The sequence below is a fragment of the Daphnia pulex genome, chromosome 10 (genome assembly GCF_021134715.1).
Source record: "Daphnia pulex isolate KAP4 chromosome 10, ASM2113471v1".
NCBI lineage: Eukaryota > Metazoa > Arthropoda > Branchiopoda > Diplostraca > Daphniidae > Daphnia > Daphnia pulex.
In genome coordinates this window covers 11,449,789-11,516,250 of record NC_060026.1, presented here as the reverse complement: position 1 = coordinate 11,516,250, position 66,462 = coordinate 11,449,789, and the positions used below count along the sequence as shown (strand labels likewise).

Below are 66,462 nucleotides of genomic sequence, written 5' to 3'. Positions count from 1 at the left end.
ACTCGAGCGAAGATATATAATAATAGGACAAGCAGTATGAATCCGATCGTAGCAAAAATTATAATTTTTAAATAGTCCGTCCAAGAAAACATGTCGCCGAATTTGTTGTCTTGTTTTTCTGACATTACCATGCCAGCCAATGAATTGTCGTTTGTTTCTTCTATTCGTCCAATTAATTCGTTCAATACGTTTAGTCGTTCTAGGTCAGCTGTGGAGTGGGATGGGTGTGATTTTAGGGCATAGTCAAAATCTTTGAGAGGCAGCTCTTGGAATTCAGACACTAAATTCAAATTTGGGGTGTGAATTGTTGGAACTTGCTCTATCCAGCCGCTGTGGGTACTGTTATATTCCCAATGATAAGTTTTTCCGTTAAGATTAATCAAATTTGATTTCCAAAAACAGTTGGAAAATGGATGAATGGACCATCCATCAGTCCCAATTGTATAGTTCTTATTATTATATATTGTTAGGGGTTGATAACCACATCTCGTTTCCGTTGCTGTGACGAAGACTTGGACTCGTTCACATTCCTGCAAGAGTAAAGATTGACCCAATCCTTGCAGTCGGGAACATGTTGGTAATTCGAGTACTGATGCTGCCAATAATCCGTTTGTTTGTGACAGAGTAACTGCTTGAAGTCTGCGGAGCACTGAAACTTGACAATAAATTTGACGGATTTCTTTTGCTAGTTCGTTTTCATGCTGGATTTCAAGATTCTGTTTGTATTGTTCGTGGAAAGATTGCATTATTGGTGCCATAACTTCACTTAGTGCTCTTTTATCTATTGCTGCTGGATTTGAAGTCCGCGTTACGTTTATTGGTGGGTTATACTCTGCAGAGTCGTTGATTGCTTTCGCTACTCGATGTACCGTCGTGGTTGGCCTGGTCATGTTTGGGTATGTAGCAGTTGATGTTTCATAATATGGGTGAGCCTCGACTGGTTCTTCCACCCATATTGGTTTAACTGGAGAAGACGCATTAAAATATAAATTGTCAATTTCTGGATGTTGAGGTGTTAGCTGTAATGGTAGAATTGATGAAAAATCGCTGGAATCATTTAGTTGTGTAGGTAACTGCTGTTGAGCTGTCAGCGTGCTTGCAGAAATGTTAGGTTGAATAAGAGGAACTTCAGCTGATTGGTTGAGGCGTAAGCTGTCCATTTCTGGCTTTTGTGCTGTGTCTGGCTGAAGATGAGAAATGATTTGTGGAGGGGTGGTTGTGTTTTGGATGGCTGGCAAAGTTGTCTCTTGTATTTCAGGTGGTGGTGGAGGGGGTATTACAATTGGAATTGTAATGTTTTGATTCATGGGGACTGCTATTTGTTTCACTGTAGTTGATATTGCTTCTTTAGGTGCTTTAGGTTCGGAGGCAGTGGTTGTAGTAGGTTTAGGAGTGGTTGTGGTTGTTGTAGTAGTGGTTTTAGGGGTGGTTGTGGTTGTTGTAGTAGTGGGTTTGGAGGTGGTTGTGGTGGTTGTAGTTGTCGTTGCTTTAGTTGTAGTTGGGGTAGTGGTTGTTTTTGTTGTCGTCGTGGTTGCTTTTGTTGTTGTAGTCGTTGCTATTGTTGTCGTAGTGGTTTCTGGTATTGTATCTGTAGGTTCATCTATTAGCGTCTCGAAGACGTTTACACGTTGAATTATTGGAGGCAATGGTGGGAATGGTATCCCGAAGACTGTAAAATTTTTGTGCCATTGCAATATAACAGATGGGGTAAGACGGGGAAAGTCCGTCGAATTTACTAACATTGGGCTATAATACTCAAACTTCCATTTTTGACTTCGTGGCTTCTGGTCGCTGTTGCAAGATCCTAATTGTAATCGTCCTTTGTTGTTTTCAATACACCGAAAGGAGTGTAATTCCATAAACTGTCCTGTCAATTCGTTGATTCCCCATCTCATACTATTTTTGTTGCATGGTTTCAATGAGGGTAGTGAGTTATGTAGAAAATGATCTATATGGAGGCACATATTAGAGGTGAATTTCCTTATGGTATAGTCTGTAGCATACTCGAACATTTGATTTTGCTTGGAAAAATCTGCGTCTTGTTTGGTACACCGTTCTAGTGTTACAGTTCGCATATTTATCCCATGAGTCAAACAAATTGAATTCACTTTATTTTCCTTCCTTTTCGTCTTCTGTATGAAACTTCCCCAATTAAACAAATCTTCTACTTCCGTAACACTTTCAGTTGATCTACTCTGAAGTTCTTCTTGTACGAATTCCCATTCGTCTATGGTCATATTGGGGTATATGCTATGGAACAATTGGTCCCTATTTCGGAACTCAAATCTCCACATTTGTTTTATGGAGTGGGGCTCCATTTCACAAGGTAGCAATTCCACTTTGTCTGTAACTACCGTGAGACAGTTCTTCGTCTCGGCCTCCATGAAGTACATTCGGTATGCGTCATAGATCCAAATTGATTTGGATACCGAGCAGTCCTTGAAGAGTAAATAGTCTGGTTTGTTTACAGTAAGACAAAAACGAGTTTCGTTGAAGGTAAAACTAATGGACTGATCTGAGGAATGATCAAACTGTTGTTGTGTGGCTGGCCAAATGCCTAAGTCGTGCCATCTGGACGCGTTGAATGGTGGCACACGCGGCATATGGAACAGGGGATTTTCAACTGCTGATGTAGTCACAACATATTCCTTATTGTCGAAGTTCTCGTCGAATTCCGACGGAGGAAAAAATGAAAGTGGGATAATGTGTCCCCAAGCATGTGAGAATGCATGGTCGTTTTCCTGCGATTGTGTTTGTCGTTTCATTCTTGGTTTAATCTTTGGACTGAAGTATTTTCCTACTTTCTCCTCAAAAACTAAATAGGTGTCAGGAATGCCAGTTATTTTATAAGCTATCTGAGAAGTGGTGCAAATATTTGTCTTGACTGGGTTGAACAAGATTTCTATTTGCTTCTCCAAATCCAGGAGTCTCCCTACTCTCGTTTGATTTTCATTTATTCTCGATCTGTCGTTTTCCACGGTGATGAGGGAAAGTCGTCCTGTGCTCTGGAACTGTCCTTTTTGTTCACAATTATGTGTGTTTTTACCGATTTCACTGGGTTTATGCCATACTATGGTGTTGTGATTCACTATTATCTTTTCACTGGTTATCGACACGTTATGTGTTCCAAAAGGTGAAAGTATCGGTCCGTCACTTTCTTCTTGTCGCAATTCAATTTCTTGAGCTAAACAGTTCACTACAGAATATTCGGTTATCGACATCCACTTTCCACTTCCCACTGGTTTGTGCGTATAACTGTACGTCTTTCCGTTGATCACATTACGGTTTCCTGCACAAGCCAGCTGAATCTTCATATCCCAGCACTCTTTAGCGCTTACCTCTTTTGTGGTACGAAAATGTTCCGTGTCATAGGATCCTATCCAGAAGGAGCCTGTGACCTTTTTGGTCTCTATCCACTGTGAGCAAACTAATCCTTCCAATTTCAAAACGGCATTCATAGTAGTAATAACTTTATAGCTAATAGGCTTGCTCATGGCCTTTTGCACGTCATCTTTATCGCGGTGTAATTTAAAACAGTATTCCGGGTCAGTTAGGTCGAGGAGACCTCGTGTGACCGGTTTTGTACAATCGCATATCGAAATTTTTATTGAATTTGACGTTGCGAAGAGAATCGACAAGTAGCAAACAAACACAAAAGTTGATGTTTCCATCTGGAAAGTCCAATATGGGAAACATTTGTCTATTACATACTGAATGGTTTTAATATCTATTTCTTAAGTTGTATCCATGATTGATTACATTTTGGTTTTGTCTAATGTTAGCAGAAGGGTCTGGTTGGGTATTGCTATTCGGAGGGGTTTGAGGATTCTTACCCTGCTAGCACAAGATATCCATAGGATATCCTATGTTAGTCCCTTCATCCAAGGGACGTCTCGCCCTTTTGGGAACAACTAGGGATATCCATAGGATAATTTTTTTTTGTCGTCAAATAGACGTCCAATTTTTACGTCCGAAGGATGGAAAAGTTGGACGCATTTAGGACAATAAATATTGAATGTCCTGTTGACATCCATCTACCTTCCCAGTTCCCACCGTATATAATCCATAGGGGAGACTGGAGTAAAACGGGACGGTTTTTGTTTCCCCCCTATATCTCCCAAACTAATTATTGAATTTCTTTAAAATTTTGTTTTTATGTATTCCATATTGTAATGAACCCCCCATATTTTTTATATAATTTTATAATGAACCATTTCCCCATAAAATACCTTTAAAGTTTCCTCAGATTTGTGGGAGGGGCCTATTTTGGGGGGTAATTGAGGACACTGGGGTGGGTGATGAGGGACGTCCTCCGTTTTCGCCTTAAAATTCATCAATAAAATTAAAAAAAATTGAAAAAGTGTTCCACTGCATATACTCTTTGAGTTTATAAATGTTTCAAATTGATTATTGTGTTAATGAACCTTTTTTCTTATAAATACAAAAACCCTTATGGAGCAGTAGGACATCCTGCGTTGCTAGGTAACGAAATCGAGCCTCTTAAAAATGCTGTACGCTGATTGGTCCGTAACTGTCCCAAATTAGCCAAAAACAGCTGTCCCGATTTCCCGGTTTAGACACTTTTTTTTTAAAGTTCATACTGTCTAAACTAATCGATCTAAAATTATAATTTCTGTTTTAAACGATCAAGAAATGAATCAGCTTCATTTCCATATTAAATTTACATGCCATTAGCGTTTATTTGTTTCTTCAAACATAAAATGGCGGAGACAAAAATTTCTAAAAAAAAACCGTTTTTTTTGTTTTGTCAATAACTCATGCAGTTATTGACAAAAACCAACCAAATTTCATGCCAAATTAGATTATACAGATTTACATAACATACTAAAAATTTTTACAGTTTTATTAACATCTACTATTTTTCCCCCCACTGTCCCTTTTGACCCGGTGTCCCGTTTTACTCCAGTCTCCCCTACATGATAAAGTCTATAAATATCATATTGGAGATGAGCGGTGTAATAAAACATTATTTTAACTTAATTATCTGTAAATCTACGATATGATTTCTTTGTAATTATAAAAAATACATTGATTTTTGTAAATATTAAATTGAAATAAAAAATTCGCTTTATTCCATATTTAATATTCTCTCCTCCTTAAAATATTGTTGCAATAATTCAATCTAAAACTTTATTACTAAGTGCAAATATAAGAACTAGGTTATTATTCTATTCATTGTACAATTAAAATAAGGAAATATGCCACATCAGATGAAGACGTGGCAAAGAAATAAAAATGCAGCAGCATCGGTGAAAGAAGTAGTTGGATGGGTGACCCGACTCACCCGCGCCAATTTCTTTTCTTCAATCCCCAAAATTTTCTTTCCCTACTATGTCCTTTGGTGACGTCCATTGACTGTCCACGGTGGGACATCCTTGGGCGCGACATTTGGATGTCCCGCGTACGGACTCAGGACGGACCGATGGGATATCCCATCGTCCGGAAAGGACACACACAGTCCGTCCTGGCGACGTAAAATTGCTAGCAGGGTAGGTGGACGGCCTCCACGTTTTGGAATTACACCTGCGCTAGGTATATCTTTTCTCGGAGGTCTGCCCCTGCGTTTAGCTATTATTGGGGTGGTATCCGGAATCACTACTTCATTTGGATTTTCTGTTACTAACTTAATCCTATTTACATGTACAACAAATTTGTCCTTGGGTAATGTACTGGCTACGTTGTTAACTAATTTTATAATTTCATAATTAAGATCAGATAGTTTTTTAGATATTATGTAGGGTCCTATCCATCTATTACTAAATTTTCCTGTCGTTACATATGCTTTTAAAAGAACATGATCATTGATGTTTAATTTCACTAATTTACTCCCTTGATCATAAGATTGCTTCTGCTTTACTTGCGCTTTCTCTAATTTTCCTTTTGAATAATCTAGAGCTTTTCTCCAAAGTCTTTCGTAGTCATCGTCGTCTTCAAAGACTTGAACGTCTTGCGTTATCGCAATGTCATTGGGTATAATTGGATTACGTTTAAAGAATAGATTAAATGGACAACTATCGATGCTTGAGTGTTGCGAAGTGTTATAAGCGAAAGTCACAAAGTCGAGATATATATCCCAAGACTCTGGTTCTTCGTTAACATAGCAAGCAAGCATATCGCATAGTGTGCGATTAAATCTTTCTACAAGACCATCTGTCTGTGGGTGGTAACTAGTGGTCTTGATCTGCTTGATTTTAAATAATACACAGATATGAGAGATAAGTTTTGAAAGAAAATTGGTACCTTGATCGGTTAGTACTCTTTCTGGTGGACCATATTTAGTATAAACTTTCTTTACTAAGTGTTTAGCTATCGTGTAAGCTTTTTGATTCTCCATTGGAATTGTCATAACAAATCGACTTGCATAATCAGACAGAACTAATATATATTTGTTTCCATTACTACTTTCCGTGACCGGTCCAACTATATCCATTGCGATCTGTTCCCATACTTTGGTTACAGGTGGCAAAGGTTTAAGTGGTGCTTTAATTGAGCCGTAGGCTTTGCGTTTAGCACATGTGATGCAATTGCTCACATATGCTTTAACGTCGTTGCCTAGTCCGGGCCAAAGGTATTGGCGTTTAATTCTCGCTAAGCTCTTTGCAACTCCTAAATGCCCTGCTAACATGTGGTCGTGGTTCATCTTTAGTATCTCTTCTATCTTTTCTTTTGGTACTACAATTTTTCCGTCATAAGTTACGAGTAAACCTGCATTATCAAATTGAAATTCTTGTTTGTCGTTTTCGCATTCACTAATTATTCGAATTATTTCTTTGCAATATTCGTTGTTACGTTGTGCTGTTATCCAGTCGTTTTGTATTATTTCTGGTTTCAATATAGCGCCTATTACTGGGAGTGGTTGTCTACTTAAACCATCTGCATTTTGATTCTCCTGGCCAGGACGGTGTATAAGAGTCATATTATATGCCTGCATCTCGTATGCCCAACGTGCTAATCTTCCGTGTGGGTCCTTTTTCTTCATCAATGTTTCTAACGGTTTATGATCTGTAAATACTCTAAAAGTTCTACCATAAAGATATGGTCTGAAATGCTCTAATGCATGTACAATAGCTAAACATTCTTTTTCTGAAATATTCCAAATTCGTTCTCGTTCGTCTAAGTTTCGCGAAGTGTATGCTATTACTACTTCGTGTTCTCCGTGTATGGCTTCTGGATCCGTTTCTGAGGGCGGTATATACTGTATCTGCGCTAATACTGCACCAATCCCGTATCCTGAGGCGTCCGCGTAGACTAGAAATTCCCGGGTAAAATCTGGATACCTCAGAAGTGGATTGCTGGTTAGGCAATGTTTGATACGTTGAAAGGCGTCCCTTTCTTTCTCGCCCCATACCCATTTACTATCTTTTTTCGTTAGTTCTGTCAAAAAATGAGCTATTTCCGCGTACTCGCGTACGAATTTGCGATAATAATTAGCCAAACCTAAAAAGGACGATAATTGCTTAACGTTTAACGGTTCAGGGTAGTTTAGTATGGAACGTGTTTTCCCGTCGTCGGGATGAAATCCACTAGCTGTAATAATATGTCCTAGGTATTTTATTTTCGTCTTAAAGAAGTCACATTTACTTAACTTTAGTTTAAGGTTCTCTTTTGTTAGCAGGTCGAATACTATCCGCAAGTGACGAATATGTTCATCCCTCGTTTTACTAAAAACGATGATGTCGTCCAAATAAACAAGTACAAATTCATATAAGACATCTTTAAATAAGGTGTTCATTTCCCTCTGGAAAGTACTCGGAGCATTGCACAAACCAAAAGGCATGCAGTTGAACTCGTAAAGTCCATACTCGCATATGAAAGCAGTTTTGTATTTGTGCTTTTCCTCTATTTCGATCTGCCAATATCCACTGAGCAAATCCAAAGTTGAAAAATATTTCGCGCCGTGAAGGCTATCGATAATCAACTGAATATTGGGAATTGGATATCTGTCTTTAACTGTTACATTGTTTAGCGGGCGATAGTCGACACAAAACCTCATTTGACCTTCTTCCTTCTTCGCTACAAGCAAGATAGGACAGGCAAATGGGCTGGTACTTGGTCTAATGATGTTATTTCTTAACATATCCTCGATCTGTTTCTTCACTACTAATCTCAATCTCTCTGGGGTGCGCCTCATGGGCATAACATCTGGTAGTTGCGTGGTATGAATTGAATGTTTAATCGATTTCGCTTTACCCAACTCATTAATATTTTCGGTGAAAAGGGAAAAATAGCTAAGCAACAGGTTTTTCAAATTTTCTTTCTGCTCCACTGGGACTCCTGCTAAATCGAGCTGTGGAGGTGTGGCTATAATGATTGAACATATTGATAAAGGAGGTATGATCAAGTTTTTTAATTCATTCTCATGTGTATAACTAATACTACGTTCACTGGGGTTAATTACAATCTTGTTTGCTGCGAGGAAATCATAACCTAAAATACAACCTTCATCTAGATCTCTTATAACATAAAATTGGTGAATAAATGGATGTCTATGGGCTAACCTAACGCTTAATTCATATCTACCTATAGGTTTTACAAGTTCACCTGAAACTGTCCTAAATAACTGTACGTTAGGGTCAGAAACTTGTAATTCTTTAATATCCTTATATGGAATACGGACAAGTAAACGATGTGCTAGAAAGCTTGCAGCTGCGCCAGTGTTGATAAATGCTTGCGTCTTAAGACTACTAAAAGTTACGGGTATCCTCATTAATTGAGCTACACTAGCGATTATACGTATATTATTTACATTGGGGGCGGTTAAAAGTCCTATGGTCGCTGTTGGGTTGTTTCCGGCGGATTTGTGCGACATTCTCGAGCGTAATGTCCACGTTTACCACATGCATAACATTCGATATCGCATCTATTCCTAACTTCTCTTTGTTGCTCGTATCCTCCGTTTGTTCTTGGTCTAGTACCGTTGTAAGGGGCTGAACGAAAATTCGATTGGTTTGGGCGGTAATTTGCGAGTGTACTACGTTGGTCCGAAAAATTTCTATTACGTAGGAAATTACTGTGATCCGAAAATCTTCTTCTATAAAAATCGTTATTTGGGCGCTGAAACTGGGTTCTACCTGTTTGGTTACCGGAATAATTTTGACGTAGTGGAGCCTGTTCGTTATGCTGTCGCTCATCAGAATTTGTATTGTATCTATTTCCGCTTGGGCTTCGTGAACGATAATATGTGTTATTCCTACCTCTATCCCGTGAGTAACTACTATCCGTATTCTGTCGTTGTTGGGAGGGTTGCTGGAAACGTATCCGACCTTCGGAACTTGAAGGCCTACGATCACCTGAAGGTGACCGGTGTCGGTTATATGCCTCAGTAATGGCAACTGTAGGTAGGACAACTGCCGGTGTTTCCTGTAGAGGGGTGGGATCGATATTTAGTTCTGCTAATTGCTTTTCAAGTTTCGAAAGTTAATTTTTCTGTCTCTGAAGCTCTATGTCTTGTTCATCTTCGTGAGCCGAAATACCTGCGATTGTAGCTTTTAGACTTTTGTCCTCATTCTGTTCCATTCTATTCACTATAGTTTCTGCTGCATAAACTGTCTCGCAAACATCTTCGTATGAGCTATTTACATCAATTCTCGTCCACACAACCTGTACTATTTTTGGTAACAAACCTTTAAGAAGTATCTTTTGTTTCGCTTCTCCTCTAATTTTCTTAAGAAATCTAGCCAGAACTACGGCTTCAGGGGGTGCAATTGTCTCATCAAGAACGATTTCCTTCCCATGAATAATGTCATACAAATGATTAAGTCTCGAAACATATGTTTGGGTACTTTGAAAAAGCTTCTGTTTTAGTTCATTTAGTTGTTTCTTAAGGTTCTCGATTTCTGTTTCTGTTAAAAATCTGCTAATGAGAGCTTTTTCCCACGCATCGTAATCTTCTTTATCCACAGCGTGATCTATGTAGTCACTGTGCCAATCCGCGGCATCACCTCTTAATCTGTCTGAAAAATATTTAATTTTATCCTTGGCGCTCCATCCTGCGCTTTGCGCTACTCTTTCGGTGTCTTTTAACCAATTATTAATGAGCTGATCTCCTCTTTTTCCTTTGTATACGGGAATTGATTTTCGTTCATCCTGTGAGTATAGTTCACGGAGATGACTTTTAGTCAATGGAACATTGTTTGAATCGGGAGAAGGTGCTCTAGGGCCTTGCTGTTGGTTTAAAAGGTTTTGTATAGGAGCGGTCGGTGGTGTTGGAGGAGTTGGAGTCATGTTTGGGGGTTGAGTGATTTGTGCTGTCTGTTGTGCTAACTGTTGTTATAACGTAGCTGTATCTAAGTTTAATCCTTTGTTTGTTTGCCTTAAAGAATCTACTGATATCTCTTTAGTGGCGACATCTTGTTGTAATTTTGTTAATTGGGTAGTTAATTGTACGTTCTGGTCGCTTAGGTCCGTCAAGTTAGCTAAGTTATCGTTGATAATCTTATTTAACTCCGCGTTCAATTGAGAATTTTTGTTTTTTAGTTCTATTACTTCACTGTCAACTGTTTTATACGAGGTCTCTAGAGAGTCGTGTTTAATACTTAACGCGTTGTATCCGTCAACGAGTTGTTTTACCTTCTCCTCTGAATCGTTTTCCAGCTGGGTTAAAGTATCTTTCAGATTTTTAATATACTCGTCCCTTTTTAATAAACTGTCTTCCGCTTTCTCTAAATCCCTTTTTACTGCTTCGTATTCGTTAAAAAATGATTTACTTTCACTACTTGTCTGATGATCCTCAACTTTGCTATTTAATTCTGCTATCCAAACTGCTTGCTTAACATTGGAACTTTGTAGATTATCTACCTCTGTTGTTAATCGAGTATTATCGACAAAACAATCTGCTTATTTCTTAGAAAAATCTCGTCTTCTATCGTATCGACTTCTCTCTCACTTTTTGCTTTTTGGGTTTCTAATTGTGCTTCAAGGCTATTCGCATAATTCTTTAGAGATAATTGCTTAAAAATCAATTCACGTCTGAAGACTTTAAAAGCTTTGTTTCTGAATTCAACTTTCTTACTGTGTGCTGTTCGTATATTTTGAATCAACGGATCATATACTAAGGAATCTCCTTTTAATTTCACCAAATATGTTACTATATTGTCAACTACTTTTTCCTTTGCCTCACCGGTTATATATTGAGATCCCCCTAATTCTTTTTTATAAAATTCGTAAGTATATTGCTTTAATGAATTGTAGACTTGACTTTTGATTTCTTTCTGTTTCGCTAGAAAGTCACTTCTTGTCACTCGTCTGGAAGATGTCCTATCTGCGACGTCTTTTGTAAGTTTAATTAACTCGTTCCACTGCGATAAAAAATTTTCTCTAATGGGTAAAATATTTTGTGGAAGGGATCTGATGTAACTGTCTTCTTCTAAGTCTATCTCCCCTATCAGGGACTCGCTTAAAGCAGTATAGGATGTATCTTTAGAAGGCAAAGTGGGTTTCGACATTCACTTACCGCTTTGGTGTTCTTTCCTCTCGGTGCTTGTATAATCTAAAGGAGCAGGCGTTCGAAGACCAAACTGGCACGTTCACCAATTTGTGATGACTGGATCACAATATGCACTCACACTGAAGTTACACTTTTACTGAACTAACACTAACAAATAAACACTGAGTAGATTATAAGGAAACTTGTATTTACCACTTGTTAGGGAGTACACTGCCGGGATCACTCTGCCGGGATGAGGCAGAGCGTGGTCTTTTATACTTAGGGTTAGTTATTGCAACATAGGTACAGACACGTATACACCCAGCTAGCATGTCTTTATTGGTAAAATATTTTTTTCCGACAATATTTTTCGATCGATAACCCACATATTGGTATAATATAACATTATTACTTTGTTGCGACAAGGTGGCTGTTAAATTTTTTTGTTATTTTCCCAATAAATGACTATTATCAAAGATGAATAAATTAATATAATTTTTTTTTATTTTCCCAATAACGGATCATTAAATAAGGAATACATCGTTTTCTATGAAAAAGCTATAGTCTTTTACATTTACCACATGTTCAAAATCCTAAATGATTAGATAGTTGCTGCCTTTTAAGCCGAGAGTGGGTTTGAACCACCGTCCTTTGTGTTACCAATCCAACACTATAACCACTACACCAGAAACGGCGATGTTATTAAAGTCCCGATGTGACCAGATGGATAGTGCATACTTACACATTGTCATGGTTATAGCCCAGCGTGAGCAAAATCGATTTAATTTACATCAGTGTAGGAATTTATGATTATTGAGACTATTTGTTTCATAAGTCATTTGTTTGCTGAAAGTGGGTTTGAACCAACCTCAATAGAATTACCTATATGGATATATAATAATAGCAGTTTTAACATTTCATCTCCTTAACGTTTAAGATAAATTATATCACGTTAGCGTGAAGGTAGAGTTTTAAATTCGAAGTACGTAAGTTAGTTGTTCGAGACTTGTGCAAGATTTGGATTTTAAGACAATTGGATTGTTCAGTTAGGCAATTGTATGCAGAACTAACGAATTGAATACGATATAAAACATTTAGGATTTTGAACGCATGTTAAATGTAAAAGACTATAGCTTTTTCATAAAAAAAAGGATTTATTATTTTTTTAATGGTCCGTTATTGGGAAAATAACAAAATGTAATATTGATTTATTCATCTTTCATAATAGTCATTCATTGGGAAAACAACAAAACAATTTAACAGCCACCTTGACGCAGCAAAGTAATAATCTAATATTATACCAATATGTGGGTTATCGACCGAAGAATATTCTCGGAAAACAATATTTTACCATTACGGGACTAGACTTATCCATTTTTTGGCCGTAGGGACATCCTTGGCGAGATCCTCTGCATCTGTCTATTGCCTGTCGGGACAAACCCCTATAGGGAATCCCCTCTTAACCCTTGTTTACGTGGCTTCTAGAAGTTAAAAACTTTTATTGCCTCAAGTCGAAAAACATTTGTAATACCGCTGTTGGTGTAGTGGTTATAGCATTGGATTGGTGACTCAAAGTGTGATGGTTCAAACCCACTCAAGACCAAAAACAAGGACTTGTCTAATAACAAGTTGAAGGTGAATAAATATTCCACGCTGGACTATATAACCATAAACACGACAACCAGATTTCCGTCAAAATTTTAAAAGTAGTAAAACTGTTATTTCACCAATAAAAGTAAAATAAGTAAAACAAGTTGAAAAAATATTGTGAGCCAACAAATTTGGGTGCAAAAATATTTAAAAAAATTATTTTACCAACATCTCAATTGTAGGAATATAATATTTTAGCAATATTTGGGAAATATACTCTGCTAGCTGGGCAGTTGCACCATCAGCAGGATGTGGTGGTGCAAGAAGAGAAAGATGTTTGTCGGATGGCGTAATTGGCATTGCACCATCCGAAGCAACCTAAGTATCAAGGCTGAAAGCGCCTGCCTTGTAATAAAAGGCTGACGGCTTTCACCTTGAGAGGCAGGGCTCCCGCCTCGCTACACTCTGGTACTCCTAATGTTCCGAATTCTGGTGGAGTTGTTATACTAATCGAACATATAGGCAAAGGCGGTATGATCAAGTTCCTTAATTCGTTGTCATGCTTGTAACTTATACTGCGTTCCCTGGGATTAATGATAATTCCATTTGTTGCTAGAAAATCGTAACCTTAGATGCAACCTTCATCTAAATGTGATAGTACGTAAAATGGATGATGAAATGTATGTCTTCGAGCCAATTTAGCCATAATTCATAACGGCCAATTTGTTTTACGAGTTCCCCTGAAACTGTCCGAAACAGTTGTGTGTTAGGGTCGGAAACTTGTACTTCTTTAACATAGTTATATGGAATACATACTAACAAACTGTAGAGAGTTTACTCGCTAGCCATGTATTCCGGATAAAATATATGCACCAGTACACAATAGAAGTATAGACTATAAAGAGTGGTCTTACCGGAAGGAGAGCTAAGATAACTCTACCTTCTTGATACAGATCTGGGAGTATTTATATACAAATGGGACAGGGGTATGATCACATGTATGATGAGTGACCAGCGCGTGTGCGTAAACACAATCATGATAGTCAAGAGATGAAAAATGACTTGGCCTTCGCTGTCACTCTTCCCGCTGTCAGTTTGAATATTGCGTTCCGTCTCTCCGGGCTATATCGGGCTCATTACATTCCTTCCCCTTCCGAGGGGAAAGAATTAGTCCTCTAATTGTTGGTCTATGCATTTTTTCCATTACCAAAGATTTTCAAAGACATTATTCCAAAGACTACCAAAATTTCCTTCACCGGTGTGTGGGCTAATAATAAACTACTAATAAGAAAGGAGAGGAAACAAACATATATAGGGAGAACAAATATGTGTTTTGGATTGTTCTCCTGCCCCCCCCCCCCGCGTTTCTACTGGGGTTGTAAGTGATTTGTTTTTTTATGTCGAATTGCCGGAATGGCTTTAAATTAATATGGTCTTTTTCGCTCAATGGCATGTCGTACGGGTCAGTGTCTTTTGGATTATTTTTAATATCGGCTTCGTTGATGGTTATAGGCGCACTAGGGGTATCTATTTCCGGTTCAATTTGTATTTTGGAGTAAGGGATACTTGTGGGGTTATTCGCAAGTGTATTATCGAGCGAGTTGGGGGCGTCATAGAGACTAAATGGTTGGCGTTTGTGAGTGGGGTTAGGGTTAGGGTTAGAAGCGGGTACTACTTGATATGGATGCGACGATATACGATTAAGTATCGGGGGCTCATCATGTGTTATTATTTCATTATATGGGGTTAATGGGATGTCGTAATTGGTTTCGCCAATTGATAAGCTATATATGGGGCAATCGGTCTGTAACATCTGCGTATTATGTGCGTGGTCATAATGGATTTCCCTATTTTTAGTATTAAATTTCACATTATGAGTTGAAAGAAAATCTATTCCGAGAATACAGTCTTCTTGCAGAGCTTCCATAACGTAGAAGTAGTGAAGAAAAGTGTGATTCTTATTGATTGTGATCGGAAATTCAAATTTGCCAAAAGTACGTAATACCTGTCCTGATACAGTTCTTATAACTGGGGGTTTTCATTGTTAAGTACAGTACCCACCACAAATATTGGCTCACCCCATGCCAATTGTGGTGTTATAACCCGCGCGAGATAGGGCCTACGGTGTTTCGTTCGGGAATTTTTTAAAAATACTTATTTTTGTCGTAGAGCCATCGGTTTTTTTTCATCAAAAAGATAAAGAACTCTTCTTTATTTTTCTGATTTTTATTTGTTATATTATATACGGGTTTAAGGAGATATTTGCTAGACATCAATTATTGGCTCACCTACGAGAAATGTAGCTCAGCGTGTCCCTACCTGCGGCATAGCCCGAGGGTATGGAGGGAAACAAAGAAAGGGGGGAATGGTGAAACAAAAGTTTTTCGGGCATTTGTCAACTAGTTCCGATATGGGCGCTAGTTTTTGCATATTTTTCTCTTTTAATTAGAGAAAAAACTTTTCCATTTGAAACTTATTACTCATCATCGTATTAGCATAATTATCGATCGAAGAAAACAAAAATAAATACTGAAACAACCAGTCTCTTGGTGACCGTTGCAGATATCACATCATGTCGCAAAAAAGAAAACAGTTAAGTGTAGAGGAGAGAGCAAAAATTATTCATTCGTATGAAATATTAGGGTCCATCAGAAAAGTGTGTGAATCATTAAGTCATCCTTATAGCACCGTTCGATACACTATCAACCGGTTTAAAGAAACGAAGACTAATGTGGATAGGCCTGGACGTGGCCGTTTTGAAATTCTTTCGTCCTCAGAAAAGCAGCACATAAAACGTATAAGCAAGCGGGACCGTACAAAACCTGTGCCTATCATTACTGAAGAGTTCAACAGCGGAAGGGATAGAAAAATCTCGAATACTGCTGTTCGCAAATGTTTATTGAAGTGGGGCTTAAAAGGCCGTGTTGCGGCAAAGAAGCCGTTATTGAGAAAGCAAAATATTGTCAAACGATTAGCATTCGCGAAAGAACACGTGCATTGGTCTAATGATCAATGGGCAAAGGTGCTGTTTTCAGACGAAAGCAAATTTGAAATATTCGGAAACAAGCGCCGTTTATTTATCCGAAGATTTGAAGGCGAAAGGTTTAAAAAATATTGTCTTCAGCCGACAGTAAAACATGGTGGGGGATCTGTGATGGTATGGGGGGCCATTTCAGCTAAAGGGTCTGTTCCTCTGAAGAAAATTGAAGGCATTATGGATATGAAGGTAAATTACTGTTATTTATGAAACCAGTAGATTTAACAGCAATACGTTTAAATATCAGGTTTACCACCAAATTCTTATTCGTCACGCTCTTCCTGGTGGAAAGAGACTTATAGGAAGAGGATTTGTGTTTCAGGAAGACAATGACCCAAAACATGCGTCAAAGCTGTGTAGGCGATATTTAGCTTCCAAAGAAAATAGTGGTGCGTAAATTATTCATAATCATTATTTTGCCTTAATTAATATTAGGAATGCCTTTTTCTATTAAGGAGAAGTTATTAGAATGGAGTGGCCACCACAAAGTCCGGACCTTAATCCAATTGAACAAATTTGGGATCACGTTGACACCAAATTACGAAAGATGTGCAACACTTCAAAAAATTCTCTCTGGCTAAATTTACAGTCTGTTTGGGCGGATATTCCGAACGAAACATTATCGAAATATATTTTTACTATGAAATCCCGCTGTGAAGCTGTGATCGAGGCAAAAGGTGGCCACACGAGATTCTAATAAAGAGTTTTGTAGTATTTCGAGTTTCAACGTGTGTTCATTTTTCCTTTCATGATACAGTACATATGTATGATGATAACAGTGTGTAATAAGTTTCAAATCAGCGAAAACTAGCGCCCCTATCGGAATTAGTTGACAAATGCCCGAAAAACTTTTGTTTCACCATTCCCCCCTTTCTTTGTTTCCCTCCATACCCTCGGGCTATGCCGCGGGTAGGGACACGCTGAGCTACATTTCTCGTAGGTGAGCCAATAATTGATGTCTAGCAAATATCTCCTTAAACCCGTATATAATATAACAAAAATCAGAAAAATAAAGAAGAGTTCTTTATCTTTCTGATGAAAAAAACCCGATGGCTCTACGACAAAAATAAGTATTTTTAAAAAATTCCCGAACGAAACACCGTAGGCCCTATCTCGCGCGGGTTATAACACCACAATTGGCATGGGGTGAGCCAATATTTGTGGTGGGTACTGTAATTTTTTTATATTTTTGTCTTGGAGTCGAAATAAGACTTCCGAAGAGAGTAGACTGGCGGCAGCGCCAGTGTCTATCAATCCTTTTGCTTGAATATCAAATATTAAAATGGGGATTCTAAGGAGTGGGGGTATTATGTCTGGGACAGGCGGGGTCAGATTATGGAGGGCTAGTAGAGAGTTTATTGCTACATTTTCCCAATTATCTAATTGCGGTCGTTGATACGAGCCATGTCTGTCCAACATTCTCTAGCGATGTTTCCTCTCTTATTGCAATTGTAGCATACGATATCTCTCGGGGATGATTGTTGGTTGTTGGGTGCTGATCTATTACTATATGCGTTATTGTTTTGCACTGTGGGCCACGCTCGTGGTGCGCCGCTGTACCCGTTGCGTTGGTTGCCGTAACTAGGGTTGGGGCGAAATCCTCTGTTATTATTGTTAAATCTCGGATTATAATTATTGGGTCTGCGGGGGTCTCTGAAGCTGTTATTCTGGTATCTCTGTTCGTTTCTTCCCGAGTATGAACGTCTGTTGTCGCTTGGGTAGTTGTCCCTATTGCCTGCTGGACTCTGTTCCCTGCTACGGGAGTAGCTGTTATCTCTCCCCCGGTTTCGATTTTCCTGGTTTCGGGTGTGTGTTTGTCCCTGTGGGTGTCTGTTGAAGTGTACTCGAGAGTCGTCTTGTCTCGGACGTCCGTCCGCGGATTCTGCTCGTCTAGAACCGAAGTGGTCCACTGCGCCAATAGTGGCAATATTTTCCTGTGAGGATTGTCGTCTTTTAGTTATATTTCCTAACTCTGTCAATTTTTTCTTAATTATTTCAATTTCTTATTTTTGTTGAGTTATTTCGTCATCCTGTTGTTTTTCGTGATGCGTAATACCAGCGATGACTGCCGTTATTTCTTTATCCTCATTAGTTTCTTTATTTTGTAAAATTTGTTCCGAAATAAATAGTTGTTTACATAACTGATCAAAATCGTTAAAATCTTCTGGCATTCGCAAATATAATTCGGCTTTTAATTTGGGTAATATTCCTTGGAGTAAAGTTTTGATTCTTATATCGTCTCGCATTTTCTTAACTGTACTGAGGAGTGCATCTTCTACGTCGGTTTTGTTTTTCTCGTCCAATTTATCTAATTTCCCTTCTAGGCTATCGTAAAGGCTAGTTAGCCTGGAAACAAATGTTCTACAATTTTCCTCTGTTTTTGTTTTAGTTTGTTAAATTTCTTTCTAAGGGCTGCTAAGTCGTATGAATCGTGAAATCTTTCAATTATTTCGCATTTCCAGTCTGTGTAATTAATATTAATAAAGTCGCCTTGCTCTTCCGCATAAATTATCGTGCCATTCTAAAGCTTCTCCTTTAAGACGATCTGAAAAGAAACGTATCTTTTGATCATCGTCCCACCCAGTCATTATTTCGTGCTAAGTGTTCTGCTGTTTTTAACCATTCGGTGATTAATTTATCGGTACTTTTTCCCTTAAAAGTTGGAATTGATTTTTTGTCTTCCCGTGAAAAGAGTTCGCCTAATACTTTTACTGTAGGTTTTGTGACATTATCTAATATAGTGGTATCCTGTGGGGGTGTTAACGTGGTTGTAGGTCGTGTTGTTGTTTCATCATCGTCTCAATTTTGACTTGCTCCTGCACCTGCTCCCATGTTTGAAATACTGACTCTGCGGTTCTTTTTTAGTGTCGTATTACGTTTTTGTAGTTTAAAGATTGTTGTCGCCTGGCTATTATTTTGCGACGTAAGGTTATCTATGATTTCTTGTAGGTTTTTAATAATATCTGCTTTTTCTGTATCGAGTTCGGTGAATAATGATTTATCTACTGAGTCTCGTCCTGTGAGATTTTGTAGTTCATCTATAAATTTTGTGGTCTCGAAAGTTTTTTCTGCGATCTCCTGAAAATTCCTTTCGTACTGATCTTCGGCCTCGTGTCCTGTCTTTTAAATCCTGTATGCGAAATTCGAGATTGGATATCCTACTTTCTAGGTGTTCCTTTTCATCTTTTAGGTCTATTATTTCTGTTTCGTATTTTTTAATTTGTTATGTGGCAGTAACGTAATTATTATGGGTCTTGTCTTTGGTTTGGGTAATCTGAGTAATTAATTGTTTTCGTAATTCGTTTTCAAGTTTAAGTGCAGTGATTTGACTGTTGAGGGTTTCTATGTGTTTTTGACCTGCGGTTAAATGGTTTTCTAATTGTTTCTTTTCGGACTCGAGGGTATTATTGGCTTCTAAGCTATTTGCTTCTACTACGAAAATGTGTTTCTCTTTTATTTCTAGCGCTTTCTTAAGTTGATATTCGTTATCTGTTGCAGTTATGTGTTCAGATTCAAGGATTTTAATCTTTTCTTCAAGGTCTTTTACTGTTTGGATGCCGTTGGCGTTATAGTTTTCTGCTTCTCTAAGTTGCTGTTGAAGTGCCACTACGTGATTTTGGGAATCGTCTTAAAGTTTTAAATTAGTGGCGTTATCTTTCTTTAGTTGGTCTAATTTATTGATATCCTCCCGTTTGCTCTTTAAGTTTTTCCTCAGCGGCTTTCCAATTTTTGTCTACTTTCTCTTTTTCTTTAACTAATTCAGTATATGGGTTTTTCGGAGTCCTGCGTGTTGTAAGAGGGCTTCTCGTGTTAGTACAGTAATTAATTCGGTATTGAACTCTCGCTGTTTACCGTGAACGATTGGAACTGTTGTTTACACTGTCTCCGTCTTCTTTAAGGAATATAATGTAATCTTTTAGGGTTTTAGTTGTGTCTCGTATGGTTTCTGGAGTTACTGTGGACTCGAGTTTGTCCTTGACGATAAGATAGACGTATTAATTTAAAATGTTATTAGTAGCTTTGTGTGTTTTCTTTTTTTCTTTTTCCAACTGTAAAATTAGTTTGCGTACTGATGAGGTTTAGTGGGGTCTACTTATATCAGTTAAGTAGGAAGATTCGATTTCTACTGATGCCTTCCAATTTGATAGGAAATTGTTTGGGGCTGTATTAACTGCGGGGTCTGATATTGGAGTAGTTGGGGAATGTTCGAGAGTTTCTAATGGGGAATATGTGGAAGATACAGTACCCACCAAACTATTAGGTACACCCCCCTATTTTCAATGCATTCTTATGGCACTACGTGTCCTAGAAAAAATGCAATAACTCTTGAACCGCTTGGGCTAGATTTTTTTCCTTTTGGCCCTGAGTAGATCTAATGATGATCTACATTTTTTCTACACATGAAGTTGTCGTTGGATTAACCCCCACGGCGCTACGGTATCGTTCAGTTTATTAGGTACACCCGTTTTCCCCCCATATGCGCCGTGTTAAATACGGCGTTTTCAAAAATTTACAAAAAATACTAAAAATCAAGCTAAAATCGTTTTCTTTGTGCCAAAAGATGCAGAATTCTTCACTCTATACGAATATAAAGAATAATTTACAATCAAACCAACTCAGAGAACCCTTCCCTATACCTCAAAGTTTTCCACTTCAAAATTTGTACTTTTTTCAACATACTTGCACTTTCGCCAGCAGAGGGCGCCCAATTTCGCCAAATTTTGAATTGGAAAACTTTGAGGTATAGGGAAGGGTTCTCTGAGTCGGTTTTATTGTAAATTATTCTTTATATTCGTATAGAGTGAAGAATTCTGCATCTTTTGGCACAAAGAAAAAGATTTTAGCTTGATTTTTAGTATTTTTTGTAAATTTTGGAAAACGCCGTATTTAACACGGCGCATATGGGGGGAAAACGGGTGTACCTAATAAACTGAACGATACCGTAGCGCCGTGGGGGTTAATCCTACGACAACTTCATGTGTAGAAAAAATGTAGATCATCATTAGATCTACTCAGGGCCAAAAGGAAAAAAATCTAGCCCAAGCGGTTCAAGAGTTATTGCATTTTTCTAGGACACGTAGTGCCATAAGAATGCATTGAAAATAAGGGGGTGTACCTAATAGTTTGGTGGGTACTGTAGGTTTTCGTCTGATAGGGTTGGGTATAGGGTAGTAAGAAAAGAGTTGAGAGAAGTCTCTGGATTGCTCAAAGTATCAGGCATCCGCTTCCCAGCTAGCATGTCTTTATTGGTAAAATATTTTTGTTTCGACAATATTCTTCGATCGACAACCCACATATTGGTATAATATTATATTATTACTTTGTTGCGACAAGGTGGCTGTTAAATTTTTTTGTTGTTTTTCCAATAAATGACTATTATCAAAGATGAATAAATCAATATTATTTTTTTTTTATTTTCCCAATAACGGATCATAAAATAAGGAATACATCGTGTTTCATTGAAAAAGCTATAGTCTTTTACATTTACCACACGTTCAAAATCCTAAATTAATGTTTTTGTGCTGCCTTTTAGCCGGAAGTGGGTATAAACCGTCATCCTTTAAATCACCAATCCAATGCTATAACCACTATACCAACAACGGAGATATACCAGGTGTATAGTGCATACTTAAACATTGTCATGGTTATAGCCCAGCGTGAGCAAACTCGATTTAATTACATCAGTGTAAGAATTTATGATTATTGAGACTATTTGTTTCATAAGTCATTTGTTTACTGAAAGTGGGTTTGAACCAACCTCCATAGAATTACCCATATGGATATATAATAATAGCAGTTTTAACATTTCATCTCCTTAACGTTTAAGATAAAATATATCACGCTAGCGTGGAGGTAGAGTTTTAAATTCGAAGTACGATAGTTAGTTGTTTGAGACTTTTGCAAGATTTGGATTTTAAGACAATTGGATTGTTCATTTAGGCAATTGTATGCAGAACTAACGAATTGAATCCGATATAAAACATTTAGGATTTTGAACGCATGTTAAATGTAAAAGACTATAGCTTTTTCATAAAAAAAGGATTTATTACTTTTTTAATGGTCCGTTATTGGGAAAATAACAAAACATAATATTGATTTATTCATCTTTGATTATAGTCATTAATTGGGAAAACAACAAAACAATTTAGCAGCAACCTTGACGCAGCAAAGTAATAATCTAATATTATACCAATATGTGGGTTATCGACCAAAAAATATTCTCGAAAAAACAATATTTTACCATTACGGGACTTGACTTATCCCTTTTTCGGCCGTAGGGACATCCGTGGCGAGATTCTCTGGATCTCTATTTCCTGTCGGGACAAAGCCCTATAGGGAATCCCCTCTTAACCCTTGTTTACGTGTCGTCTAGAAGTGAAAAACTTTTATTGGCTCACGTCGATAAAGAGTTGTAATACCGCTGTTGGTGTAGTGGTTATAGCATTGAATTGGTGATTCAATATGATGGTTTAAACCCACTCTCGGCCTAAAACAAATCATCACTTAAAATAGAATCCTGTCTAATAACCAAGTTGGATATGAATAAATATACCATACAGGACTATATAACCATACACACCAACAACCAGATTCCATCTAAATACAATACAATAAACGTTCGCCAAATTTTAACACTGAGTCCACCACTCAATCAGGCCAAAATTGGGTGTTTTGGGGGTTTACAATTTTTGGAAAAGGGTTACGAAGGTATCGCAGCCAGTCCCCGTATAAACCATTTTGTGCAAAATTTTACGGAAAACCAAATGGTGGAATCCGCAATGTTCTAGCTAGCATAGTTTTTAAGTTATTTAATAAAAACTAAGAGACCCCCAGAAATTGTAGTGTTTTTTCTTATTTTTGACATCAGTTTTCGGGCAAACCGGACCTTTAAAAAAAATCTAATTTTTCAGAATGAAAGATTTTGCCCCCCTCCAGAGACATCTCGCCCCGTTTTTATTTTAAACGGTTATTGGCAGAGATATTGGCAATTGAAAATCTTGGAAATTTTTCGACATTTTCTGAAGATTTTCGCCATTGACAGACGTCATTTCACCACCCCATCTAGCGGCCGATTTTGAAAAAAGCAAGGGAGACCTACTATTCTTCTGGCCATTAATTTTTTTTTTTGAACTTCAACTATCGATAGCCAACCAAGCCCAGCAGTTTTACATCGATTCCATATATTCTTTTCTCAATCATTCAATGAATAAAAAATTAATGGCAAAATTAATGTTTTTCAATATTAGAAAGCTTTTTCTTCTGTCTCTGAAGCTTGACGTCTTGCTAATCTTCGTGAGCCGAAATACCTGCAATTGCTGCTTTTAAACTTTTGTCCTCATTCTGTTTCATTCTGCTTACTATAGTTTCTGCTGCATAAACTATTTCGCAAACATCTTCATATGAGCTATTTCCCTACTAAAACACCGCATACTAATAACGTTATATGATGGTCAAAAACGAATGTGTACAACCACATTGATTTTTCGAACGTTGTATTTATCTAATTTTTGTTCGAAGAAATTCATCTTAAATTTTAGATTTGTTTAACGTTCATAGCATGTACGAATACAACAATCAATATCAGCACCTAAAATGAACATAAATTTTAGGAACGGATTTGAAGGTGAAATCTAGAAAGTAGATATTTCACATTTGTAATAAACATCTTACGTTAATAGAACATTAAACGCCAAACATATATCTAATCCGTAAAATCGTATATTCATGTAACGTGCGGGATCGCATGTAATATAGGAAAATTATGCTTCTATTTTGAATGTTGGGCGAATGTTCATATAACCTTCCCATTTGTACAAAGGTGTATGTGATTCTAGCCTCTTGGCGCCATAAATTTTGATAAGAATAAATAGCTCAATGGAAGAGCAGCGGCCTAGTAAGCCAAAGGTCTGTGGTTCGATTCCCAGCTCCGACTTCTCTAAAATAACGCTTTAGAAGAATGGTACCAGCCGTGATCGTGAGGAGATTGGATATAACATACCAATGTATGTGTATGTTTTTTGGATGTTATATGAACATACCAAAGGTATTCAGAAGAGAACTATAATAGTATATGACTAAATGGACATTGAATGCGCGGCAATAGGAAATCATAAATGAACATTATATTCATATACCATTTGAACATCCACATACTTTTTTTGAATTTCACATTTACATGCAATGAACGTCGACGTTTTAGTAGGGTTACGTCGATTCTGGTCCACACAACCTGTACTATCTTTGGTAACAAACCTTTAAGAAGTATCTTTTGTTTCGCTTCTCCTCTAATTTTTCTTTGGGACCTAGCCAGGACTACGGCTTCAGGGGGTGCAATTGTCTCATCAAGAACGATTTTTTTCCCATGAATAATGTCATATACATGATTAAGTCTTGAAACATATGTTTGAGTACTTTGATCAGGCGTTTGTTTTAGTTCATTTAGTTGTTCCTTAAGGTTCTCGATCTCTGTTTCTGTTAAAAATTTGCTAATGAGAGCTTTCTCTCACGCATCGTAGTCTTCTTTATCCGCAGCGTGATCTATATGTAGTCACTGTGCCAATCCACGGCATCACCTCTTAATCGATCTGAAAATATTTTATTTTATCCTTGGCGCCCCATCCTGCGCTTTGCGCTACTCTTTCGGCGTCATTTAACCAATTATTTATAAGTTGATCTCCTCTTTTCCCTTTGTATACGGGAATTGATTTTCGTTCATCCTGCGAGTATAGTTCATGGAGATGACTCTTAGTCAATGGAGCATTGTTTGAATCGGGGGAAGGTGCTCTAGGGCCTTGCTGTTGGTTTAAAAGATTTTGTATAGGAGCGGCCGGTGGTGTTGGAGGAGTTGGAGTCATGTTTGGGGGTTGAGTGATTTGTGCTGTCTGTTGTGCTAACTGTTGTTATAACGTAGCTGTATCTAATTTTAATCCTTTGTTTGTTTGCCTTAAAGAATCTACTGATATCTCTTTAGTGGCGACATCTTGTTGTAATTTTGTTAATTGGGTAGTTAATTGTACGTTCTGGTCGCTTAGGTCCGTCAAGTTAGCTAAGTTATCGTTGATAATCTTATTTAACTCCGCGTTCAATTGAGAATTTTTGTTTTTTAGTTCTATTACTTCACTGTCAACTGTTTTATACGAGGTCTCTAGAGAGTCGTGTTTAATACTTAACGCGTTGTATCCGTCAACGAGTTGTTTTACCTTCTCCTCTGAATCGTTTTCCAGCTGGGTTAAAGTATCTTTCAGATTTTTAATATACCGTCCCTCTTTGATAAACTGTCTCCCGCTTTCTCTAAATCCCTTTTTACTGCTTCGTATTCGTTAAAAAAATGATTTATTTTCTCCACCCTACTAACACAGCGATGTACCATGGATATGACTGCAGCGTACTCCCAAGGATAAGGGAGATACAAACAGCATATCCATGGAATGCTTCATGTTGATCCTTATTTCCCCTTCCCCGCACGTACCATTTGTATGTCCCTTGAATATACCGGTTCGTAAATACACAGTATCCTTAAATAACATCAATCTTTGGATAGGATTTCTGTTATAGATAAAATCTCACCCCAGATTTGAACTACTGACCTTCAATTCCGTAGCTCATCTCTCCGACCACTTGACCAACTGTTCTTTCTAATTAGTAAAAAAGGTTTGGGAGTAATGGAAATTGAGATATTTTTTAACTTTTTTGTCCACCGTGTACAGTATCTTCCATAAAAATCCGAACGCCATTTTTTTTCAAACAGCCCAGTTTAATGTATTTTCTTTTTTTAAACTTTCAAGTCTTTATATTATGTGTAGAATTGATTATTTTACAAAGTTCATTTATTAGAATTAAGAAGAAATTGCCCAAATATTTTTTTTAAATAAAGAAAGAGACGAAGGTGTTCGGATTTTTATGGAAGATACTGTACCTAAAATGGTTATATTGTGATGCACATTCTGTGTATGTACCAAATGGTATCACAACAAAATCATACCCCCGGGTATATTACTTCGACGTACAATCACTATATTAATGAATATACGCTGGTGGATCTACGATGAATATTCTTTATTTGATCCCATCCTAGATCCGAATAAATTTATACCTACGCTATACTACCGCCCCCCAATTGCGACCTGGATCTATTCATCCCATATTTACCTACATCTTACATTAAGTGGATGAGCCGTGTTAGTAGGGGGGAGTCGTCATTCACTTACCGCTTTGGTGTCTCTCCTCTCCGTGCTTGAAGAATTAAAGGAGCAGGTGTTCGAAGACCAACTGACACGTTCACCAATTTGTGATGATCACAATATCACTAAAACTTAAGTTACACTTATAATGAACTAACACTAACACATAAACACTGAGTAGATTATAAGGAAACTTGTATTACCAATGTTGGGGAGTACACTGCCGGGACGACTCTGCCGGGATGAGGCAGAGCGTGGGCTTTTATACTTAGAGTTAGCATTGCAACATAGATACAGATACACATATACTCAGATACAGTTGCACCATCACCAAGATGTGATTGTGCAAGAAGAGAAAGGTGTTAGTTGGGTGGCGCAGTTATAATTGCACCATACAGCGCAATCACACCATCAAGGTTAGTCCTCTCACCTAATTACGGCTTTACGGGTAACACGCGGGTTATGTTGGAATATTAGAAATAAAATGGGTTGGGTTATTTGGCTGTTATTTCACCATCCGAAAAAAGCAGGTTGGGTTACAATGCTCAAATACACGCTAATCTGCGTGCTCCGTCATTTTTTTAAATGTTAACCGGACTTGTTAACTCATTAAACGGAAATGGTTTCTATTCAAAATAATTGGGTAAAAATATGAAAATCGCGCGCACTTTCAAAAAGTAAAAAAGTTAGAGAAAACCAAAAGCCTTGAAATTTTTTTAGCTCTTTTAGCTCTAGCGTCAATTGCCTTAGGGTATACGAAAACTCAGCGACCCTAAGATAGACAATGATAATGACGACCCGTGGGTAGGCTCACTACGGGTCTCTACATTTGCAGATTAAAACACGCTTAACAGTTTCGCCGTCAGGTTGGGGCAGATACCGAACCGTAACACGACCCAAACATGCAGGTGAGAGGACTAATGAAGGTTAACAGGGGCCGACTTGCTATAAGAGCTGTCGGTTTCCGCCTTGCTACAAAGAAGTGTCTTTCCTTCTCAAAATAAAACGTTTAGAAAGTTATGGGTGCCTATGGGCCTTGGGTAACCGATGTTTTCTTAAGAAGTTTCTTAGGTGCTCTCGCGGTGCATTTATCATGGAAAACGTAACGCTATTGCTTTGTAATTCCGTAATTGCAACAATTTCTTCTCTGATCTGCTGTGACCTGCCTGCCGTTTGGGCTGCATAGGTTTTTAGTATACAGTTTAAACAAGATTTTTGAGTAGGTTTGGTACATCCCAGCTAGCAGAGTATATTTCCCAAATATTGCTAAAATATTTTTCCAATGTATTTTTGCATCCAAATTTGCTGGCTCACAATAATTTTTTTTCAAGTTATTTTACTTCTATTGGTAAAATAACAGTTTACTACTTTCAAAATTTTTGCGAACGTTATTTGTGTTATATTTAGATGAAATCCGGTTGTTGTGTTTATGGTTTTATAGTCCAGCGTGGTCTATTTATTCATTTCCAACTTGTAATTAGAAAGGATTCTATTTTAAGTACTGCCTTGTTCTTTTCCGAGAGTGGGTATGAACCATCTTACATTGAGTCACCAATCTAACACTATAATCACTACACCAACAGCTGTGTTGTTAGTCAAGTCCCGTAATGGAAAAATATTTTTTTCCGATAATATTCTTCGGTCGATAACCCACATATTGGTATAATATTAGATTAGTACTTTTTTGTTGCGACAAGGTGGCTGTTAAATTGTTTTGTTGTTTTCCCAACAAGATTCCTTCGGTAATGTCCTTCGGGAATTTTTTTAAACGTTAAAGAGACAGAAAATTAAGGTTAAATAGTAGAAAGTAAATAGTATACATACTATTATTTTTTTCGAAAATTTTTTTTCCCTTTATTCTCTTAAATGATTTGATTCTTATTAACTAATTGACTAATTGACTAATAATCTGTCAATATTATGAGTGGTGCGACTTAGGTGTGGCGGAGGCTTCGCCCCGCTACCCCACGTCGCACTTCATGTTTAGATTAAGTTAAAGTAACACTTATTACTATAATAACAATACAATTATATCATGCGGTCACATGTTGCATGACATGAGTCTTGGCTAATAGATAGCGAGCTACCATCATACTCAATTTTTCCCTTTCAATAATATAAATAAATAGGTCTAATGGTCATCAACCCAGGCTGCCATTCGCATGGTTCGGGGTTCGAATCTCGATCAAGTCGGAAAGGAAAACTAAGTTTGTAATTTTTGAAAAATTCCTCTTAACAAGCGATCTCCCACTCAACCGGACCGAAATGGTGGGGGTACTTTTCGGATCGTAATCCGGAAAAGAACTTTACAAATCCGGACTAGGTCTAATCTGTTCAGAATCGCAAGGCGATTCCAACGGAATTAAGTCCGGATTTTTATCTTTTCCCGTTCACGAGATAATCACGGTTGAAAATCGTGAAATATCACGAAAACCCAAAGTCTCCACGTCCGACTACATCGCTTTTAGCCGTATATTCGGCTTGTAAAAAAAAACTAATTGTTACAAAATGTAGCCCTTTCATCCCTCTTTCAGAATCCAAAAGGATTTTTTATAATTCTTTGATATGTTTGAGATATCACGATTTTCGTGATACCCCCATTTCGACACATTTTCCTACTACTACCCCCTATACCCCACACCCTATATTGTTAAGGACCTTCGTATATAAATATACCTCAGGGATAAATGACTTATCAAAGATGAATAAATCAATATTATTTTTTGTTATTTTCCCAATAACGGAACATTAAAAAAGGAATAAATCCCTTTTTTATGAAAAAGCTATAGTCTTTTACATTTAACATGCGTGTATCATGCATGCCAACCCGGGATGCTGACCATTAGACCACGATATAATAGGAAAGGTACACTCTCGGCTATCCCCAAGACCGGCGGGTGTTCAGTGAAGGGTCCCAAGATTCCCCGCCGAGTTCGCTAGTCTTTCAAGCTTATCGCCTCTCGGGGGTATAGTAAAAATAGGGGTTTTTCGTTCGTTATCTGTAAAATTACCAATCAATGTGTCCAGAAATTGATTTAGTTTAAGTTTTATGTGATTCCCTATCCTTAAATACCTAATTCATCTAGATTAGGCAATTTTTTATATGTTTATTTTGTGATTGAAATTCACAATTTTTTGAAATTTGCACCGAAAAATCAAATCAAATGTATTTTTTATTACATAATTTTGTTTATTCTATTTTATAATAAGATAGAAAAGCAAGCTTTTCAGCTCGCCGCGAAGGGATAGTCGTAAGCCGGTTGAAAACTGTCTTAAATGAAAAATTCAGGGCCTATTGTTAAGTCGAACTTTTTGCTAAATGCCTTCCTAATTTTTCCAAATTTTTATATAAATTCAATGTTTTTTCTATGAAATTTTGTGAAAAAAAATTCTATCGCGAAATTTTGATTTGTCTGAGTCATGGTTAACAAAGGGCATGGGTCAAAACAATATTTTTATTCAAAAAAAAAGTAAATCTATAATGAGACTTGAACCATGTCCATCTTCATTATCATGCCAGCGCTATAACCAAAAATCTATTTTTCGCATTTTAATTCCATCCATTACCAAATGAAATTGATTGTTGTGCTACAGTGTCGTGTCGTCCCTTCACTGAACACCCGCCGTTTCTTCCAAGAGACTGGGGTAGCGCGAAAGTGTACCTTTCCTATTATATCGTGATGGACTACTTTACTTAAGGACGGGACTCTTCGCCTATCTCGCCGTGTTAAAGCTAGTCGGGTCTCGGGTGGGTATTTTCATGAAAAAATAAATAAAAAATATCAAAAATATTCAGTTTTTTTCGCTGATTCTAACTGTTTAGATAAATCTAAGTAAAATTAACTAATCAATAAGATATTGTAATTTTACTTTCAGCAGTAAGGGTAAAAGTGGGAAACACCGGTGCCCTCTAGCAACAGCTCAAGCACCCTAAGGCGCTCTTGCCAATATAACCTACAAGGTAAAGGAGAGTTAGGCAGCTATGTCAGAGGAATAGAGATAAGAGAGTGGTCTCTCTTGCACGCAATGGGTACAACCTGGTCTCAGCTGGCGCGCCAGCACGCAACGTCAAATGGCGCTTGCTGGCGTGCCAGCACGCTACAACAAAGTAATCTACGGCATTCGCCAGTACGGTCCGACTTTTGCCATACCCCCACGGTGGCATCCAATGCGACTGCGGCGGTGGCTTCCCGACATTTATTTATTAGATTTTATTTACAATTCTTTCATTTAAACCTATTTTACAGCTATATTAAGTATAGTTTTTTTTATTTACGAAGTTATTTGTTCATTCCTGGGTATTATTAGAATAATGATTATTATTTTCAAAGAAACTGAGATTTCAGCTGGCGTGCCAGTGTGTTCCGCTTTTTGTTCAATGTGCTTTCTACGGCTGGTGGTGGCTTCCCGAAATTTATTTATTCTGATTTATTCACAATTAATTCATTTAAAGCTATTTTATAGCTATACAAGGTTAAGGTTTTTTAATTTGTGAAATTATTCATTCGTTCCCGGGTATTCTAAGAAGAATTTTTATTGTTTCAAAGAAACTGAGATTTAGCCTTTAGGTTGTACCGACATGCGTGAAAATAAAATTCTTTTGCAGTTAATTATACATGCGTATGTTCATAATAGACTTAATCTGATTTCAAATTTTGATTCAGAGTAAAAATTTGAGTCAGAGTTGTAATTTTCATTCATATTGGTGGTCAGCCGGATAGTAGCGTGCAAAGAATTGTAGATTTTAGCGATCTCCTTAGTGACTCACCTTCCCACTTCCCCTCACCCTTCTCCGACTAAGCCTCCCCAGTTCTACCTCTCTTAGACTCTGAATCTAAGACCGCGATCTAACATTGAGATTGAGTCCAGTCGAGTCCAGTAACCATACTGATAGGTGGCCGCCACCTCACGTTGCACTTTGTTCTTATTAAGATGAAAAAATCAGGTGATCTTTTATCTGATCAAACAAAAAAGGTTTATCATGCAAATTATATTAATATACTCAAAATTATTCGTAAAATTTAACTAATCTATCAAAACTAAAATGAAATGAATATTGGAAATTCGTTTAAAAAAAAACAGTTGAACTTTATTCAAAAAAGACACATATTTTTTCAACACAAAATTGCTGTTTTCACTCGACAGACAGAAAACCGGCTTTCGTAAAATAATTTACAATCATAGACTGCTCGTCAGCAGCCAGGCCGGGTAGGAGCGGAGTCTTGTCGGTCCCACTCTGAGAAAAAGATTTGTATTTTATTTCAAGTGAATAAATCAAGAGAGTGAATGATTCGACTTACCAATATGAGATTGGCCTTCAATGACGTATAGTACAATGGTCTCAAACGTAGATTTTGGCAAATCTGAGATTTAAAGGAAAACAATTATTGGATAAAACTTTAAAAATAATAATTATAATAATCGTTTCACTGACTTGCTTTTCAGCAGGACTGAGCAGTTCTGAACCGGGACATAAAGTGAGATCGTCGCTCTTGGCGAGGAAATTAGCAACTGCCTCCTGCCATTCTGACTGTGAAAGTCGGGTATTAGCGGAGAGTACGGGCCCGAGTCGAGGCAGACTGCTTGAAACGCTGAGGACGCTGCTGTTGTTGTTGCTGCCGAAGGAGGTGACTTTTGCGTCTCGAAAGCTTGAAAGTAGCACTTCTTCCCTTGCGTTGCTGCGAAAAAAAAAAAAAAAACAAAAAAAACAAGTTACATACATAAGCCACGAATTTACTTAACAATTCTAAGAACTAAGAAATATAGTTGAGATTTCGTAATATAATGCAAAGCTATCACAGGTAACTGATGAGTTAAACTGCACATAGTATGTAAAAAAGGGGAAATAATAAAGCTTACTCTGACTTGTGTAGTGTCCCAGGGTTTTGTACAATCGGCCCCGGTCCACTGCTTCCCTACGTTAAAGTCTATTGTTCAATTTCCAGTCTTTTTTGGGTTCTAATTTAACTAGCTTGTAAGATACTTAAAATAAAGACACATAAGTAAAAAAATAAAATCGAATATTCAACCAATGGACACCACCAATAATGATTCATTTCAACGAAGTATTAACAGGTAAATAAACCAGTCGCACACTCTTACTATCGCTTGACGAAACTATGCAAGCAATAGTACAGACTGGGAAAATTGCTTACGGATTTCCGGCGCTGGCGCTCCAACCGGGCTTCTTTCTTTCTTTCACGGAAGTATCGCAGTCGTTCATATTCAGTACATTCCTCATGTCGAGTTAATCCATTCCTACGGTATTTGATTAGTTCTCGAATCCGCAATCGCAAAGCTCTCTCTTTAGTTAGATTGCGTAAGAATTGCTCATGCTCAGGTGCCGTGTGGAATTGGGAAAACGAACGAAATTTTTCTTGCGTTTCTCTGTACAAGGAAAAAAATGTAACTGTTTGTAATGAATCTATAGTTAACTAATTGAAACATGAATTACTTTTCCTTTTGGGACTCCCTTTTTTTTGCGGCAGTCGTAGGTTTTTCCTTCTCTTTCTTGATAGCGTTAAAAAATTGGGATACCAGTTGAAAATCCCGAGCAACCCGCTTCCTTCGGGCTCTTTCCCTCAGGCGGCGAGTATACATATCGACTTGAGCCAGTTTTAGAGCCAAATCAATATCCTCGTCGTCATGATTAATGGCAAGATGAGAAACAATTGCCTCAGCTTCATTGTCATGTTCCTACAAAAAATAAAAATAATGTTGAAGTTTTTAAGACAATTTGTTTCATGACAAATTAAGACCCACCCTTTCAAAATCATCTCTTTGAGGCATGTATCCAAGTTCTAATGTTTCTTCAGGTTGAATAGCTAAAGGTGGTAGTCGTGATGTGATGGATGGAGATAGAGGTGCATTATCTGGACAAGTGTGATCAATTGCTGCCAAGCGAGACTCTCCACTTGCGAGAAGTCCATTTGGAAGCCCTTGCCATGTTAGTTTACCTATTGTTCCTGTGACAAATCTATCACAGTACTGTTCTTTGCATTCTGTAAAAAAAACATAATTGGAGAGTAACTGATGATAAAATCCTGATAAAAATCAACAATTACTTTCTGAATCCCGTGTTTCTACATGTTTCGCAACATCTTCCCAATTTCCATAACCAAACTGTTCTATTGCATCAAGTAACTGATAGTCTTCCCTTGCAATCCAGCCACCTTCATCCTCCCTTTGTTGGTCAGGAAAAATACTAAAAGTACCAGGATCCTAGAAATTAAAAATAAAGTATTTATTGAGAGTTTGATAGAAAAACTTAAATACTCACTATTAATCTATATCCATGACTACTTTTATGTGGTCCAATTTCACAGCCAAGAGAGAAACACTAGAAAGAAACATTGCAAAACTGTGTTATTAAAATAATTCAAATTCGCCGCCGACCAACCGGCAATACCACTCCGGTGGGCGTCATAACAAACAACAAAGAAGGAAGGGGAGGGATTCATTCAACGAAGATTTTATACCACACCTGTAAACAAAGTTCGTAATCGACACAAACGTTACATCGGATTCGAATGCCAAGGATGTCGTCCTGACAGTAGCCACATCGATGCTTCATAAATAAATCTGAGGAATGGATACAGAAAGAAAGATTTTCAATTTTCGAAAATAAGGATTCAACGAGAGCATTTTTTTTTACCCGCCATCTTTAGCCTTCCCTTCCCATCAAGAACAACTAAGCTATGCCAACGCTAGCGAAAGCATTGGTCGCGCCCTCTGGTGACTGAGAAGTGAGAAGTCTTTAAAAAATAATTAAAATGACGTGTAAAATTTATAAACAATGTACACCGTACATTTTATTAAATTAAATTTTTTTTAATGTATAACGAGACGTGTTTGGTAAATAGAAATAATTCAACGTATTATATATCACCAATTGGCAACTAGTTCGTGTCGGCTTTTTCAGCTCCAATGCGGTAGTGGTCTGCAAAAAAAGTCACGCAAAATGGCTCTCAATCTGACTGTCAAGTTGCATCCTGTTGTATTATTTCAGATTATTGACTCTTATGAGCGTCGTAATCCTGATGCACAGAGAGTAATTGGAACGTTGCTTGGTAACATACAATTTAGATCATCCGTTTGCTTTCGCGTTTTATTGTTTTTTCGACTGTTGACACGTGTATCGGTATCGAGTACCTGACAAAATCTTTGGATTATATACCTAAATTCCTATAATATGCGAAATCGAAGTTGTGATAACTCATTTTTCATATTGATTTTTTCCAGGCACATCAGATAAAAATGGTGTGGAAGTGACCAATTGCTTTTGTGTGCCTCACAATGAATCAGAAGAAGAAGTGGCTGTGGAATTGGACTTTGCCAAGGATATGTATGACTTGCATCGTAAAGTTAATCCCCAAGAAAGCATTGTAGGTTGGTGGGCAACTGGTACTGGAGTCACATCTCACTCTGCTCTTATTCATGAGTACTACTCCAGAGAGTCCTCCAATCCTGTTCACATTACAGTGGACACCACATTGCAAGATACCCGTATGGGAATCAAAGCTTATGTCAGGTACATGCTATTAATTCAGTATGATACAATTGCTTTGAAAAATAATTATCTTTAAATTATCATCTAGTGTCCCAATGGGTATCACAGGCAAAACTATGGGATGCATGTTTGCTCCTGTTTCTGTTGAGATAGCATGCTATGACCCAGAAACTATTGGATGTAATTATAATAGAAAATGTGTATGTATACTGGGAATTAATCTTTGATTGTTTTTCAGTAAATGCCTGCCAGAAAACCAAAACCTCGGTTAAACGTCAAGCGGGCATCGCTTCGGATCTTACTCAGATTGTTGAAGCCTCGCAGCAGATGGAAAACATGCTGGACACTATCTTGGCTTATGTTGACGACGTAATGAGTGGCTCCAAAACGGCTGACAACACGTTTGGTCGTTCTCTATTAGATATGGTTCATTCGGTACCTAAAATGACACCCGACGAATTTGAAGAGATGCTTAATTCAAACCGAAAGGTAGAAAACATTACCCAATATTTACTTATTTAATCTAATTTTTGTAAAACTTTATTAATTTAGGATTTATTGATGGTATTATATCTATCACAACTTACCAAGACTCAACTGTCGCTGAACGAAAAACTCACATTGTTGACAATTTAATTCAGAACGTTGATATAAAAAATAAAAATGAACATCTCCCAATTAAATTACAATTTTCTGATGTAGTCCTCGTGAGCATATTTATTAGGAAACTATAGTATACAGTCACACGTACACAAGGGGGAAGAAAATTTCTTCGCTACCAAGGAAAAGAATCACACCCATCTTCTCTCAGAGAGCAAAAAAAATGATGATTAGGAAAAGCGAAAAACAGAATTTCAAGAAACGACCATCAGGAAGTTGGCCAGGTTTAGTAGCTATCGTTTACATGAGGAATGCTTAATTAAGCAGGCACATTGGTGGGTAAGATAGATTTATCCAGATCGGTAAACCAAGCATGATCTAAAGCATCCTGAGCCGTGATACGAAGGGCTGGATCGTAAATGAGAGTTTTTTGAAGCAGATCAAATCCAATCGAGTCAAGTTGCTTCACGGAATTTTGAAGGTGGTAAGTATTCCAATTAGGGAAAGTAGGTTTATAGTCGGGCATTTTTGAAACGCCTGGCCACATTTCCTCCGTGGGCGTCTTCATTACTCTGTGTTTCAAATAAAATAGGAACAAATGTAATTTTAAAAATAAAAAAAAAAGGACAAGTAACACTACCGGAAAATACGGTAAAGCTGATCAATTTCCGAATCTCCTTGGAACAATGGCTTTTTCGTTATCATTTCAGCCATAATACAGCCAACCGACCACACGTCTATGGGGCACGAATATCTTGATGACCCAAGCAATACTTCAGGAGCACGGTACCATAGAGTAACAACCTTCGTGAGTTCAAAAGAATTTATAGTATACGTCCATGCATTGGGAACCTTCTTTCCTTTACCTCGTGAGTGTAGACACGAACGGGAACTCCAAATACGCGCCCAAGACCGAAATCAGCTATCTTAATAATTCCGTTTTTATCGATGAGTAAGTTCTGGGGCTTCAAATCTCTATGCAAAACTCGACGTCTATGACAATATAAAATGCCTTCCAAAATCTAGAGGGAAAATATAAATCAGGCCAATATATAAATGAGTCCTAAATCTTCTAAGCAAACCTGGTGGCAATAAGACTTAACAAGAGTTTTATCCATCAACTGCCCAGTTGGAATGCTGTCCATGTACTTTTTAAGGTCCATTGACAGGAACTCAAAAATTAAATACAGCTTTCCTTCTTGCATCAAAACATCCTCCAGACAGACGATATTGGGATGTAGCAGCTCTTTCAAAAGTGATATCTCCCTGATGGCTGTCGAAGGAACACCATCATCTTCATTTTCAAGCCTGATTTTCTTCATGGCAACAAATTGTTGAGTCTTACGGTTTTTAGCCTTGTAGACAACACCATAAGTACCTTTGCGAAACAAAAGTTTTAAAATCAGTTCAAGTTACACAGCTTAGTGTACCAGGGATCATTACCTTCACCGATCTTTTCTATTTTGGTAAAGTCTTCCATTGCAGAAGGCATCACTATTGTTTGTTAAGAAACAAGAACAAAAACCAAAAAGTGTGAAGAATTGAAATCTCGGGAAAGTAACGGAAATTTGAAGTCGAATGGCAGCAAACAAAAACTGGAGTGACGTATTCTTCGTATTCCACCTGCAAATCAGATTGTCATCAATTGATTCGTAAGACTCTTGCATAAAATATTTCGTTACACGATAAACAGAGAATAATCTAACAAAGTAAAGAAAGTTCGTACCCAACGTGTTTCCACAGACTCGACTTTAAAGGAAAAGGTGAGCACACTTGGATGTCAAAGAGACGGTGGCGGCCGTTGGACTAAGGAATGTAACCGCCAAATTTTGAAACGACTTCATCACTTCACAGAATCACGGCCCTCTATGGGTGATAATCAGAAACCCATTGGACAAAATGGATGTATTTGACGAACCTACTATACGATTTCGAATTTGTTATAGTTCTTTTAAACTTTTTTAAGGTTTTGAATTAAAACTCAAATTAAAATAACAAATTCCCGCTGGTGATTTCAAGTTATAATTGTCTATTAGTTCGAATGACGCTAGTATTATGAATGAATAAAAACCCATACAACTTATACAAGTTTGAAAAACTCATTAACATTATCGATATTATTTTTAAATATCATTATATTTTAAATGAACTGTTTATTACCACTATAATCGAAACATTTTTACCGGTAGACTAGAAAATATTTCAGCTCAAAATTTCAGCACAAAATAATTTCTAAAAACATTGTTACCCGCAAGGCAAGCCGTAATGCAGGAATGGTCAAGTATTATTTTTAAGAAAGCCGTGCAAGCAGGTAAAAAAATCTTCTATAATTTCCGACATGTAATTTTCGAAAATATCTTACTAAAATTGTGAAAACTCTTAAAAATTTAGAAAAGAACACTTAAAACAGATCAAACAATTTAATTTACTCTTCCTCCGAATTTCAGTGAGGTAGCAGAACATGTGACAAATATTTTTAGTTACAAACTTCAGAAATGATGGAATTGTTTTACAAACGAATCTGTAATGGCATTAAAAGACACAAAGAACAAAAGAGCCGGCTGCCTTGGTCTTTCTATTCTACTATAAACGGATGATCCTGGTGGAATTTTTCATGAATGAATAGTTCTTCGTACGGCACCCATACTTGTCCAAATATAGCCAGCTTCTTTTTCACTAGACACTCGAACATTTTCATCCAGTTTGTAATATTCGTTCGGCGCATGCATTACGAAATCAAGATAATCCAGCTTACGTGGCAATTCTTCTTCAGGACCTAAACCAAGACTGTTTTAATGCTGTACAGAAAAAAAAATATAAAATTCACATACCTAAAATATATGTCTGTGGATCAAATCCCACATCTGGGGGTGGTGAACTTTGAGTTGGGATGAGCCAAGTTAATACAGCACTTTTTTCACAAAATTGGTCTTGCAGAAGCCCACGAATTTGTGCATAATAAACTCCATCATCTTCATCTGTGACTGAAACTATGTCCCCCACTTGATAATAAATGTCATGATGAAACAAATGCCCACTAGTAAAAGAGGTAGAAGCAACAGTGGGGGCTTTAGATGGTAGCTAAAATTTAAAAAGGAATAATTTATAAAAAGTTATTGGAAAAATCTATTTAATTTTTCTATCAAATTTATGGATTTGTTTAACCTGTTTCTTGAAAACAGCTCTTCTTCCACGTCCTTTGCCAACTGTTGCTTTATTGGCAGTTCCTAGTTTCTTGCTTCTTCCACGTGTCTTTTTTGTTCCTGTGCGTCCACCTCTACTGTTTGAAGTTGTGTTTCCTGACCTGGTCCCTGGGCCAAATTCATTACGTGGCTTTATATCATCCACAAGTTCATCCACAACAACATCATCCACTTCAATAGTTTCATTATAAGCATCTTCTTCTTGAAATTTTATTTCTGGTGAAGGCGCCTTTTCTATAACAATAGATTCTGTTTTCACGGTTGTTGTCAATTTCCCTTGAAAGCATTCGCTGCAAACTGTATTTCCTTCGTTGTTTTTTTGCCATATCTCTGATATATTGATATCGCATTTAAAACAAACAGGTTTTATTCCAAATGGCATGGTTAAGGTTAATAACAAAATCTATTACTTGAAATAGCACTAGCACCGAAAACGAGTCTCCCAAAAATTGTTTCACTTTTTATTTACAAAGCAGAAGACTTTTACTTAAGTTGTGGACAACAATCTACAACATTGCAATTTCTAACTTGTGTAATTTTATATAAAAATAGTTTAAACATTGAATGCAAAATTAAATTTTTAAATAAAAATTGGGTGTGATGAATCAAAGTCTTAGTAAAATTTAAATTTACCATCGATTGGATGGTAAATCACTACTAGAGAACTAGACGCTAGCTGGCGCTCAAAATGAATTTTCCGTTTGTAAACAAAACCATTCTTCTGCTAGATATTTGTATTTTGGACTCCCCGAATCATATTTTGTAAATCCCCCAAATTTGATCTGTGATAGACATTTTGAACGATTCATGTTGGGTGAGAATGAAATGTGTTAACATTTTTTTTCCTACATTTAAATCAATTTTATATGATTTTATTAGGAAATAGTGAAGGCCTCATTTTCATAGAGCAGTATGCCAGCAAGGTGACATACTACACTTCACAGTATGGAAGTATAAATGGAGTGTCTTACACAGCCAACAATTTAATCGGTCCTCCTTCTCGATATCCGGCATATGGAGATTTTCCTGAAACCTACGTCCCGGTACTTTTTTATTAAAATTATTAGTGCAAGTGTGAAATAAAAAGCATATTCTGAAGACTATGTAGAGGAAGGTCTATTTAAAAAAAAAAACATTTGTTCTTCAGAGAACATATGGGCCATGGTGGAAAGAAACATTAGTAATTTCACCTTCTAAAGGAAAAACTGAAGTTCTCATAACAGGACAGGATTTTGTTGGTAATTCATTCATTTTACAATTAGGGACTTTTTTGACATACTTTAAATGTAGATATCCTGTTTCAAAAACCTGTCTATCCATACTGTGTAAATGTATATGAAACATATAACTCTGGTTGTGTGAGACGACTGTGGGCTGGTGATGGCCAAGGAAATTGGAAATTGTTTCATGAAAATCATATGAAAAAGTCTCTGAAGCATTCACAGATATTTTCTGCTGAACCTCATCATCTACAGTTTCTGACTAGGTAGAACTGAGTGTTTAGCTTCTTTTTTCAGCAAAATTCCTATTTTATATTTCTTTAGCATTATTAGAGTTGAAATAGACAGCAGTTTGGCCGATTATTATCCAGAGATCGATGCTGTTCTTCTGGTTGGAACAGAAACCTATCCTCCGTTTGAAGAATCGCTTAAACTTTGTGTCACAGGATTATCTACGAAAATTATTGGATTGGGGCTCCATCGTTTAGTGCCAGGCTTCAATGCAATCGAAAGTATACAACGGCTCTGTTTTAAGTACCAAGTCCCAGCGCAATCCTCAACTATTTGCCATCTCAGTAAATTACCCGTGAGGACCGAATTTCATCAAGTTGATCTTGTTTCTTTTTACTGCTTTATTTAGTATTTTTTTTTTTTTTTTTTTTTTTTTTTTTTTTTTTAACAGGAAGAAATTTTACGCATAATACTCTCATTTTTGGATCTTCACAGCTTGTGCTCTTTAGCATGCGTCTCGACCTCATTCAATAAAATATGCAAGGATTCGGTGCTCTTCACTTCAGTGAATTTAAAAGTATTAAACATCCACTTTCAGTTAGCCCAATTTTTCTTCTAATGGGTTGATTATTTTAGCCATATTGGTATTGTGTCAATCTTTCATCATTAGAATGGCTGACTGTTCGATGCCAGTGTCTGCAGTATTTGGACATGTCATGGTGTGGAAACTACGGAAAATTGAGTTCAACTGATTTTTCATGGTCTGGTTTTATCTACTTTAACTTTACATAAAAATGATTAAACTTTTCATTCTCCATAGGTTCATCAAGCAATTTGGAAAGCGTTTGCGAATTTTGCGCTTAGAGAATTGCACTTTTCTAAATAATGAAGTTCTTTACTGGATTTCAACCTGCTGCCCTTGTTTACAAGGTAAATTCGTAAAGGTAAAACAAAATGAATTATCGGACTTTCATGATAAATCATTTTTATTTTCAGAGTTGAATTTACGGGGATGTCGTGATTTAGAGTCAAATGCGTTTTGGCATTTGGGAAAATTACACATGATGGAACGATTAATATTGGATAATACGCAGATCGAGTTGCCTACTCTTCTAGTCAGTTTGCAATCGATGACGTCGCTTTCTCACCTTTCACTTGGTACTTCTTTCGTCGTTCGTACCAATGTTTTTTACTTTTTCGTTTCAATTTCTTACCTTCCTTGTTGTTCTTGAATAGGCGCTTGTCAAAATCTTGCCCTTTCCGGATCACTAGATGAGATTGTTCGCTGGCTAAATCGACACAGGCCGGGTATTATTTCCCTTGATTTATGGAGAAATGGTCATCTGTCAAATCACGGAATGGAAGTTCTAGTTGGACTTGGAAATTTAAGGGAACTTGACATTGGCTGGTGGTAATTTGGATTTAGTGCATCACTCGTTTGAATATGTATGTATATTTTTTAAATATTTTTTGATCGTGTGTTAATTATACAGTGGTCTACCACCGAATGGTAACTGGATATCCCTACTAGCCAATCGCTGTCGATCTTTGGAAAAACTGTTCCTGACCGCCGCTAGAACAGCCAAAGACACTGATTTGATAGCTATTGCGCAATTTTGCCCTAATTTAAGACAACTCGATTTGCTGGGCAACAGCTACATAACATCGGAAGGATGTTGCAGGCAAGTTTAACATTTATAATTTATAAAGTAGGAAAATACGTATATTACAATCGCATTTTTAATTTGTTTTAAATAGAATACTAGATCAATGCCGAAAGCTGCAGTTACTGGATGTTAGTTACTGTTGTCAGATTGACGCGGGGCATGTATCAAATTGGAGACGAACATATCCTCATGTTAGTATCAAACGTATATTTATCAACGAAGAAGATTAATTATAAAATTTCTTATTTGAAGCATCTCGAATGGTTTTACAATAATTAGCCAATAGTTTTTTTTTGTGTGTGCCAGAATATTTAGCCATATCACCTAAAAATGCCCAATTTTAAAATAGTTTACAGAATATTTTTCTGCAACTCGCGTGGCTCTTTCTAAACAGTGGAAGTAAAAGCAAACAATCTTGAATCATGAACTCAACTCCATACTTATTTGAAAATTCTTAATCAAACAAATCTTTTCATAAAGAATAAGTGTCCCTCCTCAATTGTTTTACTTGAAAGTTAACCTGCAATTGTCAATTCGTTTATCATAAGGATAAAGCAAGAAAGCGCATCCGGTTCTTTGTCAGTCATGAATATTTTTGCTGTCGGCTATCGGGGAAGAAACACGAGCAAAATGTTTTTGTGTTTTTCCACTTGACGTGCTTAGGAAAGAGTGGTGGTGAAGCAAGTTTCTTTGAATAGTTGTCCATATGTAAGTTTATTACGAATAGTGATTTACGTCAACCACGATTGTTTTATAGCCAGGAAGGAGAAAAACCACACGTATTTTTCTTGATAACGACTGTACCCAAATTTCTCGTCAGTATTTTCTCCGTAGTCGTAACCAACAGAAGTTGTCCTTCATTTTACAGTAGAAAATACCTCATTCATACTTCTATCATTCCCGTTTTTTTATTAAAATGAGCATTATTAGCAATTTATTCTCTGAGAAGACGAGGCCCATTTGGACCGTGGGTCTTCCTGTATTCACATTCGTTTTCTTTCTGCCGTACTGGTTTATTTTGTGCCCTTTTCTCTGGCGAAAGTATCCAGCCGTCGGGATTAACAATCGTGCCTGGAACAGTCCTTGGCTTTATGGCTACTGGTTGACTGCAGCCGGAGTGTGGATCTCTGTCTATATAGCAGATAAGTATTGTTGCAAGAGGGAAACAAATCTAGAGAACGATGAAGATTCTTTGAGGTCAACTGAAAAACTGCTATTGCCGAGTCAAAGCTTTAAAACTTCAACACCGTTCCGCGTCACCCCGTTGGCTGTGCAGCCCAAAAGAGAAGAAAGCGAAATTCCGGGATCTATTGAGCAACACATTAGAGGGATCGATATTACTTATGCTTACGTCCAACCGAAATCCTCTTTGAAAACTATGCCTCCGAGTCGACCCTCGGAAAACGAATTCACTTGGGATAACGAGGACATTCCGTGGTCGAGTGGTGAAGGTGAAAGTGTCGACAGTTTTTATTCTCTGGATGTTTCAACTTCCAATTTCGATTTTACAATTAACAATACCATTGAAGAAGAGAAAAGTGTTGAAACTACTGCAGAAGATCTCTATCCTGCTGAACTTGAAAGTACCGATGATATTACTCTGTGCGCTGGAATTAGCTCAAACTCTGAGGAAGAAACGTTGATTGAAAGTTCACTGCTGGGCGCAGTCGCTTTGAAGGAGAAAGAAAACTTGGACGAACTGACTGCTGGGATGCCTGTTCAGATCAATAGCACGCCTATTACTCTCCAATCTAGTGCAGATGCAGTCGACCCGACATCAAACGAAGACCATTCGTCATTAGAAAATGATTCTTGTGTAAAGAGACGCTTCAAAGACCGGGAGGATAGACCTTGTTGGAACGCTGCTGATACCCGAAACTCTTTAATTAAAAGAAATTTAACTCCCAGCAGTGATGCAAGACGAAAATCCAAAAGATTGACCTTCAGTTAATGCGTCGAGAGTTTCACGTATCTTTTTACTTCTCAACCAGCTTCCTTGTTGACATTAAGCAACACTGATATATAAAACGGAAATGTTTTTTTCTTATTCCTTTCCTGTTTTCGTTATATCTGTTATCTTACAACCAATTCGTATTTAGTCTTTTGTTTAATAGAAAAAAATTAAAAGCGCCCACCAGTGATGGCATTATTTTCACTTTATATTTAGGTTTAATTTCAGAAGCATACAACAGTCTATACCAAAATGACGGCAATAAATTACGCGTCTTTATCATTTTGATGCAGCGCAAATTTAGCTTGTCACGAGCATTTATCTTGTTGCGGTTGGGCCAACCAAGCAAGTGAATAGAGAGCGTTTATAGATGGAAAAAGTGTGTTTCAAAACGGGAAGAAATGAAAATGGGTAGCCTAATAATAATTCTTCTGCTTATTGTATATATATCCTCTTTTGCCATGGAAGGCTGGAACAGTGCGCACCTGCATGATACTACGAATGAGTTTCTTCCTGTTAACAAAGTGGAGAAAGAGACTTTCTCCAATCGACAAGAAAGTAACGTTTATTTTCTCCCAACATGGATGAACGCAGCCACTGTCCATGTGTACTGTAGATGTTCTCTCCCGAAAAGTTTAATCGTTTTTTAACGCCTCAGCAGCTCTGCCAATAGGTTTCTGTAATAATACAAAGTCGTAAAATGGAGGTTTCAACAGCAGGAAACAAAGCAGTGATTAAATGAAGAGAGAAAAAGTGTTGAAGAAAGTAGGCATTTTTTTCGGTGCGCGCATCAAATTAAAAAGCAATGCTTCTTTCTCTACATCACAACAATTAGAGAGCAGCAAATTCTAATGTAATGTGAAAACAATAGAGATGCACATATCTCCTAACTATTATATGATCTGAGACTGAGAACTGAACCCTGAACATAATTACAAGCCGATACACACGCGTCATCCACTGCATTAACAATTTCAACATTTTTGTTTTCCTTTTACAGTGAAAGTTACGTGTTGATATAGCCCGCACTCAATATTATCCTCTTTCTTTACAGCCGCTTTTTTTTTATTGAGAGCCTTGTTAAGATATCATATGGTTCACTTTTATCACAGATGGTTATGTCTCTCTGATCATGTTTTTTTACGCACACGCTGCGTATAGTGTACCGGCTATCCTGTTCGAGATTCACAACTACTTTTCCCCTTAGCCCAAGGTGTCTTCAATCCATGGCCGCAGTGAAGTTCTGGTTTTCCCCCATGAAAATCTGTTACGCCGCATGATAGGGTTTATATCACCAAAACACCAAATTGCCAAAAGTTAATAACGAAAAGCATTATCAAACCCCTACACATGATAAAAGCTTTAGCCTAAATTTCCTCCAAAAATATTAAATTAGCCTACTTTGCAAAAAAAACAGACAATTTCGCGGATAACTAGGCCGCAACTGTAGCAAAATATAAGAACAACGCTTTGGTGGCGTTAAAAATCCAATCGGTTACTTCAGCCGACTTCAGCGAGCTGTAAATTGTCTGTACCCTGCTGTGATCTAAAATGCTCCCTGCGGCTCGTTGACAAAAAAGACCCCAATGTGGAGCGATTGAAATATAACAGAAAGTGCACAACAAGCTGTGACACAGCGCCGCGCAGAGAAAAATACAAGGAAACTGAAATACCATTTTTTATTTTTAAATCCCAATTCCAATCTGTCTACTAACCCCAATTTCAACGCCTTTGATCTATATCATTCTCTCCCGTGGGATTATGGGCCATCACAAATCCTTCCTCCTCAGTTTGAGGAAAGGAAAAAACAAGATACATATTGCACGGTTGGTTGAACAGCAGTTATATTAGCGCAACTACCATACCGCGACTGGAATGAATTTATTGTCACTTTAAGTACAATACAGTTTTGCAAAATATATGGTTAGAAAGGATAATAGATGAGTATATACAGGCAATTATTGGCGCGATCTGCGGATCTGCACATATCGCGTTATTGCTTTGGTAAATGACATAATTGAGGACCACTGGACATTTAGGTTAATTGAAAAATTCTAACGCGCGTGCAGTGTACTATAGTGGAGACGGCAGTTTTCTCCAGGAGCAAACATATAATACATGGGGTTTGATAAAGAGCCGAGACAAGCTAGGCAGAAACAAAGTGAGAGAGTATATATCAGCACACACGCGGCTGCGAAGTAAAACTATAACAGGAGAAATTTACAAACTTTTTGTTTGTTTTTTTCCTTACTGATTCTCCTATGTAGTCGCGTGAAAGCGAAAAACTTCCTAAAAAAAAAAAGAGCCAGAAAAAAAAAGAGAAAAATTCCGGAACAAATACTAGAACACAAGGATGATGTTTAGTTCTCTCTCCCACTGACCAGTTTTTAGCTTTACCCACCGGCGGCGGCTATTTGGAGAACATATAAGGCTCCGTGTTCTTCCTGTCTTTCGCAACATTTCTGTCTCGTTTGTCGATACAGTTACAGTGAAATTAAGGTGGTAGCGGATTCGAATCTACTACCCCAAAATCCAATAGAATAAAATGAAGGTATTTTTTAAAATTTGAATAGTGAATTCCTTATCATTGTTTCAAAGCAGAATACAATTAAAACGGCGCCGCATATTCTCTACTATTGTAGTTATTACAGGTGTTTTGCTTATTGGCGACCATCATAGTGTTGAGTGATGCTGCCGCTCAAAGAGAGAGCAAAAGAGAGCTCAAAAGAGTTGCAACCCGACAAGCGCCCTATGACCCAGAATACTATCCCGAATCAACGGGTTACGTGAGTATACCAATAAATTTTCGAAAAATTTGTATTTTTACTTTAAGATAAAATTTTGATTTCAAACACACTGTGATTTGCAGGGAATGCCATATCAGTTCGGCTACTCAGTCTACCATCCGCAGTCGTACAATGACTACGGCCATCAAGAGAAAAGTGATGGAAAGCGCGTAGATGGCGAGTACCGTGTCGCACTTCCGGATGGTCGCACCCAAATTGTGACTTATTACGTCGAGGGTAACAGCGGTTTCCAAGCCAAGGTCCGCTACGAACCCACAGTCGCCAATCCGCCACCAATCACGCCATCCAGCAGACCATATGAGGGACCCGAGCCTCCATATGTACCCAAAAAGCCTGTCTACGCTCCTGAGCCAGTGTACGAGCCAAGGAAGCCTGTGTACGCTCCTGAACCTTCGTACGAACCTAGAAAGCCCGAGTACACTCGTGAACCCACATACGAGCCTAGAAAACCATTCTATCCTCCACCCCAAGAACCTGCTTATGTGCCCAAAGAACCAGTCTATGAGCCCAGACCAGTCTACCGTCCTAGAGAACCAGAGTATCCATCTGGGCATTTGATCAAGAAGCCTTTGTACGAACCGAATCCGTTTTACTCGAGTACCGACAAGCCATCAATCGAACAGCACCAAGAACCATTCATCTCGACAATTTCTCCTCCAGTTACAGACGAACCGAAATCGTCTCCGCCGCCGTCACCAGCGAGTGAAGTGCGCAAACCTCACGATGGCTACTCTCCCAACCCGTATACTAAACCTTATCCTCCCAACGACTATCCCACCACGCAGACACCATACCCTCAGACTTACGTTCCTTACGCGCCTCGTGAATACCCCAAACCTCACGACGGCTACTCCGACAGGCTTTACAAACAGTTTCAAGGCGACTATGGTAGAAAAGTCCAGCCTCATGATGGCTATACCCAAAAGCAGTACAACGAGCCTAAAGAGGAGCATGTTCCAGTTCCTCCAACGTCCTTACCTCACGATATTTATTCCCACAAGAAGTACAACGAGCGCAAAGAAGAATACACTCCCAACTTGCCTCATGATGGCTATTCTCCTAGGCTTTACAACCAGCCCAAGGAAGAGTATGCTCCTAAGCCTTACACCAGGCCTCACGAAGGATATGCTCCTAAGCAGTACCCACAAGAAGAGCATCCGGCTCAGGAAGTCTACACTCCGAGACCGTATCAGCCTGAAGAACATTCTTCCGGCCGTCCGGCGCCTCACAGCGGCTACGGAGAATCGAATTATCGCGCCAGTGAACCTCGTTACTTGGAAAAATACCGACCCAGGCCCAACTACCCGCGCCCCCACGACGGCTACAGCACCGAGCCATATCCCCGTCGTGAGTTGAATAAGCAGGGTGTTGAATCCGGAGAGAGGAAACCACACAGTGGGTATTCCGACAACGAAGTGGTCGAACTCCGTCGTCCCGCCAGCGAGAAGCGAAGACGTAGCCCACCGAAACGGGTGGTGAGACAACGTTACGTGCCCATCACTAGGCGCAACTCACGCAAGGTTACGAAGGAAGTGAAAGGGAGTCAAGCGAGTCCGTCTCAGGTGTCTGTTACCACTGTCCAACCGAGTCAGTTGACAACCAATAGGCAATAGCGATAAAATGTTGTATTTCCTTTTTAAGTTTTTTAATATTTGAAAACTTGAAAATTCCGGGCGATGGTGCAGGTCATCAACTCCGGTCCCTATCTCGTATAGTTTTTTAAATGTTTCACATCTATTCGAGTCCTCTATTTTTCTATGTTGCAATTCATTTTCTGTTGACACGAGCGTTATCAATGTTGAATGAATTAATCGTTGATTCGCTTATTTTTCTTGGTTATCGTTTGATGAATTTCCCACGCACGTGTATCACTCAATCAATATACATTTCTCACACTGAAAATTTTAATTGTTATCAGCACCATAAACCATTCGTCGAATAATCTAGACTAAAAATTTCAAAACGACAAAACCGTGACCGAAAAGCAGATTGAACGCAACCGACAAGGATGACGGTTAGCGTTAATTAGTGTTGCAAAAAAAAGACTCCTTTGTTTAAATTATTTTTACATTATTGTAAACAATGGCGTGCGGCCGTATTGTGTGTGTTGGCCATTATTTGTCCAGTACAAGGAGAAAGCCACACGCGTTTACGCGGGATTGTTCTTTTTCTCCCTGCTGCTTTGATAACAGCCCAGCACGTATCATTCATGGGAGAGACAATATGTTTGCAGGTTAGGTTTAATGGCCGGAAAACGCTCCAGTGATCTTAATGGATGGGATGTGGGAAAGAATATATAGATAACTAGCTTTCTATATAACGCCGGACCTTTCCCCAAAACAAGTTGCATGCAATGTTACAGCTGTGCTTGCGCCAGAAGCAGATGCTGTTTTGCGATTATTAGAGAAAATCACTTTAGCATTATTTCTTTTAGACCTTTTTTTCCCCCAGCAAGACGAGGGCTACTTTAGCCCCTGCTGGTTTATGAACCATCAAATTTCAGAAAATGGAACATTGAAAAACGCAAAAAAAAATAAAATCTTGTTGATACGGAAACAATCTGGTCTAAGAGAAAGCTTAATTGTTTTGCGTCATCGTGTCTTGTTCTCACATGTATACAGGAACAGCCCAAAGACCATAAATAACAGATTAACAAGCAATCCGCCGTAAAGATATAGAACTTTGAAAATCGAAAGGTCCTTTTTATTCTGTATCCTTTTTATAATAAATAACCTTTCTATTAATACAAATTGACAAGGCGTTATGGTTGGATAAGGTAACATTTATTTTTATTCACAAACCGAAGAATGGACCGGAAAATATAGAGGGAAAGGCGAAAAGCCGACATAGTCACCAGGCCCACATTTCTTACCATTGCGTGTTTACTTTTCTTGTCTCTTATTGACTGACAGCCAAGAATAGTGGAGCATTGCTTTCATCTTAACATCACATCTTCTAGTAGCGGAGACGAGGTGGAATGCGACTTTCACTCTATTCATCACGAACAACAAATTTTGCATATTTCATTGAAATTGTAAGTGCTACTTCTTTCGTGAAAACTTGGACACAAGCCACATCAATATGTCCCGCGTAAAGAAAAGAGCGGAAAGAGATTTGAGAAAACTGCCAAATTCAACATAGAAATGTTGAATATTAGAAATCGAATCGCGATATCGAACGATGGAGACGATGTGTACGACATCCTGTAGCTAGTTGCAAAAGATGTATCGGTCTGTTCATTGATCGCATACATTTACGTGCCATAACCTTATTTCCGGTTTCGAGCAATATGGCCTCAAGGAAAGTACAAACTTGTATATAAACGAAACAGGCAATGGAATCAAATCAGTTGACAAGCTTCTCCAAGCCATTCGATAACCCGCAAACATGAAAGTAAACAATTTTTTTTAAAAATGGATTTACAACTCAAATAGCTAATTGTATATACATATTTATTTACAGGTATTCATCTTAATTGTGTTGTGCTTGACGGCAACAGCAGTGACTGGTCAAGACGAAGTCCCATCGCCGCAAGAATCTGTTCCATCTGTTCCTGAACGCAGTGAGGATGCAGATGGCTACGGTCCTGAACGCGTCAAGAATCCTCCTTCCGCTCCTGTCACCATTCCGACTGCTGCTGCCGCTGCCGCTGCTTACGCTTACTCGGCTGCTTATGCTCAACCGTCAGCACCAGCAGTAGCACCAGCGGCAGCACCGGCAGTAGCACCAGCAGTAGCACCAGCAGTAGCACCAGCGGCAGCACCGGCCCGCGTATCAGGACAATCAGCAGCAGCTCAGCCTGTGAGTTGATCTTCATTCTTTATAAAGTGTTATAGATATGGATATGGACGAAATAATCTAATTGAATTTTGGTTTGAACATCCAAGCCGATGATGTTGATGCCTTACAGCTTCCAGTACGGAGTGAACGACGATGCCATTGGTCTGGATTTCGGCCATAAAGAGAGCAGCGACGGCCTAGTCGTCACGGGAACTTATTACGTTCTACTCCCCGACGGTCGCATGGAGACGGTCAATTACAAAGCTGACGACAATGGATATGTGGCTGAAGTTATTTATGATGGAGAGGCCAAATATGACAATGCCAAACCTCAGAAAGGAGCCGGTAGTTCACCAGGCACCTCCCCGCAGTTGCAAGCTCCATCAAAACCAGCATCCGCACCTGCCCCACCTACAAGAGCTCCACAATCGTTGCCCGTCTCTAATGCTACACCAAAAGCGCCAGCAACGCTGCCAACTGCTACACTAAAAGCGCCAACAAAAGCGCCAACAAAAGCGCCACCAACTGCTTCAGCCCCCGTCTGGCCAGCTGTCAAAGTACCAGTAGTACCTGTCGCTCCTGCTGTAGACCGAACTCCTTCGGTCATTCCTGCTACTTCTGCCCCTGTCGCCGCTCCGGCTCCTGCTCGGAGCGCCATTCCAGCTCCGACTGCAGTTTGGACTCAAGCTGTTGCGCCTCCGCCACCACAGTTATCTCAAGTCACAACAGCACAGGCTAACACACCTCCAGCGGGATTGGTTCGTCCGGTTGTCCAACCAGGAGTACAGGCCATATCTTATGGCCAACCTTCTCCTCCTGTTCCAGCTCCTGCCCCAGCTTATCCGGTTGCTCCAATTCCGCTTACCCAAAGAAACACACCCAAGCCACTTGTCAATCCGTATTAAATTTGATCGGGATCGCATAATGATTAACGAAAAATTGCTTCCTCGACAAATCCTTATATAAAATGACGAAATAGTATATATACATAGAACATAATCGAATTAAATATAAATACATTGGTGAAGCTGAAGAATAATATAAATTTATAACCCTAATCTTAAAAGTCAATGTATACCGATTCTCTAAATGATGACAGACTATCATATTGTATGGCTGCTTTTATAAAAAAATGTACCATTTATGAGAAAAGTAAAATACACTATTGAATCATATTTAACAGTGCAATTTAAAATTAAAACAAATAGCGCAATGATCCGACTGTTAGTAGGAGATACGTTCGTGGTAAGGTAAATTCAAATATATAAGGCCATGAAATAAAGTTAAAATTTCGTCATTGACTCGACGAAATATATGGACCTATTGAATGGATGTAGTTCGATGGAGTTATTACAAACGTACAATAAATATACTGATAGACTGAAAGGTAAACCAACTGAGTGTAAATTGGCGTGTATTCCTAAGTGAATATCAGTGCTTTTCGTTTCTATTAGCCTTTACCTATTCATCAATGAAACTGGAGAGTTATTATTCATATTTATAATGCGGTAACCAAATAATGGAAACAAACGCGCTGGCGCGCTATAAAATATTTTTTTTTGCCGGCGGTGCATGTCGTATATATACGATTGTCGTATCGTATCGTTGATTGATCGACAATCAAATGGATAGAACATTCCATATGGACCCATTCAGGGCGCATCTTCGAGGCTGGTTGGAAAGACGACTTTCTATTTCACGTTCCAATCCAACGACATTGAATCTATACTATATGGAATTGGACACAGCAAAAGGAGGGCATCGCATTTTGTATGGCCGGGAAAATAATTTTGTTTAGAAAAACTGCCAACTGGAAACAGTATGAGAAGGTCACTGCGAATAATACCTCGAGTAGGTTTTTTTAACGTAGCTATCCTTCACAGACACAGAGCCCGAAGGAAACTGTGTCATCATTCATCGATTTTGCACTTTTCTCATATCCGGCCAAATACCCAGTCGCAATTGCAGCATATATATAAACCTAAGGGACACATGAAGAGCAAACCATTTCAGGAGCGATTTCTAACTAGCAAACATGAATGTAAGAATTTGTTCGTATTTTTTCCCCGGTTAATCTTTAAAGTTAAAAAAAAAAAAAGTATTCGGTTGACAGTTGATTACAATTCCATTTATAGGTGGGCGTCCTCGTAGTGTGTTGCTTGTTAGCTACATCTGTGACTGGTAATGAAGACGAACGAGAAGAATTTGATTTTGATCTTGAAATGTCCTTTGAGGCTGACGAAATACTTGGCCCCGTCGACACTCTTGCCGCTGTTACCACCACCACTGTTACTGCTAAACCTGGTGCTCTTAAGTCTCCCAAAGCAGAATCCGAACCAGTTCCAGAGCCAATTCCAGAGCCGTCCCCAAAGCTGACTAATAAAGCAAACCAATCCGTAAGTCTATATTTTTTTAAATAACTTGAAACAATTGTGACGAGAAATTCTATTTTCGTGCAGACCAACGCTATGTTGGATATCAAGCGCAAAACACCTTACAGCTTTGAGTATGCCGTGGAAGACAGTAAAAGCGGTTTAGATTACGGGCATAAAGAGAGCAGTGACGGCGAAGTCGTTACTGGAACGTATTACGTTCTACTACCTGATGGACGAAAAGAAACTGTCAAATACAAAGCTGATGGCAATGGTTATGTTGCTGACGTTTCCTATGAAGGTGAGGTCAAGAATAACGACAATCCCCAGTCTCAGAAAGCGTCCGGAACTTTCGCATCTTCAGGTACAACATCCGCGCAATTGCAAGCTTATTCCAACAGCTCAAGCCCTGTTTCAATGATTTCCACATTGAACACATCCACTCGACCTCCGCAAATATCATCTTCGATGTCTAGCGCTACAACCAAAGGCCCATCCCTTCTCCCTTCATCTCCTGCTGCAGAGGCCCCATCAGCTGGTAAAGCATCCGTAGTTTCCACTGCTGCGTCTGCTGTTAGTTCCACTTCCTCAATAATTTCTGCTACAGCCACTATCACTACTCCAAGTCCATTTGCTTCTTCCACTCTCACTCTCATCCCTTCCTCCATTCTTACCTCCCCAACTACTACTGTAACTGCCGCAACTACTACACCGAGTACCGCAACTATTGCATCAACCAACGCAACTAGTACCCGAACTACTATTTCAGCTAACGCAACTTATGCTACTCCAATTAATAATGGAACTACTACCCCAACTATTAACATTCCGACTAACGGAACTACTACTTCAACTATCGCAACTAATACTATTCCAACTAGCGCAACTACTATTCCAGTTAACGGAACTATCGCCCCATCTACTACTCTAACTTCCGCAACTACTACTACAAATTCCGCAGCTAACTCTACTTCAATTAACGGAGCTACTAACCCAACTAACGTAACTAATAATACAACTACTACTCCACCTACCCTAACTAACGTAACTAAAAATGCAACTACTACTCCAACTAGCCCTAATAATACCACTTCATCTACTTCCAACCCTGCCGGTATCGCAACCAGCACCGCTAGATCCCTTTCTTCTACCACTACTTCTTCATCTGTACCTAAATCTACGCTCAACTCAACTTTCTCCCCAGCAGTTTCTGTTACAGTTTCAGCTTCACTCTCACTCTCAAATCAGAATTCAACTTCTGTGTCTTTGCCTCAACTTTCCCAAACTAATAAAACCCAACTCACTTCAACACCAGCCTCACCATCTAGTACTCGCTCTCCAGATATCTCTCTTACCCTCAATATGGTATCTCAAGCTCCTGGAACCCCACCTTCTGAAAATCAGTCGTTCTTTCAAGCTTTAGCAGGATTTATTCGTTCTGCTGGCCCAACTTTTATATATTGCCGTAAATTACTGCCAAGCTGTTCTGATTCAACTGGATTCCCACAAGCGTCTTTTTGTAGCAACTGCAATAGCCTTCAGAAAATCTGCTCCAAATCAGAATCCATTGGAGAAACTCCTCCCGTTTATAATGATACATTGAAGGCTTTTCAGACCCTTGTTCCTGCAGCTCCCGTCTGGCCAGCTAATAAATCACCAGTAGCAGAGTTAGTGCAAAAAACCGTTGATTCAAGTTCTTCTGAAAAACAGTCGAATTCAAACAGTACGCTTCCCCCCGCAACTCCTTCTCCGTCCACTCAAGTTCCCTTATCATCCTCCATACCTAAAAAAATTGTTTCCCTTGAAGTCCCCGAAGGTCTAGCCGATATTGTCCAATCTGCCGATACGCATTTCAGTTATTGCCAGAAAATACGGTCGTTTTGTCCTCGATTAGAGTCCACTCGACCTTACTGGGAGAGTTCCTCTGAAACTCCTTCTAAGCAAAAAGAGTTTTTGCTTTCAACCATCCAAGCTTGCAGTTATTGTCGTAGTCTATGGCCAATCTGCTCTGAAATGGTCGAATCATCCGAATTTCTTCTAGACCCGTCCCAATTATTCACTCTTCACGGCTTAGAAGAAGAGGTCCGTAATGCTATGTTTACTATAAGTTACTGCCGTAACTCTACACAAGATTGCAACCAATTATTAAAGTCTAATCAATCAATAACAACAGTGTCTCCGATTAACAGTATAGCGCCTCAAACTTCTAACGGTACTTCTCCAGCCCTTTTTTCTAGTAAAACTTCAACGGTTCAAGTGGATGATAAACCAATTCCTGGATCTTCAGTTCCCTCTCAGATACCAGATCCCCAAAGTGAGGATCTCGGTGATTTGAAATTTTCAAATTATTGCAGTCGTATGACGCCAGTTTGCTCACAACTGCTGTCCGTCTGAATGTTAAGCCTCTCGAAGTATTCTGAAATCTGTATTCCCCAAGTAAGAAAAAGAAACGCACTAATATATAGCTTGTTTATTCTCCATTAGAATAAAGCAGATTTTCAAAAATGTTTTAATTGATTTTCTGGTAGCTACCGTTAAAGTAACAATTAATTTATTTAATAAATGAGTATTGCTGACAAAGCGCAAAATGTTGTTGTATGAATCATTCGTTATTTTATATCATTTATCAGATATTACCCTACATGGTTTCAGAAATTTAGTGTTTAAAATGATAAAACATAGTCCTACTCAGTTTTTTCACGCTGATTTGCGTTTTGTTTTAATTTTTTGAAAAAATGCACCTGAGTAGGGGAGAGTGGGGCGATCTGGCGTTCGGGTCGGTTGGCTCAATTAATTTCTTGATGGGTTAAAATTGCAATAAAATATTCAAAAAATCAGGCGATGTAGATGTTAGTAATGTGCATCTTAAAACAAAATTTCATGGTATTACAACGATCGGTTTAGGAATGAAAAATAAAATAAATTTGTCTTCTTAAAATTGGGTCGTTCTACCTTGACTTTCGAATCAATTATCGGCTTTCCCGATTACTTTAAATTATAAAAAATTTGGAAAATACTTACATTATCTCCTCTTTAAGCCTGTTTAGTTTGTTTTATATTTACAATAGTTAAAATAGAAGATATATTCAATGATATATATACTAAGACCTCTTTGTTTGGGGCGCATTTTGCCACACAACGTTGGGGCTATTTGGCGTATATTAAGTTGCATATATGAGTGATATGACAGTAGTAAAATTATTTGTGTTTGATTTTTTCGTATTTCAGTCTACCATACTGATTTAACTTTTTTTAAAATTGATATTCTGTTAATGGGTTGCATTATTTTTTTAATTTTGAGTTTTTACTGTCAGTCAACGGTTTTTCCGTAAGAAGTACAGGGGCCAAGAGACCCCGCCGTTGTGAGCAACCAACCCCGTATCTGGGGTCAGCTGTCCCTTATTTTTTTAAATCGTAAAATACCTAACCTAGACGATATTATTTGTTCAGTTAAAAAAAAATACCAGTGAAAGGGTGAATTTTCTCTTTTTTAAGACTTGGTAGAACTTAATGCGTTAAAAGTAAAAGAATTAGAGCTAATAGAAAAAAAGTGAGCCAGTCTCCACTCTCCCCTACTGTGGAACACTCACGCACTCCCCCCGCTCCTACCCTTAGGATGATATCACTTTCAAAAACTAGAAAAAAAAGTTGTGACAAGGCCTTGAGACTGAATCCAACAGAGTGGCTGTACCTTCTTGACCATGATAAAAGTAAGCATGGAACATTAATAAAAGCAGTCATTTATGGGTATCCGTCTCAGCGTTAAAGTCTTCCATAAGCTTTTGTTTTGTCATCGTCTCTTCCAATAAATCCTGCCACCTGGTGGGTTTGTAACAGCAGTATGTGTCGCGCGCCAACCTTCCTGCCCATTTAAATTTCTGAATCCAAATAAAGTTTGGCCGGGCCACTATTACTTTACGACAGTCACTTTCCGTCAGTTTTCGTTCTCAACATTAAAGGCTTCCATAAGCTTTTGTCGTCGTCTTGATTGCCTCCCAACAATCCTTGCCACCTAGTGTAACAAGTAACAACACTGATGATAAGATGATTCACTACAGCAATGTTTTCTAGCAGTGGGATAAAGTTAGTAAGATAGGAAGGAACTTGAAAGTTAGGAAAATACAATCGGATATCCTACTTAATATTTTCCCTCCCACTTAAAATTTTGCAAACTATTTGAGGAGCCTACAAGAAAAAACTTCTGCCCCATGAGCGGAAGCTCACGCTTACGGCGCCAACTATCGGTTAAAATCTAAATTTTTTTTTAAATGATCAAACATTGTCCTTTGGAGTCACCAAAAATTACTTATTTGTGTATTTTTTTATTAACCATTTTTATTAAGTCTCAAGTTCAGATTTGACTAACATTAATTCCATGTTAAACTCTAGTTAATTAAGTTTTGGAAAAAACACCGTTGTCAGTTGCATTCTAAGTAATAATAAAAAAAAAAAACCGCTAACGTGCGAGCCATGAGCGGAGAGCTTATAAGCCTAGCACCATAAAAATACACGAAAAACGAGGGGTTGTCCTTAATTCGTTGGTGTTTACTATAGGAATAAATGTCAACAAACAACTTGTGTTGAAATTTGAAAAGTCTCCGAGTTTTCAATTAATTTAAATTGCTGATTAGTTTTGCTGTGTCAGCTAAGCTACTTGTGTCGTTATGTGTAAAATAAATCCAAAGATAATGTTAGTTTTGCTGATCTATTTTTAGTACTCATTAATCAATAATATAATATGATATTGAATGCTACAGTTTTTATTAAAGATTGAATTGGTCGTTTCAGTTCACCCTCCAATGTTGTTATTCGGATGATTTCATCTAAAAGATTACTACATTGAGGCAGAGGTGGAAGAAATCCAGCTAAGGTATTGGGTGACTCGGGTGTAAACACCGGCGAAATTCGGCAGAGCACAACCGTTTCCGAATGAGGTGATGCCAACTTGAACACCTCCAACCATCATTGGACCACCACTGTCACCCTATTTCAGATAACAAGTTGGAAATTATTAATTTTTGAAATGCAAAACGCACGAAAGTGAAAGATTTTAATTCTCTTACCTGACATGTATCTTTACCCGGAGCGGCAGCACAGATCATGTTATTGGTAAGTGTGCTGTATTGTAACTTACATGCTGTATTATCTAAAACATTGACAGTTGCCTTGAGCAGCGTTTGAGAGATGCTACCCCCTTTAAACCGACGTTTTGAGCAACATTAAAAAAATTATTTAAAACTTTAAATATTTAAAATAGGACACATACCTGAAGATGTAGTGCCCCATCCGGAAATGAGAGCCGATTGCCCTGCATAAGTGCTGGCTGGGGAGCATGATGTTGCAACAGCTGGAAGAGTAGCAAGCTTGACATTTGTAATAGGGGAGTTTAACTTCATAAGGGCGATATCGTTATCCTGTTAGTAAAGAAATTCACAAGTATTTTTATTGTTTATTAAAAAAAATTGTGCTATACTATATTATTTTATTAATTAGATCCTTGTTGAAAAACACTTACGTTAGTTCTGGGGACGTAAGAAGGGTGAATGACGAATTTCGTTACTCCTCTACTAACAGAACCAGTGGTAGCGCCGTTCAATGCAAGTGTGTTAACTCTTACAGTAAATGTACTCACAGAAGTTTGAGTTTTTCTGCATTCATATGAAAAAATGTAAAACATTTTGCATTTTTAACTCCCATTCACTTCTAACGCGACCAACGTTATTTTATTAATTATTTAAAACCAATACATTGAAAGTTTAAATTTGGTGAAATTCGACTTCAATGTTCAATTACACAAAGCAAAGAACAACGTTTCGTTGTTTATCCACTCAGTTTTATGATCTAAATATTAATTTTAGTGGATGCAATCAACTCAAAAAAATATTTACCCGGATAAGCAATGAGCTGCTGTCAAAATAATGGAGGGGGCAATCAAGGTTCCACCGCATAAGCTATTTCCGAGAATCAAAGCAGCCTAATAGTAATATTGTTACAATTAATTTATTTTGATATCAACGAACAATATCCCAAAAAGTAATCTGGTTAAAGATTATATAGATAGGGTATTGTTACCTGGTAAGGAATTTCTCCTGCGGCAGCTGCGGTTCCGCCAACAATCTGATCATTATCACCTTCATCTCCTTCTCTCAAACTTTGCCAGTCAATTTCAACTGTTGGCAAGAGGTCGCAAATAGTAAATTTAATATAATTTAAAAAATTGGGTTTATGTATTCGTACCATTATTGGAATTTTCAGTTTCAGGAAGGGCATGTGAAAACACGCATTCGACCAGAAAAAATAGCCCAAGAGTCTAATTTAAAAGATATACATAATTTATGTTATGCAAAATTTGAACACGAGAAAAGAATAAATGGTAGAACATCCATTATCTATTATCTTTCTTTTTCATTTGTTAGAAAGCAAGAATAATAATTTAAAATTAAATTACAACTATTGGAATCACGAGTAAAACAAAATGTTGAAGTAAAATATAATTACCAAATAAGCGATTCGCATCATGGAGTAAGAGTGTATGGTAACGCTAAAATGAACAATAATGACCAAATGAAGATTTCTTGGGCTTTTAAACCTGTTCGTCAACAGGACCTTTTTTCATTTTGCCATGGTTAGGTGGGAATGAACCAGTCGGTTGTCTCCACCCATATAGCAACAGCTGGTTCAGACAAAACATTTGAACAGTAATTTTTTTAGAACATCCAATGCTGACTCCATCATTTTGGCCAATCAGTGTAAAACGCGTTAGCAAGCCCATATTTTGTTACCAGCTAAAAACATATTGTAACAAGTGTAATCGCACCCCGTGTCAACAGTTTCCACTTGTATTGGTTTCACAATAATAATTAATCCTGTGTAAATGTTCTGTGCAAATATTGCAACCAGAACAGTTCTATATTCAGGTAGGAGATGTGTGGTAAAGAGAAATGCGGAAACATAGAACTAATAACGATAACGCGATGTGCCATATTTAAAAAAAAATGAACCCGATTTGAACAATATTAGGAACTAGGGTGTGTATATATGCCATACATCTGGTGACAAGCTGTTGGGAGTGTTCTCTCCTATTTCTATGTATCAATGTATTTGTCTTATCACAGAAATAATCACCACAATTTCCAAGTATATGAAGTGTACAAAGTAGACAAACTATGTGTGCCAATATGATGAAAAAAGTGTGAAAACTGCGAGAAGCAACTTATCATGAAATAGTTTAAAAATAAAGTTACGTCAGTTTTCAGAAGCAAAGCAGTTGCTCTAACATTATTGATTTGTATTTGCCTTGAGTATACTTCGCGCGAAAATATGTTTCTACCGTTCTTGGGTTGAAGAAGAAAATGAGGTAGAAAAATACCCCAGCTAGCATGTCCTTATTGGTAAAATATTTTTTTCCGACAATATTCTTCGATCGATAACCCACATATTGGTATAATATTATATTATTACTTTGTTGCGACAAGGTGGCTGTTAAATTTTTTTGTTATTTTCCCAATAAATGACTATTATCAAAGATGAATAAATTAATATTATATTTTTTTATTTTCCCAATAACGGATCATTAAATAAGGAATACATCGTTTTCTATGAAAAAGCTATAGTTATTTACATTTACCACACGTTGAAAATCCTAAATGATTGTTTAGGTGCTGACTTTATTGCCGAGAGTGGGTTTGAACCATCATCCTTTGAGTCACCAGTCCAATGCTATAACCACTACACCAACAACGTATATGATTGTAAAGTCCCGATGTGCCCAGTGCATACTTACACATTGTCATGGTTATAGCCCAGCGTGAGCAAAATCGATTTAATTACATCAGTGCAGGAATTTATGATTATTGAAACTATTTGTTTCATAAGTCATTTGTTTGCTGAAAGTAGGTTTGAACCAACCTCCATAGAATTACCTATATGGATGTATAATAATAGCAGTTTTAACATTTCATCTCATTAACGTTTAAGATAAATTATATCACGTTAGCGTGGAGGTAGAGTTTTAAATTCGAAGTACGTAAGTTAGTTGTTCGAGACTTGTGCAAGATCTGGATTTTAAGACAATTGGATTGTTCATTTAGGTAATTGTATGCAGAGCTAACGAATTGAATACGATATAAAACATTTAGGATTTTGAACGCATGTTAAATGTAAAAGACTATAGCTTTTTCATAAAAAAAGGATTTATTACTTTTTTAATGGTCCGTTATTGGGAAAATAACAAAACGTAATATTGATTTATTCTTCTTTGATTATAGTCATTCATTGGGAAAACAACAAAACAATTTAACAGCCACCTTGACGCAGCAAAGTAATAATCTAATATTATACCAATATGTGGGTTATCGACCGAAGAATATTCTCGGAAAACCATATTTTACCATTACGAGACTTGACTTATCCCTTTTTTGGCCGTAGGGACATCCGTGGCGAGATCCTCTGGATCTCTCTATTGCCTGTCGGGACAAACCCCTATAGGGAATCCCCTCTTAACCCTTGTTAACGTGGCTTCTAGAAGATAAAAACTTTTATTGACTCAAATCGAAAAACAGTTGCTAAACGGCTGTTGGTGTAGTTGTTATAGCATTGGATTGGTAACACATAGTATGATGGTTCAAACCCACTCTAGTCTAAAAACAAAACAGAACTTTAAATAGAATCCTTTCTAATAACAAGTTGAAGATAAAAAAAAATATTCCATGCTGGACTACATAAACATTAACACAACTACCAGATTTCCGTCAAAATTTTAAAAGTAGTAAAACGAAGTTATTTGTAGTGAAAAAGTTATTTTACCAATAAAAGTAAAATAAGTAAAATAAGTTGAAAAAATATTGTGAGCCAACAAATTTGGGTGCAAAAATATATTGGAAAAATATTTAAAAAAATTATTTTACCAACATCTCAATTGTAGGAATATAATATTTTGGAAATATTTGGGAAATATACTCTGCTAGCTGGGACCTTTCGCGTAGCGTATACTCAAGGCAACGCTAAATTTTACCAGTGTTGGGTAAGGGACCTACTCTGCATGTCCATAGACTCAACTTTAAAGTATACATTTTCTTATTATAAAATATAAAAATTCCGAATGTCACTTTTGGGGTAATGGGATGGGAAATATGGGGGGGAGGAGCTCTCCAAGATAGGTCCGATCTCCCCTCCAGTTACTTTGATCCCCGAGGGTTGTATTCATTCTTAGGGATATACCAAATCAATATATATAAAGTGTATTGAATCAAAAAATTCATAAAGCAATTCATGAAGAAATAGTTTTAGAAAAATTGTTCATTGCAAATCTTCCAGGAACTGCGACACTTTTATGAGATTGAAGTTGCTATAATTTTTATTTCACTTATTAAAACCATTTCTTTATTACAGGATGTGTTAATCGATGTCCAATACACCATTTCAAGTGTATTGAATCAATAAATTCATAAAGCAATTCACGAAGAAAAGTTTTAGAAAAATGGTTCATAGAAAATCTTCCAGGAACTGTGACACTTTTATGAGATTGAAGTTTCTATAATATATTTTTCAGTTGTTAGAACTATTTCTTTGTTACAGGATGTGTTAATCCATGTCCAATACACCATTTCTAGTATTGAATCAAGAAATCCATAAAGCAATTCATGAAAAAAATAGTTTTAGAAAAATGGTTTATAGAAAATCTTCTAGGAACTGTGACACTTTTATGAGATTGAAGTTGCTATAATATATTTTTCAGTTGTTAGAACTATTTTTTTGTTACAGGATGTGTTAATCGATGTCCAATACACCATTTCTAGTATTGAATCAATAAATATATAAAGCAATTCATAAAGAAATAGTTTTAGAAAAATGGTTCATAGAAATTCTTCCAGGAACTACGAAAAAACACTTTTATGAGATTGAAGTTGCTATAATATTTATTTGACTTGTTAAAACCATTTCTTTATTACAGGATGTGTTAATCGATGTCCAATACACCATTTAAAGTGTATTGAATCAAGAAATCCATAAAGCAATTCATGAAAAAATAGTTTTAGAAAAATGGTTTATAGAAAATCTTCTAGGAACTGTGACACTTTTATGAGATTGAAGTTGCTATAATATATTTTTCAGTTGTTAGAACTATTTTTTTGTTACAGGATGTGTTAATCGATGTCCAATACACCATTTCTAGTATTGAATCAATAAATTCATAAAGCAATTCATAAAGAAATAGTTTTAGAAAAATGGTTCATAGAAATTCTTCCAGGAACTACGAAAAAACACTTTTATGAGATTGAAGTTGCTATTATATTTATTTGACTTGTTAAAACCATTTCTTTATTACAGGATGTGTTATTCGATGTCCAATACACCATTTCAAGTGTAAAGAATCAATAAATTCATAAAGTAATTCACGATGAAAAAGTTTTAGAAAAATGGTTCATAGAAAATCTTCCAGGAACTGCGAAAAAACACTTTTATGACATTGAAGTTGCTATATATAATATTTATTTGACTTGTTAAAACCATTTCTTTATTACAGGATGTGTTAATCGATGTCCAATGCACCATTTCAAGTTTATTGAATCAATAAATTCTCTAAGAAATTCATGGAGAAATAGTTTTAGAAAAATGGTTCATAGAAAATCTTCCAGAAACTACGAAAAAACACTTTTATGAGATTGAAGTTGCTATAATATTTATTTCACTTGTTAAAACCATTTCTTTATTACAGGATGTGTTAATCGATGATGTCCAATACACCATTTCAAGTGTATTGAATCAATAAATTCATAAAGCAATTCATTAAGATATAGTTTTAGAAAAATGGTTTATAGAAAATCTTCTAGGAACTGTTACTTTTTTTTGAGATTGAAGTTGCTATAATATATTTTTCAGTTGTTAGAACAATTTCTTTGTTACAGGATGTGTTAATCGATGTCCAATACACCATTTCTAGTATTGAATCAATAAATTCATAAAGAAATAGTTTTAGAAAAATGGTTCATAGAAATTCTTCCAGGAACTACGAAAAAACACTTTTATGAGATTGAAGTTGCTTTAATTTTTATTTCACTTGTTAAAACCATTTCTATATTACAGGATGTGTTAAACTTTGTCTTATAGGGGAGACTGGAGTAAAATGGGACAGTTTTTGTTTTCCCCCTATATCTCCCAAACTAATTATTTAATTTCTTTAAAATTTTGTTTTTATGTATTCCATGTTATAATGAACCCCCCATATTTTTTATATAATTTAATCATGAACCATTTCCCCATAAAATACCTTTAAAGTTGCCTCAGATTTGTGGGAGGGGCCTATTTTGGGGGGTAATTGAGGACACTGGGGTGGGTGGTAAGGGACGTCCTCCGTTTTCGCCTTAAAATTCATTAATAAAATTGAAAAAAATTGAAAAAGTGTTTCACTGCATAGACTCTTCGAGTTTATAAATGTTTCAATTAAATTATTGTGTTAATGAACCTTTTTTCTTATATATACAAATTCCCTTATGGAGCTGTAGGACATCCTGCGTTGCTAGGTCAGGAAATCGAGCCTCTTAAAAATGCTGTACGCTGATTGGTCCGTAACTGTCCCATTTTAGGCAAAAACGGCTGTCCCAAACAACCCGATTATGACTCTTTTTTTTTAAAAGTTCATACCGTCTAAACAAATTGGTCTAAAATTCTAATTTTTGTTTTAAACGATCAAGAAATGAATCAGCTTCATTTCAATATTAAATTTACATGCCATTACCGTTTATTTGTTTCTATAAACATAAAATGGCGGAGACAAAAATTTATAAATAAAAACCGTTTTTTTAGTTTTGTCAATAACTCATGCAGTTATTGACAAAAATCAACAAAATTTCATGCCGAAGTACATTATACAGATTTACATAACATACTAAAAATTTTTAAAGTTTTATTAACATCTACTATTTTTCCCCCCACTGTCCCTTTTGACCCGGTGTCCCATTTTACTCCAGTCTCCCCTACACCATTTCAAGTTTATTGAATCAATAAATTCATTAAGCAATTCATGGAGAAATAGTTTTAGAAAAATGGTTCATAGAAAATCTTCCAGAAACTACGAAAAAACACTTTTATGAGATTGAAGTTGCTATAATATTTATTTCACTAGTTAAAAACCATTTCTTTATTACAGGATGTGTTAATCGATGTCCAATACACCATTTCAAGTGTAAAGAATCAATAAATTCATAAAGCAATTCACGATGAAAAAGTTTTAGAAAAATGGTTCATAGAAAATCTTCCAGGAACTGCGAAAAAACACTTTTATGACATTGAAGTTGCTATATTATTTATTTGACTTGTTAAAACCATTTCTTTATTACAGGATGTGTTAATCGATGTCCAATACACCATTTCAAGTGTATTGAATCAATAAATTCATAAAGCAATTCATGGAGAAATAGTTTTAGAAAAATGGTTCATAGAAAATCTTCCAGGAACTACGAAAAAACACTTTTATGAGATTGAAGTTGCTATAATTTTTATTACACTTGTTAAAAACCATTTCTTTATTACAGGATGTGTTATTCAATGTCAAATACACCATTTCAAGTGTAAAGAATCAATAAATTCATAAAGCAATTCATGAAGAAAAAGTTTTAGAAAAATGGTTCATAGAAAATCTTCCAGGAACTACGAAAAAACACTTTTATGAGATTGAAGTTGCTATAATATTTATTTCACTTGTTAAAAACCCTTTCTTTATTACAGGATGTGTTAATCGATGTCCAATACACCATTTCAAGTGAATTGAATCAATAAATTCATAAAGCAATTCATGAAAAAAAGTTTTAGAAAAATGGTTCATAGAAAATCTTCCAGGAACTGCGAAAAAACACTTTTATGACATTGAAGTTGCTATATTATTTATTTGACTTGTTAAAACCATTTCTTTATTACAGGATGTGTTAATCGATGTCCAATACACCATTTCAAGTGTATTGAATCAATAAATTCATAAAGCAATTCATGGAGAAATAGTTTTAGAAAAATGGTTCATAGAAAATCTTCCAGGAACTACGAAAAAACACTTTTATGAGATTGAAGTTGCTATAATTTTTATTACACTTGTTAAAAACCATTTCTTTATTACAGGATGTGTTATTCAATGTCAAATACACCATTTCAAGTGTAAAGAATCAATAAATTCATAAAGCAATTCATGAAGAAAAAGTTTTAGAAAAATGGTTCATAGAAAATCTTCCAGGAACTACGAAAAAACACTTTTATGAGATTGAAGTTGCTATAATATTTATTTCACTTGTTAAAAACCCATTCTTTATTACAGGATGTGTTAATCGATGTCCAATACACCATTTCAAGTGAATTGAATCAATAAATTCATAAAGCAATTCATGAAAAAAAGTTTTAGAAAAATGGTTCATAGATAATCTTCCAGGAACTGCGAAAAAACACTTTTATGAGATTGAAGTTGCTATAATATTTCCATTTCTTTATTACAGAATGTGTTAATCGATGTCCAATACACCATTTCAAGTGTATTGAATCAATAAATTCATAAAGCAATTCATGAAGAAAAGTTTTAGAAAAATGGTTCATAGAAAATCTTCCAGGAACTGTGACACTTTTATGAGATTGAAGTTGCTATAATATATTTTTCAGTTGTTAGAACTATTTCTTTGTTACAGGATGTGTTAATCGATGTCCAATACACCATTTCTAGTATTGAATCAATAAATTCATAAAGCAATTCATAAAGAAATAGTTTTAGAAAAATGGTTCATAGAAATTCTTCCAGGAACTACGAAAAAACACTTTTATGAGATTGAAGTTGCTATAATATTTATTTGACTTGTTAAAACCATTTCTTTATTACAGGATGTGTTAATCGA

General features: G+C 37.2%; 9 protein-coding genes across 11 annotated transcripts; 5 read left to right on the top strand and 4 right to left on the bottom strand.

Annotated features, from left to right (window-relative positions):
• Nucleotides 1-31,326: 31,326 nt before the first annotated feature.
• On the bottom strand, nucleotides 31,327-33,989 carry LOC124206034 (transcriptional adapter 2-beta-like). The gene is made up of 11 exons (XM_046603650.1): nucleotides 33,909-33,989; nucleotides 33,738-33,835; nucleotides 33,534-33,593; nucleotides 33,319-33,475; nucleotides 33,017-33,255; nucleotides 32,709-32,950; nucleotides 32,410-32,641; nucleotides 32,114-32,169; nucleotides 31,689-31,932; nucleotides 31,555-31,617; nucleotides 31,327-31,490 (listed from the first exon to the last, which is right to left on the bottom strand). Exons 1-11 carry the CDS (start codon nucleotides 33,913-33,915, stop codon nucleotides 31,389-31,391), a joined length of 1,500 nt encoding a protein of 499 aa, XP_046459606.1. The 5' UTR covers nucleotides 33,916-33,989; the 3' UTR covers nucleotides 31,327-31,388.
• Nucleotides 33,990-34,162: 173 nt separating this feature from the next.
• On the top strand, nucleotides 34,163-35,446 carry LOC124206038 (eukaryotic translation initiation factor 3 subunit F-like). The gene is made up of 5 exons (XM_046603653.1): nucleotides 34,163-34,323; nucleotides 34,496-34,784; nucleotides 34,852-34,943; nucleotides 35,002-35,252; nucleotides 35,316-35,446. The coding sequence occupies exons 1-5, from the start codon at nucleotides 34,215-34,217 to the stop codon at nucleotides 35,397-35,399; spliced, it is 825 nt and encodes a 274-aa protein (XP_046459609.1). The 5' UTR covers nucleotides 34,163-34,214; the 3' UTR covers nucleotides 35,400-35,446.
• A 16-nt stretch (nucleotides 35,447-35,462) lies between these two features.
• Nucleotides 35,463-37,240, bottom strand: LOC124206035 (cyclin-dependent kinase 1-like). Its single transcript, XM_046603651.1, has 6 exons — nucleotides 37,090-37,240; nucleotides 36,807-36,986; nucleotides 36,446-36,741; nucleotides 36,230-36,385; nucleotides 36,004-36,167; nucleotides 35,463-35,935 (listed from the first exon to the last, which is right to left on the bottom strand). Exons 2-6 carry the CDS (start codon nucleotides 36,853-36,855, stop codon nucleotides 35,683-35,685), a joined length of 918 nt encoding a protein of 305 aa, XP_046459607.1. The 5' UTR covers nucleotides 36,856-36,986; nucleotides 37,090-37,240; the 3' UTR covers nucleotides 35,463-35,682.
• Nucleotides 37,241-37,764: 524 nt separating this feature from the next.
• Nucleotides 37,765-39,065, bottom strand: LOC124206036 (GATA zinc finger domain-containing protein 1-like). The gene is made up of 3 exons (XM_046603652.1): nucleotides 38,529-39,065; nucleotides 38,195-38,444; nucleotides 37,765-38,139 (listed from the first exon to the last, which is right to left on the bottom strand). Exons 1-3 carry the CDS (start codon nucleotides 38,946-38,948, stop codon nucleotides 37,976-37,978), a joined length of 834 nt encoding a protein of 277 aa, XP_046459608.1. The 5' UTR covers nucleotides 38,949-39,065; the 3' UTR covers nucleotides 37,765-37,975.
• A 173-nt stretch (nucleotides 39,066-39,238) lies between these two features.
• On the top strand, nucleotides 39,239-41,935 carry LOC124206032 (F-box/LRR-repeat protein 4-like). Of its 2 annotated transcripts, none has more exons than XM_046603647.1 (12): nucleotides 39,239-39,380; nucleotides 39,446-39,609; nucleotides 39,714-39,804; nucleotides 39,857-40,052; nucleotides 40,111-40,372; nucleotides 40,469-40,594; nucleotides 40,654-40,778; nucleotides 40,838-40,947; nucleotides 41,014-41,175; nucleotides 41,254-41,428; nucleotides 41,511-41,699; nucleotides 41,776-41,935. In XM_046603647.1, the coding sequence occupies exons 1-12, from the start codon at nucleotides 39,374-39,376 to the stop codon at nucleotides 41,912-41,914; spliced, it is 1,746 nt and encodes a 581-aa protein (XP_046459603.1). In that variant the 5' UTR covers nucleotides 39,239-39,373; the 3' UTR covers nucleotides 41,915-41,935. The 2 variants fall into 2 exon arrangements, with proteins under 2 accessions (XP_046459603.1, XP_046459602.1); XM_046603646.1 differs by having other exon boundaries at nucleotides 39,254-39,380; nucleotides 39,675-39,804.
• Nucleotides 41,936-45,780: 3,845 nt separating this feature from the next.
• LOC124206033 (adhesive plaque matrix protein-like) lies at nucleotides 45,781-48,344 on the top strand. Of its 2 annotated transcripts, none has more exons than XM_046603648.1 (3): nucleotides 45,781-46,186; nucleotides 46,278-46,421; nucleotides 46,505-48,344. In XM_046603648.1, exons 1-3 carry the CDS (start codon nucleotides 46,181-46,183, stop codon nucleotides 48,053-48,055), a joined length of 1,701 nt encoding a protein of 566 aa, XP_046459604.1. In that variant the 5' UTR covers nucleotides 45,781-46,180; the 3' UTR covers nucleotides 48,056-48,344. The 2 variants fall into 2 exon arrangements, with proteins under 2 accessions (XP_046459604.1, XP_046459605.1); XM_046603649.1 differs by having other exon boundaries at nucleotides 46,090-46,186; nucleotides 46,287-46,421.
• Nucleotides 48,345-49,789: 1,445 nt separating this feature from the next.
• On the top strand, nucleotides 49,790-51,397 carry LOC124204379 (cuticle protein-like). The gene is made up of 3 exons (XM_046601428.1): nucleotides 49,790-49,835; nucleotides 49,905-50,243; nucleotides 50,330-51,397. Exons 1-3 carry the CDS (start codon nucleotides 49,830-49,832, stop codon nucleotides 51,125-51,127), a joined length of 1,143 nt encoding a protein of 380 aa, XP_046457384.1. The 5' UTR covers nucleotides 49,790-49,829; the 3' UTR covers nucleotides 51,128-51,397.
• Nucleotides 51,398-52,228: 831 nt separating this feature from the next.
• LOC124204395 (uncharacterized protein PB18E9.04c-like) lies at nucleotides 52,229-55,169 on the top strand. Its single transcript, XM_046601450.1, has 3 exons — nucleotides 52,229-52,263; nucleotides 52,358-52,618; nucleotides 52,682-55,169. Exons 1-3 carry the CDS (start codon nucleotides 52,258-52,260, stop codon nucleotides 54,986-54,988), a joined length of 2,574 nt encoding a protein of 857 aa, XP_046457406.1. The 5' UTR covers nucleotides 52,229-52,257; the 3' UTR covers nucleotides 54,989-55,169.
• Nucleotides 55,170-57,285: 2,116 nt separating this feature from the next.
• Nucleotides 57,286-59,231, bottom strand: LOC124204101 (trypsin alpha-3-like). Its single transcript, XM_046601116.1, has 8 exons — nucleotides 59,093-59,231; nucleotides 58,832-58,904; nucleotides 58,667-58,764; nucleotides 58,483-58,568; nucleotides 58,110-58,242; nucleotides 57,861-58,008; nucleotides 57,658-57,788; nucleotides 57,286-57,578 (listed from the first exon to the last, which is right to left on the bottom strand). The coding sequence occupies exons 1-8, from the start codon at nucleotides 59,111-59,113 to the stop codon at nucleotides 57,429-57,431; spliced, it is 840 nt and encodes a 279-aa protein (XP_046457072.1). The 5' UTR covers nucleotides 59,114-59,231; the 3' UTR covers nucleotides 57,286-57,428.
• Nucleotides 59,232-66,462: the final 7,231 nt, after the last annotated feature.

Bases quoted from the DNA above. Each gene is read 5' to 3' on its own strand.
- LOC124206034 (XM_046603650.1), bottom strand. The intron at 33,256-33,318 runs GTAATTGTTGAT...TTTTTTTTACAG, and splicing joins AGAAACACGGGATTCAGAAA to AATGCAAAGAACAGTACTGT. The intron at 32,642-32,708 runs GTAATTCATGTT...TTCCTTGTACAG, and splicing joins AGGGAGTCCCAAAAGGAAAA to AGAAACGCAAGAAAAATTTC.
- LOC124206038 (XM_046603653.1), top strand. From the start codon at position 34,215: ATGGCTCTCAATCTGACTGTCAAGTTGCATCCTGTTGTATTATTTCAG. The intron at 34,785-34,851 runs GTACATGCTATT...ATTATCATCTAG, and splicing joins GGAATCAAAGCTTATGTCAG to TGTCCCAATGGGTATCACAG. The intron at 34,944-35,001 runs GTAATTATAATA...ATTGTTTTTCAG, and splicing joins TGACCCAGAAACTATTGGAT to TAAATGCCTGCCAGAAAACC.
- LOC124206035 (XM_046603651.1), bottom strand. From the start codon at position 36,855: ATGCCTTCTGCAATGGAAGACTTTACCAAAATAGAAAAGATCGGTGAA. The intron at 36,742-36,806 runs GTAATGATCCCT...TGTTTCGCAAAG, and splicing joins AATAGAAAAGATCGGTGAAG to GTACTTATGGTGTTGTCTAC. The intron at 35,936-36,003 runs GTAGTGTTACTT...TTTGAAACACAG, and splicing joins CAGCTTTACCGTATTTTCCG to AGTAATGAAGACGCCCACGG.
- LOC124206036 (XM_046603652.1), bottom strand. From the start codon at position 38,948: ATGCCATTTGGAATAAAACCTGTTTGTTTTAAATGCGATATCAATATA. The intron at 38,445-38,528 runs GTTAAACAAATC...TTTAAATTTTAG, and splicing joins GAGCTGTTTTCAAGAAACAG to CTACCATCTAAAGCCCCCAC. The intron at 38,140-38,194 runs GTATGTGAATTT...GTCTTGGTTTAG, and splicing joins TCCACAGACATATATTTTAG to GTCCTGAAGAAGAATTGCCA.
- LOC124206032 (XM_046603646.1), top strand. The intron at 39,805-39,856 runs GTAATTCATTCA...CTTTAAATGTAG, and splicing joins AACAGGACAGGATTTTGTTG to ATATCCTGTTTCAAAAACCT. The intron at 40,779-40,837 runs GTCTGGTTTTAT...CATTCTCCATAG, and splicing joins AGTTCAACTGATTTTTCATG to GTTCATCAAGCAATTTGGAA.
- LOC124206033 (XM_046603648.1), top strand. The intron at 46,422-46,504 runs GTGAGTATACCA...TGTGATTTGCAG, and splicing joins ATCCCGAATCAACGGGTTAC to GGAATGCCATATCAGTTCGG.
- LOC124204379 (XM_046601428.1), top strand. The intron at 50,244-50,329 runs GTGAGTTGATCT...TGAACATCCAAG, and splicing joins AATCAGCAGCAGCTCAGCCT to CCGATGATGTTGATGCCTTA.
- LOC124204395 (XM_046601450.1), top strand. The intron at 52,619-52,681 runs GTAAGTCTATAT...ATTTTCGTGCAG, and splicing joins CTAATAAAGCAAACCAATCC to ACCAACGCTATGTTGGATAT.
- LOC124204101 (XM_046601116.1), bottom strand. From the start codon at position 59,113: ATGATGCGAATCGCTTATTTG. The intron at 58,765-58,831 runs GTACGAATACAT...TCTTGCCAACAG, and splicing joins AACTGAAAATTCCAATAATG to TTGAAATTGACTGGCAAAGT. The intron at 57,579-57,657 runs GTAAGAGAATTA...TATCTGAAATAG, and splicing joins CGGGTAAAGATACATGTCAG to GGTGACAGTGGTGGTCCAAT.